Below are 68,874 nucleotides of genomic sequence, written 5' to 3'. Positions count from 1 at the left end.
AGGCCTGATGTCTATCGTTAGCTCAATCGCAGAATTTGCTCGTCTGCTGTTCCTGTCCGTAAATTTTTGCCAGTGCTTCTGTAATAAAAAGGTTTTTATTTCTCCTGTAACTTGCAAGCTGGTGACCTCCTTAGGAGCACCACTGTGTTGTTCACAAAGTTCTTTGCTGTTGCAAAGCTGGGAGAAGTGTGAGGTTCAGCTGATGAAGTTTCTCTCTTTAGGGGTGTCTGCTCAGCCGTCCTCTTCCTGGATCTCGGAGCTTTGTCTCTCCCTGTTTGCGGTGCCCCGACAAGGACTTGTGCCGACACATCCTCGGGAAGCTGAAACCACCAAAGGGTTTAATGGGTGAGAGCAAAGCTCAGCTGTGTGCTGAAGCTGCAAACCTTGCCCAGAAGGCTGTCCCCGGCTCGGGGTGATAAAAAGAACAGGAGCGTAGCCGCTCGGCTGTCTTTCCTTCTGTGATGCCACAGCGGGGTGGGCGAGGATACAGCAGAGGAGCAGTGAGGGAGGGGTGAGGGCAGCCTCCCACAAAGGCTGCTTGCAGACCTGAAATGCCAAATGTTTGAAATGCCAGGACGTTCTTGGAGGGGAGGGAAAGCCCCGGGCAAGTGTAAGAGTGAGTGTGAGGTGTTCCAGCAGAGGAACAGCGGTGCTGCTTATTGAGAGATTGCAGAAGGGCAGTGATTTGTGTGCAGAAAGGCCTTGACGTGACCCCCCTCTGTTCTGTAGAAAGGCTTCTAGAGGAGAAAAGCACATCCTGAGCAGAGCCACGGGGGGGTGTGGGGTGTGGTTTGAAGCAGAAATAGCAACTGTCTCTCAATTAAAACAGTGGATTGTCTTTCGTGTGTGTGTGTGGTGTGCTGTTTTTTCATTGACTGGAAAAAGCTCTGCAGGGAGACCAGCTGATCTGCTCCCGAGGCACAGCAGCACCGGACCTGCTGAGCGCTGGGGGCCTGTTAAGGAGGGTCTGCTGTCATCTGAAGTGGGCTTGGGGGTATGAAAGGGGAATTTGGGGGCATGTGAAGGGTTCTGGGAGCATCTAGAGGTGTCTGGGGACCTCTGGAGGGGCTCCTGGGTCATGTCTGGAGGGTCAGGGAGGAGTGGGGGGGTCTGTGCCTCAGTGTGGTTTCGGGGTCTCTGTGTCAGGTCCCCACAGCGTGTGGGTTGCTGTGTGGCACTGCTGGAGTCTCGGTGTCCCTAGCGCCCCTGGCTCTTCTGCTCACTGCTCCCACCTTGTGGGCACGGCCAGGTACTGCTTGCTGTCGCCTGCTGCCAAGGGTGTGAGTGGCCTCTGCAGGGAGGCGCAGAGAGGTATTCTGGGGCGTCTAGAGGGGCTTTGTGGGCATCGAGAGGTGTCTGGCGGCCTCTGGAGGGTCTCCGGGGGGGTCTCTGGAGGGTCCTGAAGCAGCTGAGGGGGCGGGGAGTGGTGGTGTTGTGTTAGAGGTCTCGGGGGGGTTCCAGGGTTTGGGGTCCCGCAGGATTGGGGTGGTCTCACCCCGGTATTGGGTGTCCTGCAGTCCCAGGGTCCCCCAGCCACATCTCCCCCGGCATCTCAAGGCGAGCTGCGAGCACCTCAAGGGCCTTAGAGGGTGAGAAAGGAGGGCTGGGGGCATGTAGACGGAAGTGAGGGCACCAAGACGGCACCGTCCTCCCCGTGACAGCGCCTGCCCTTCCCAAGATGGCGTCGATCTCCCCGTGACAGCGCCTGCCCTTTCCAAGATGGCGTCGCCCTCCCCGTGACAGCGCCTGCCCTTCCCAAGATGGCGCCGCCCTCGCCCCGTCGGCTCCGACCTAGCCAGCGTAATCCTCGTCCCCTCTGCTTTCTCCGCTCCGCATCAGCTCGGTGTGGACTCTGCTGCTCTCTGGAGTTGCTCTGTGCCTGCTGCAGGACTCTGCTATGGGTTTGAGGGTGGGCGGCAGCGAGGGGGGGGGCCGAGAAACACCAGCGGCGGGGGGGGGGGGGGGGTGGGTGTCGATTTGCCGCGGTCGGGAGCAGTCTACTCCCAGTTCACGAGCTGTTCTCCTGTCTCTCCCAGCTCTTGCAGGCTGACCCCAATGCCCTCAGACTCGCCCAGCGATCCCAGGGTGAACCCGGCAGCACCCAGACTCGCCCAGCGATCCCAGGGCGAACCCAGCAGCACCCAGACTCGCCCAGCGATCGTCACGTGATTAGGGGCCGCGCAAAGGAGGGGCGGGGAGCAGAGAAAGCGGCGGCGGCGCCCAGCCTCCAGCCACGCCCGCTGGAACATGCTTTCCAATTAGTACGCTACCTCTTAGGTTTCCAACCTGGGTATTCAAAGAACGCCGAGGAAAGTGGGGGCAGGTGCTTTTGCCAGGCAGCCTCCAATGAGCAGGCCCGGGGCAACGAGGAGGTGGCAGCAGCCAGCACATGCAGGCATTTCCTGGGGCTCAGTGAATGTTTAGAGCTCAGGGGCTCAGCCTGTGCTTCCGCTTCCTTTTCTTCAGCACAGGAGTTCGGTTTGGCTGTCCAGAGCCTTGCTCTGCACCCGAATGCCGTACCGAGCGTGAGGGAAAGATGAAGCAACACCCACGTAGGCACCCAGGGAAAAAGCGGAGGTTGTCTTAGGAGCCGGTTTGAGACAAAATTCACCCAACTCCTTCTGCGGTGGTGTACGGGAAAGAGTCGGTAGGGGAAGCCGCAGGACAGCCTGCAGCAAAGCTCAGGACTTGTTCCCTCGCCTCTGCCTTCTGCACGTCTCCTCGTCGGCCGCCTGTGAGCGAGACGCTTCACCAGCTGGCTTGTTTGAAATCAGCAAAGTTATGGCATGGAAGTTATCTGGTAGGAGTCGTTGCTAAACAGATGCAGTTGAAGCTTTGTATCTTCCGTTCTCTCTACTAGTTATTCTAATCTTGCCCTGTTGGTTTAGCCCATCAGTTTTCATGTTCTCTTCATCTATGAATAGCAGAAGAAAGGGCCCCTTGATTCCAGTATTTCTTGCTGTAGTTCAGAGGTAGAGTTGGCTTTCCCTCTGACCTTTTATACTTTTACTTTGTGTTAAGTGGAACCCAAAACTGAATAGGATACTTTGTGTAAAGCTTGAGCAGCCCTTAACTTTCGAATTATTATACCGCATGCACTACTGCTTTGCAACATTCACAGGACTGTGGTGGTGTCAGATAGTTCACTTGCATTTAGTTCCTCAGGGCCCAGGCCTTCCTTTGGGCTGATGGTCTTGGCCAAAGCTGCAATGTTCAGTCCTTGCTGTGAAAGGCAGGAGGTGCTGGCTGGGCAGTTTGCTTTATTTTGTGCCTTTTTGGGGGCGACTCAAAGGGAGTGGGGGGATTGTGGGTGGGCTGGTTCTGCCACGTGGGGCAGGGGGCTGCTGCAGCAGAGGAGCAGGTGAGCGAGGGCTGGGGGCCCCCCCCTAAAGTGCTGAAAATTCTCCGAGGGGACCACACTATCTTTAAAAGTGTAAGTACTGGGGTGAGGCGAGGCGGAGGCAAACCTCTGGTTTGCAGCTGGAGAGGGAGGGCTTGGAGTGACTGGTGCGTAAGAAAGCTTTGGAAACGACCCCTGTCTGCCCTCTCTGCTTCTAAAAGGCTTTTAGCATTGGAAAATAAAAGCCAGGTGGGGGCCCGGCTGCTGCCCACGCCCAGGGAGGTGCTCAGTGCTGCCACCCGGTGTGTAACGGCCGGCAGTGCAGCCGTGCCGCGGCGTGTGCCGCCCCGTGGGAGCTCAATGCTGCCACCCTGTGTGTAACGGCCGGCAGTGCAGCCGTGCCGCGGCGTGTGCCGCCCCGGGGGAGCTCAATGTTGCCATCCGGTGTGTAACGGCCGGCAGTGCTGGCGGAACGAACGTTTTTCTGACAGCTCTTGGAGGAACGTTTCTGTACAGGTGTTCCCCAGGGCTCCTCAGCTGCTCAGAACTCAACGTGTTGTCTTGGAGGGGAATAAAACCCATGGAACGCTGAGCGTGAGGTCACAACGCAGGCACCGCCCCCCCCCGCGTGGCACCGCCCCCCCCGCGTGGCACCGCCCCCCCCCCGCGTGGCACCGCCCCCCCCCCGCGTGGCACCGCCCCCCCCCGCGTGGCACCGCCCCCCCCCCGCGTGGCACCGCCCCCCCCCGCGTGGCACCGCCCCCCCCCCGCGTGGCACCGCCCCCCCCCGCGTGGCACCGCCCCCCCCCGCGTGGCACCGCCCCCCCCCGCGTGGCACCGCCCCCCCCCGCGTGGCACCGCCCCCCCCCGCGTGGCACCGCCCCCCCCCGCGTGGCACCGCCCCCCCCAGCGTGGCACCGCCCCCCCCAGCGTGGCACCGCCCCCCCCAGCGTGGCACCGCCCCCCCCAGCGTGGCACCGCCCCCCCCCAGCGTGGCACCGCCCCCCCCAGCGTGGCACCGCCCCCCCCAGCGTGGCACCGCCCCCCCAGCGTGGCACCGCCCCCCCCAGCGTGGCACCGCCCCCCCCAGCGTGGCACCGCCCCCCCAGCGTGGCACCGCCCCCCCCAGCGTGGCACCGCCCCCCCCCAGCGTGGCACCGCCCCCCCCGCGTGGCACCGCCCCCCCCCCGCGTGGCACCGCCCCCCCCCCCCCGCGTGGCACCGCCCCCCCCCCAGCGTGGCACCGCCCTCAACAACATGGCGCCAGATGCTTAAAGTGGCTCAGTGCAGGGTTGTGGCTGGTAGAGGTTGGAGCTCTTCTGCTGTGTCCCAGGTCAGTGCCAGTCTCTGCTGCTTTGGGGGGTTTCTCTATAGCAGCCGCTGGAGCTGCGCGGGGCTTGGGGGGGTGGCCAGCGGCGGGGCAGCGCGGGGCTTTGGGGGGGGGGGGAGGGGGGCGGGGGGCGTGTCCGGGCTTGGCTGGCGGGGCTCTGCGGGGGTGGCGGCTGCTGCCTCAACCGTACCCAGAGGCCCCGTGGGAGCTCAATGCTGCCACCCTGTGTGTAATGGCCGGCAGTGCAGCCGTGCCGCGGCGTGTGCCGCCCCGGGGGAGCTCAATGCTGCCACCCGGTGTGTAATGGCCGGCAGTGCAGCCATGCCGCGGCGTATACCGCCCCGGGGGAGCTCAGTGCTCAACCCTGTGTGTAATGGCCGGCAGTGCAGCCGTGCCGCGGCGTATACCGCCCCGTGGGAGGTCAGTGCTCAACCCGGTGTGTAATGGCCGGCAGTGCAGCCGTGCCGCGGCGTGTGCCGCCCTGGGTGAGCTAATTTCTGCAGCCTAACTGCGCTGAATGCTCGAAAATTCTTAGGGGAAGAGCGGAGGGCGGAGAGCTTGACTCGAGCGTCGCTATGGATCCGGCGCCTGCGCCCTAGCCCGGCTCTGCTCGCGCCAGGGGGGCAGCGTCCCGGTGGTCGCTATGGATACGGCGCCTGCGCCGCAGCGGGTCCGGTCCCGGTGTCGCTGCCGGCCCGGGACTCCCAGGTGTGTTCCTTCCGGCGTCTGAAGGTGGTCTGGGGCCATCGGCAGGGCTTTTGGGGGTGACGGAGGAGGTCTTGGGGACACCTAAAAGGGTCTGGGGATACGTAAAGTTCTCGTGGGGCCATCGGAAAGGGTCAAGGGTCGTGGGGAGGCAGCTGGGCACCTCCGACGGACCCTTTGGGAGGTCTCTGCAGGCTCCCGTGGGAGCTGGGGGTGTCTCGGGGTGGGTTTGGGTTTGGGTTTGTGCTGCAAACAGCGTTGATAATGACTTAGAGAAAGACACACAAGAGACTCAGTAAGTCTCTTGTATCGTGCTTCTATTCTGGCGCCTGACACAGGTAGGATCATTTCAAAAGAGCTGTGTGTCTTCAGAGAGGTTTGGGCAAACTTTTATACAAAAAGTTATCTGTCTATAATGACAGAGGTCCAGATGCTGCCTATCTATACAAAGCTTATCTCTCTAAAAGAGCAGAAGTGCACATATCATGCAGGTGTCCTTTGTCTTATCCAAAAGAGCATCTTGTCCAAGACTAACAGAAGTGAATCACTGACAAATCCTGTTATTCCTTCTCTATCCAAAGGCTGTCTGCCAACCCCTCTCCCCCTCCCTGCGTCCCAGCATTTCAGCTAACAAGCGGAAAATTCTTATCAACTCTGTGGTTCTGTTAATGAGACTTTTCTGTTCATCAGTTCCCCCCTTTCTCACAGCCAACAGTATATTCCTATACTATATTTTCTTAAGGCAAACTTTGGACCCAGGCTTTCTGAGCTATCTTTCCCATGCTGACACTTGTGGAAGTTACTCTCAGATGTAGTCACCCAGTCTGATGCCCCCCAAGTCCAATTCATTGAGGCTTCCCCAAATAAAGGGGTCCTCATTTGGCCTCGCGGAAGTTCAGTGCATATCCAACAGTTAGAGAGATTAGTTTGCAAAGCCAATTCTTGCCTAACGTGTAAGTACATATTGCCTTCCCATCCCTCAATTTCCTTGCTGTGCTGCAAAGATTTTGATAGGAATTTCTAGGTATTAACTACAGCCAGGGCAATCCTTCAAGTGCCCTAGGAATGCAGTGAAAACCTTTTGGGAATTGTTCCTGCTCTGGTACTCCTCAAGCTATGAGGAGCTCTTCAGGGCAGCTCCAAGGTTAGGTTTGGATTCTCCTGGAGTCTCACACAGAACGAGTCTCACGATTCCAGTGGTCTAATTTCATAGCTGCATTTTCTTCTCTCTGCCTAGGTGACAGGACGACCTCACTAATGAAGAGAGATAGCCTGAGCTCTGCAGGAACCTTGAACCCAAGCAGCCAGTGCCTTCTGTGAGTACTAGCTGTCCTTGCTCAACGTGGAACTAGTTGAGAGCTGAAGCCAGACCACGCCATAATTCCCTCAGCTTCCTCTTCTGCAGATTAAACAGTCCCAGTTCCTTCAGCCGCTCCTCCTAAGGATTGTTATCCAGACCCCTCACCAGCTTTGTGGCCCTTCTCTGGACTCACTCTCTCACAAGGGGTGTCCTGGGGAACACCACTTGTGCCCGGCCGGCCACCGGCTGGGTTTAACTCTGTTCCCCACCGCTCTTGGGGCCCAGCCATCCATCCTGTTCTGCTGTCCAGCAGTCCCTTTGAAAAACAATCCATCTGAAAAAAGAAGTAGCAGAGAAGGAAAGTTGAAGCTGCAAGGATTGCAGTCCCCTCAGTTCTGGTTGTAGCCAGGTGGGGGTTGGTCTCTTCTCCCAGGCAAGCAGCACCAGAACAAGAGGACACAGTCTCAAGCTGTGCCAGGGGAGGTTTAGGCTGAATGTTAGGAAGAGGTTTACAGCTTGGCCGAAGACTCTTCTGATCCCTGTCTTCTGGTCGTGACCAGCAGCGTGCACGGGTGGCCAAGAAGGCCACTGGCAACCTGGCCAATATCAGGAACAGTGTGGCCAGCAGGAGCAGGGAGGTCATTCTGCCCCTGCACTTGGCACTGGTTAGGGCACACCTTGAGTCCCGTGTCCAGTTCTGGGCCCCTCCGTTTAAGCAAGACGTTGAGTTGCTGGAAGGAGTCCGGAGAAGGGCAACAAAGCTGGGGAGGGGTTTGGAGCACAGGCCTGTGAGGAGAGGCTGAGGGAGCTGGGGTTGCTTAGCCTGGAGAAGAGGAGGCTCAGGGGAGACCTTCTTGCTCTCTGCAACTCCCTGAAGGGAGGTTGTAGCCAGGTGGGGGTTGGTCTCTTCTTCCAGGCAAGCAGCACCAGAACAAGAGGACACAGTCTCAAGCTGTGGCAGGGGAGGTTTAGGCTAGAGGTTAGGAAGAGGTTCTGCACAGAGAGAGTGATTGCCCATTGGAATGGGCTGCCCAGGGAGGTGGTGGAGTCACCATCTTTGGAGGTGTTCATGAGGAGACTGGATAGGGTGCTTGGTTGCATGGTTTAGTTGATTAGGTGGTGTTGGATGATAGGTTGGACACGATGATCTTGAAGGTCTCTTCCAACCTGGTCCGGTCCATTCCATTCCAACACCATCTAATCAACTAAACCACGGCACTGAGTGCCTCATCCAGTCTCTTTCTAAACACTTCCAGTGATGGTGACTCCACCACCTCCCTGGGCAGCACATTCCAAAGGCCAATCTCTCTTTCAACCTGCTCTATTCTATTCTATGAAGACCTTCTTCCTAACATCCAGGTTTAATTGGTGAGAGCAACAGACTTGGTTGCTGCCACCCGCTGCTAAGGGGTCTGAGTGGCCCCCAAATGGGGTTTGGAGGCAGGTAAAGGTTTCTTTTGGCATGTGAAGGGGTTTTGTGGGCATCTAGAAGGGGTGTGGAGCCCCCTGAAAGGGTCTGGGATAGTGTCAGGGGGTTCTGGGCTGGTCTACCAGCGGGTCTGGGGACATTAGAAGCGTCTGGGGGTACCTAAAACGGAGCTGGGCGTATCAGATGGGGGGTTTGGGTGCATCCAAAGGGGTTTTGTGGGCATCTAAGTTGGGGAGTCTGGGGGGGTCCTGAAGGAGTTGGGGGGTTCTCCTCAAGCTATGAGCAGACACACAGACAGTTGTTAACGGACTTTCTTTGATCATTCCAGGACTGGTGTGCTGGGACTGGCAGGATCTTCCTGAGCTGTCCACGTACAGTTTCTGTCGACACTCTTCAGCTCGTACATCCGGTTTGCTGACAGAGGGTGTGGGGTTTGTGGGGCCCGGCAGCGAGACTTTTCCAAAGAGGAGCTCTTCAGGGCAGCTCCAAGGTTAGGTTTGGATTCTCCTGGAGTCGCACACAGAACGAGTCTCACGATTCCAGTGGTCTCATTTCATAGCTGCATTTTCTTCTCTCTGCCTAGGTGACAGGACGACCTCACTAATGAAGAGAGATAGCCTGAGCTCTGCAGGAACCTTGAACCCAAGCAGCCAGTGCCTTCTGTGAGTACAAGCTGTCCTTGCTCAACGTGGAACTAGTTGAGAGCTGAAGCCAGACCACGCCATAATTCCCTCAGCTTCCTCTTCTGCAGATTAAACAGTCCCAGTTCCTTCAGCCACTCCTCGTAAGGCTTGTTATCCAGACCCCTCACCAGCTTTGTGGCCCTTCTCTGGACTCACTCTCTCACAAGGGGTGTCCTGGGGAACACCACTCGTGCCCGGCCGGCCACCGGCTGGGTTTAACTCTGTTCCCCACCGCTCTTGGGGCCCAGCCATCCATCCTGTTCTGCTGTCCAGCAGTCCCTTTGAAAAACAATCCATCTGAAAAAAGAAGTAGCAGAGAAGGAAAGTTGAAGCTGCAAGGATTGCAGTCCCCTCAGTTCTGGTTGTAGCCAGGTGGGGGTTGGTCTCTTCTCCCAGGCAAGCAGCACCAGAACAAGAGGACACAGTCTCAAGCTGTGCCAGGGGAGGTTTAGGCTGAATGTTAGGAAGTGGTTTACAGCTTGGCCGAAGACTCTTCTGATCCCTGTCTTCTGGTCGTGACCAGCAGCGTGCACGGGTGGCCAAGAAGGCCACTGGCAACCTGGCCAATATCAGGAACAGTGTGGCCAGCAGGAGCAGGGAGGTCATTCTGCCCCTGCACTTGGCACTGGTTAGGGCACACCTTGAGTCCCGTGTCCAGTTCTGGGCCCCTCCGTTTAAGCAAGACGTTGAGTTGCTGGAAGGAGTCCGGAGAAGGGCAACAAAGCTGGGGAGGGGTTTGGAGCACAGGCCTGTGAGGAGAGGCTGAGGGAGCTGGGGTTGCTTAGCCTGGAGAAGAGGAGGCTCAGGGGAGACCTTCTTGCTCTCTGCAACTCCCTGAAGGGAGGTTGTAGCCAGGTGGGGGTTGGTCTCTTCTTCCAGGCAAGCAGCACCAGAACAAGAGGACACAGTCTCAAGCTGTGGCAGGGGAGGTTTAGGCTAGAGGTTAGGAAGAGGTTCTGCACAGAGAGAGTGATTGCCCATTGGAATGGGCTGCCCAGGGAGGTGGTGGAGTCACCATCTTTGGAGGTGTTCATGAGGAGACTGGATAGGGTGCTTGGTTGCATGGTTTAGTTGATTAGGTGGTGTTGGATGATAGGTTGGACACGATGATCTTGAAGGTCTCTTCCAACCTGGTCCGGTCCATTCCATTCCAACACCATCTAATCAACTAAACCATGGCACTGAGTGCCTCATCCAGTCTCTTTCTAAACACTTCCAGTGATGGTGACTCCACCACCTCCCTGGGCAGCACATTCCAAAGGCCAATCTCTCTTTCAACCTGCTCTATTCTATTCTATGAAGACCTTCTTCCTAACATCCAGGTTTAATTGGTGAGAGCAACAGACTTGGTTGCTGCCACCTGCTGCTAAGGGGTCTGAGTGGCCCCCAAATGGGGTTTGGAGGCAGGTAAAGGTTTCTTTTGGCATGTGAAGGGGTTTTGTGGGCATCTAGAAGGGGTGTGGAGCCCCCTGAAAGGGTCTGGGATAGTGTCAGGGGGTTCTGGGCTGGTCTACCAGCGGGTCTGGGGACATTAGAAGCGTCTGGGGGTACCTAAAACGGAGCTGGGCGTATCAGATGGGGGGTTTGGGTGCATCCAAAGGGGTTTTGTGGGCATCTAAGTTGGGGAGTCTGGGGGGGTCCTGAAGGAGTTGGGGGGTTCTCCTCAAGCTATGAGCAGACACACAGACAGTTGTTAACGGACTTTCTTTGATCATTCCAGGACTGGTGTGCTGGGACTGGCAGGATCTTCCTGAGCTGTCCACGTACAGTTTCTGTCGACACTCTTCAGCTCGTACATCCGGTTTGCTGACAGAGGGTGTGGGGTTTGTGGGGCCCGGCAGCGAGACTTTTCCAAAGAGGAGCTCTTCAGGGCAGCTCCAAGGTTAGGTTTGGATTCTCCTGGAGTCGCACACAGAACGAGTCTCACGATTCCAGTGGTCTAATTTCATAGCTGCATTTTCTTCTCTCTGCCTAGGTGACAGGACGACCTCACTAATCAAGAGAGATAGCCTGAGCTCTGCAGGAACCTTGAACCCAAGCAGCCAGTGCCTTCTGTGAGTACAAGCTGTCCTTGCTCAACGTGGAAGTAGTTGAGAGCTGAAGCCAGACCATACCTTAATTCCCTCAGCTTCCTCTTCTGCAGATTAAACAGTCCCAGTTCCTTCAGCCACTCCTCCTAAGGCTTGTTATCCAGACCCCTCACCAGCTTTGTGGCCCTTCTCTGGACTCACTCTCTCACAAGGGGTGTCCTGGGGAACACCACTTGTGCCCGGCCGGCCGCCGGCTGGGTTTAACTCTGTTCCCCACCGCTCTTGGGGCCCAGCCATCCATCCTGTTCTGCTGTCCAGCAGTCCCTTTGAAAAACAATCCATCTGAAAAAAGAAGTAGCAGAGAAGGAAAGCTGAAGCTGCAAGGATTGCAGTCCCCTCAGTTCTGGTTGTAGCCAGGTGGGGGTTGGTCTCTTCTCCCAGGCAAGCAGCACCAGAACAAGAGGACACAGTCTCAAGCTGTGCCAGGGGAGGTTTAGGCTGGATGTTAGGAAGAAGGTCTTCATAGAATAGAATAGAGCAGGTTGAAAGAGAGATTGGCCTTTGGAATGTGCTGCTCAGGGAGGTGGTGCCCAGGGAGTCACCATCACTGGAAGTGTTTAGAAAGAGACTGGATGAGGCACTCAGTGCCGTGGTTTAGTTGATTAGATGGTGTTGGAATGGAATGGAACGGAATAGAATAGAATAGACCAGACCGAGTTGGAAGAGACCTTCAAGATCATCGTGTCCAACCTATCATCCAACACCACCTAATCAACTAAACCAAGCAACCAGGCACCCTATCCAGTCTCCTCCTGAACACCTCCAAAGATGGTGACTCCACCACCACCCTGGGCAGCCCATTCCAATGGGCCATCACTCTCTCCGTGCAGAACCTCTTCCTAACCTCTAGCCTAAACCTCCCCTGGTGCAGCCTGAGACTGTGTCCTCTTGCTGGGCCTGGTGATGATCAAAGTTCTTTTCCAAGCTGCTTACTCCTGTTTGGTTTTATTCTCCTGCATGAATTGTCAGTTCAAAGCACTCGAGAGAAATGGTGTGATGGCTGTGCTGCCAAGCATCAGACTGGGGACCGAAAGACAACCTCCTGTGGATCGATGTACCGGGATATTCCAGGAACCTCTGTGCTGCCACAGACCTGGACTTAAACTCGTTCCAGATGCCGCGGTGTGTTCCGCATGACAATCGCACTCGGCACGTGAAGAGTGGCCAAGAGACTTCCCTTGTTTCCTTTGTGGAAGGCTTTTGTGTGTCCCCCGGCCCCGGGGGCCGTGTTCCTCTCGGGCAGGCTGCGGACGAGGCTGCCCTCGGCAGCAGGCGTGCCGCAAGCGGAGCGGCGAAGCTGTGTTCCTGGCAGTTCTCTCTCCGCCTGGATCAGGACGAAGGTGCCGGCCGACAAGGACTTGCACTGACACAGGGTCAGAGAGCTGAGAGCACCAAAGGGTTTAATTGGTGAGAGCAACAGACTTGGTTGCTGCCACCCGCTGCTAAGTGGCCCCCACGTGGGGTTTGGAGGCAGGTAAAGGTTTCTTTTGGCGTGTGAAGGGGTTTTGTGGGCATCTAGAAGGGGTGTGGAGCCCCCTGAAAGGGTCTGGGATAGTGTCAGGGGGTTCTGGGCTGGTCCACCAGCGGGTGTGGGGACATTGGAAGCATCTGGGGGTACCTAAAGTGGAGCTGGGTGTTTCAGATGGGGGGTTTGGGTGCAACCAAAGGGGTTTTGTGGGCATCTAAGTTGGAGAATCTGTGGGGGTCCTGAAGGAGTTGGGGGGTTCTCAGTGAGGTTTTGGAGTCTCTATGGAGTCCCTGTTGTATCTTGGGTCTGCTGTGGGATTGGTAGTGACTGGGTGCTCCGGTTTTGGTGGCTCCAGGGCAGCAGGTACCCACAGGGCTGTGCCTTGCTTTATGTTCCCCAGCTGTGGGCCAAGCAGGAGCCCCAGGGGAAGGGAATTTCAGCATGTGGCGGGTGATAGTGGAGGCGACTTCCTGACAAAATGGCTTTGGGGGTTTGGTTAGGTCTTGTTTTTATGGTTGACTCACTCTTGCTTTCTTTCCTTTTTTTTCAGGGAGCTTAACTGCTTTGCCTGAGGACCAGTTGCAGATTTGTATTCGGCCTCAGCCACAAGCCCTGACACGGAGCGGGGTGCTTTGGTGTCAGAATGTGGAGCTGTTGGAAACCCAATTGCTCACTGAAAAAAAGAAAAGGAATAATTTGTCATAAAAAAATCCCCACAGTTCCTGTAAGCTTTCGAGTTCCTACTTAATAATATAAAGCAGTTTGTGGTTTGGTTGGTTTGGTTTTTTTCTTGTTGTGCTGCAAAGATTTTGATAGGAATTTCTAGGTATTAACTACAGCCAGAGCAAGCCTCTACTTGCCCTGGGAACGCAGTGAAAACCTTTTGGGAATTGGTTCTGCTCTGTTACTCCTCAAGCTATGAGCAGACACACAGGCAGTTGTTAACAGAGTTTCTTTGTGCATTCCAGGTCTGGTGTGTTCAGACCGGCAGGATCTTCCTGGGCCATCCGATTACGGTTTCCGTTGACACTTTTCAGCCCTTACATCCGGTTTGCCGACAGAGGACGTTGGTTTGTGGGCCCTGGCAGCGACAGTTTTCCAAAGAGGAGCTCTAAGGCCAGCTGCAAGGTTAGGTTTGGATTCTCCTGGGGTGCCTGTGCTTGAAAGCCCCCCAGAGGCCGTGCAGAGTGGTGCTCGCAGTAGCTCTGTGCAAGTCTGCCGTGGGCTCAGGAGGCCAGTATCTAGAGAGAGGGAAGGACAGAGACACTTCTAAGACAGTTTTAAAGAAATAATTATGAGAAGAGGCAAATTAATTCTGGGGACTCATGTGATATATCTGTTCAAGAGAAAAAAAAATGAAGGAGGTTTCTGACCATAACCAGGCTGACAAAGCACAGTAATGTGGTTTCCTATGGGATTCAACTCCTCCTGCATTGCACAGGACACTTCAACAGCTGTCCTGACAAGCTCTAAGTAATGAACTTAATCCACCCTGTGCGAGCAATGGGGCAAAAGATTACAAAATCCATGTATGCAGTTGAGATGTGTTACGTTGGGACGCCCAGGATACAGCTCATCAAGCTCTCCTAGTGTTTAGACGCAAGATGGAAGAAGGAAGGGGGAAGACAGAGCAGAAGGTCTATTTAAATATGAAACTCCTAGGCTGAAAGAAAAGAAAAACATTTTAAAGAGCACTCAGTGAGACTCTGTCACCAGCATAGCTAATCACAGAATCACTGAGTGTTAGGGGTTGGAAGGGACCCCAAAATAGCATCCGGTCCAACCCCTGTGCCAGTGCAGGATCACCTGGGGCGGGTTTTGAATGTCTCCAGAGACTCCACTAACTCTCTGGGCAGCCTGCTCCAGGGCTCTGGCACACACAGTGAAAAGGTTTTCCCTTCTGTTCCTGTGGAACTTCCTCCTTTTATTCGTCGGACGCAGCGAAGCCGCTGGGTCGTGTTGCTGCGGCAAGGTGACCCACCCTGTAGTTCAGGGCCTGGGTCTGTGCCTTCATGGCAGCCTGTTCCCTTGGCACCCTGTCAGCTTAACAGCCCTGTGCTCGGGGTCTGTGTGACGAGTTGTGGAGCCCTCCATCCCCCTTCTGTCCCCAGCAGCAGCCCAAGGTCCCTGTAAGCAGGGCTGGGGAGGCTGCTTTAGGCAGCTAACAGGAACCAACCTTGCCTGGCCCTTAGGGGGCTGAGGTCAGTCCCTGGGCTCCTGAAGAGGTGGTGTTGCGCTGCTGCCAGGAGGGCCGGCCCGTAGGTGGGGCACGGGCCAGAGCCTGTGGCTCTCTGTGGGGCTTTTTGGGAGTGCTGCTGAGGCCTCACTCTGTCCTGTTGGCATCCTTTGTCAGGGTAGCCAGATCCTAGGCCTGATGTCTATCGTTAGCTCAATCGCAGAATTTGCTCGTCTGCTGTTCCTGTCCGTAAATTTTTGCCAGTGCTTCTGTAATAAAAAGGTTTTTATTTCTCCTGTAACTTGCAAGCTGGTGACCTCCTTAGGAGCACCACTGTGTTGTTCACAAAGTTCTTTGCTGTTGCAAAGCTGGGAGAAGTGTGAGGTTCAGCTGATGAAGTTTCTCTCTTTAGGGGTGTCTGCTCAGCCGTCCTCTTCCTGGATCTCGGAGCTTTGTCTCTCCCTGTTTGCGGTGCCCCGACAAGGACTTGTGCCGACACATCCTCGGGAAGCTGAAACCACCAAAGGGTTTAATGGGTGAGAGCAAAGCTCAGCTGTGTGCTGAAGCTGCAAACCTTGCCCAGAAGGCTGTCCCCGGCTCGGGGTGATAAAAAGAACAGGAGCGTAGCCGCTCGGCTGTCTTTCCTTCTGTGATGCCACAGCGGGGTGGGCGAGGATACAGCAGAGGAGCAGTGAGGGAGGGGTGAGGGCAGCCTCCCACAAAGGCTGCTTGCAGACCTGAAATGCCAAATGTTTGAAATGCCAGGACGTTCTTGGAGGGGAGGGAAAGCCCCGGGCAAGTGTAAGAGTGAGTGTGAGGTGTTCCAGCAGAGGAACAGCGGTGCTGCTTATTGAGAGATTGCAGAAGGGCAGTGATTTGTGTGCAGAAAGGCCTTGACGTGACCCCCCTCTGTTCTGTAGAAAGGCTTCTAGAGGAGAAAAGCACATCCTGAGCAGAGCCACGGGGGGGTGTGGGGTGTGGTTTGAAGCAGAAATAGCAACTGTCTCTCAATTAAAACAGTGGATTGTCTTTCGTGTGTGTGTGTGGTGTGCTGTTTTTTCATTGACTGGAAAAAGCTCTGCAGGGAGACCAGCTGATCTGCTCCCGAGGCACAGCAGCACCGGACCTGCTGAGCGCTGGGGGCCTGTTAAGGAGGGTCTGCTGTCATCTGAAGTGGGCTTGGGGGTATGAAAGGGGAATTTGGGGGCATGTGAAGGGTTCTGGGAGCATCTAGAGGTGTCTGGGGACCTCTGGAGGGGCTCCTGGGTCATGTCTGGAGGGTCAGGGAGGAGTGGGGGGGTCTGTGCCTCAGTGTGGTTTCGGGGTCTCTGTGTCAGGTCCCCACAGCGTGTGGGTTGCTGTGTGGCACTGCTGGAGTCTCGGTGTCCCTAGCGCCCCTGGCTCTTCTGCTCACTGCTCCCACCTTGTGGGCACGGCCAGGTACTGCTTGCTGTCGCCTGCTGCCAAGGGTGTGAGTGGCCTCTGCAGGGAGGCGCAGAGAGGTATTCTGGGGCGTCTAGAGGGGCTTTGTGGGCATCGAGAGGTGTCTGGCGGCCTCTGGAGGGTCTCCGGGGGGGTCTCTGGAGGGTCCTGAAGCAGCTGAGGGGGCGGGGAGTGGTGGTGTTGTGTTAGAGGTCTCGGGGGGGTTCCAGGGTTTGGGGTCCCGCAGGATTGGGGTGGTCTCACCCCGGTATTGGGTGTCCTGCAGTCCCAGGGTCCCCCAGCCACATCTCCCCCGGCATCTCAAGGCGAGCTGCGAGCACCTCAAGGGCCTTAGAGGGTGAGAAAGGAGGGCTGGGGGCATGTAGACGGAAGTGAGGGCACCAAGACGGCACCGTCCTCCCCGTGACAGCGCCTGCCCTTTCCAAGATGGCGTCGCCCTCCCCGTGACAGCGCCTGCCCTTCCCAAGATGGCGCCGCCCTCGCCCCGTCGGCTCCGACCTAGCCAGCGTAATCCTCGTCCCCTCTGCTTTCTCCGCTCCGCATCAGCTCGGTGTGGACTCTGCTGCTCTCTGGAGTTGCTCTGTGCCTGCTGCAGGACTCTGCTATGGGTTTGAGGGTGGGCGGCAGCGAGGGGGGGGCCGAGAAACACCAGCGGCGGGGGGGGGGGGGGGGTGGGTGTCGATTTGCCGCGGTCGGGAGCAGTCTACTCCCAGTTCACGAGCTGTTCTCCTGTCTCTCCCAGCTCTTGCAGGCTGACCCCAATGCCCTCAGACTCGCCCAGCGATCCCAGGGTGAACCCGGCAGCACCCAGACTCGCCCAGCGATCCCAGGGCGAACCCAGCAGCACCCAGACTCGCCCAGCGATCGTCACGTGATTAGGGGCCGCGCAAAGGAGGGGCGGGGAGCAGAGAAAGCGGCGGCGGCGCCCAGCCTCCAGCCACGCCCGCTGGAACATGCTTTCCAATTAGTACGCTACCTCTTAGGTTTCCAACCTGGGTATTCAAAGAACGCCGAGGAAAGTGGGGGCAGGTGCTTTTGCCAGGCAGCCTCCAATGAGCAGGCCCGGGGCAACGAGGAGGTGGCAGCAGCCAGCACATGCAGGCATTTCCTGGGGCTCAGTGAATGTTTAGAGCTCAGGGGCTCAGCCTGTGCTTCCGCTTCCTTTTCTTCAGCACAGGAGTTCGGTTTGGCTGTCCAGAGCCTTGCTCTGCACCCGAATGCCGTACCGAGCGTGAGGGAAAGATGAAGCAACACCCACGTAGGCACCCAGGGAAAAAGCGGAGGTTGTCTTAGGAGCCGGTTTGAGACAAAATTCACCCAACTCCTTCTGCGGTGGTGTACGGGAAAGAGTCGGTAGGGGAAGCCGCAGGACAGCCTGCAGCAAAGCTCAGGACTTGTTCCCTCGCCTCTGCCTTCTGCACGTCTCCTCGTCGGCCGCCTGTGAGCGAGACGCTTCACCAGCTGGCTTGTTTGAAATCAGCAAAGTTATGGCATGGAAGTTATCTGGTAGGAGTCGTTGCTAAACAGATGCAGTTGAAGCTTTGTATCTTCCGTTCTCTCTACTAGTTATTCTAATCTTGCCCTGTTGGTTTAGCCCATCAGTTTTCATGTTCTCTTCATCTATGAATAGCAGAAGAAAGGGCCCCTTGATTCCAGTATTTCTTGCTGTAGTTCAGAGGTAGAGTTGGCTTTCCCTCTGACCTTTTATACTTTTACTTTGTGTTAAGTGGAACCCAAAACTGAATAGGATACTTTGTGTAAAGCTTGAGCAGCCCTTAACTTTCGAATTATTATACCGCATGCACTACTGCTTTGCAACATTCACAGGACTGTGGTGGTGTCAGATAGTTCACTTGCATTTAGTTCCTCAGGGCCCAGGCCTTCCTTTGGGCTGATGGTCTTGGCCAAAGCTGCAATGTTCAGTCCTTGCTGTGAAAGGCAGGAGGTGCTGGCTGGGCAGTTTGCTTTATTTTGTGCCTTTTTGGGGGCGACTCAAAGGGAGTGGGGGGATTGTGGGTGGGCTGGTTCTGCCACGTGGGGCAGGGGGCTGCTGCAGCAGAGGAGCAGGTGAGCGAGGGCTGGGGGCCCCCCCCTAAAGTGCTGAAAATTCTCCGAGGGGACCACACTATCTTTAAAAGTGTAAGTACTGGGGTGAGGCGAGGCGGAGGCAAACCTCTGGTTTGCAGCTGGAGAGGGAGGGCTTGGAGTGACTGGTGCGTAAGAAAGCTTTGGAAACGACCCCTGTCTGCCCTCTCTGCTTCTAAAAGGCTTTTAGCATTGGAAAATAAAAGCCAGGTGGGGGCCCGGCTGCTGCCCACGCCCAGGGAGGTGCTCAGTGCTGCCACCCGGTGTGTAACGGCCGGCAGTGCAGCCGTGCCGCGGCGTGTGCCGCCCCGTGGGAGCTCAATGCTGCCACCCTGTGTGTAACGGCCGGCAGTGCAGCCGTGCCGCGGCGTGTGCCGCCCCGGGGGAGCTCAATGTTGCCATCCGGTGTGTAACGGCCGGCAGTGCTGGCGGAACGAACGTTTTTCTGACAGCTCTTGGAGGAACGTTTCTGTACAGGTGTTCCCCAGGGCTCCTCAGCTGCTCAGAACTCAACGTGTTGTCTTGGAGGGGAATAAAACCCATGGAACGCTGAGCGTGAGGTCACAACGCAGGCACCGCCCCCCCCCGCGTGGCACCGCCCCCCCCCGCGTGGCACCGCCCCCCCCCCGCGTGGCACCGCCCCCCCCCGCGTGGCACCGCCCCCCCCCGCGTGGCACCGCCCCCCCCCCGCGTGGCACCGCCCCCCCCCGCGTGGCACCGCCCCCCCCCCGCGTGGCACCGCCCCCCCCCGCGTGGCACCGCCCCCCCCCGCGTGGCACCGCCCCCCCCCGCGTGGCACCGCCCCCCCCCCGCGTGGCACCGCCCCCCCCCGCGTGGCACCGCCCCCCCCCGCGTGGCACCGCCCCCCCCAGCGTGGCACCGCCCCCCCCCAGCGTGGCACCGCCCCCCCCAGCGTGGCACCGCCCCCCCCAGCGTGGCACCGCCCCCCCCAGCGTGGCACCGCCCCCCCCCAGCGTGGCACCGCCCCCCCCAGCGTGGCACCGCCCCCCCCCAGCGTGGCACCGCCCCCCCAGCGTGGCACCGCCCCCCCCAGCGTGGCACCGCCCCCCCCAGCGTGGCACCGCCCCCCCCAGCGTGGCACCGCCCCCCCCAGCGTGGCACCGCCCCCCCCCCCCCCCCGCGTGGCACCGCCCCCCCCCCCCCCGCGTGGCACCGCCCCCCCCCCAGCGTGGCACCGCCCTCAACAACATGGCGCCAGATGCTTAAAGTGGCTCAGTGCAGGGTTGTGGCTGGTAGAGGTTGGAGCTCTTCTGCTGTGTCCCAGGTCAGTGCCAGTCTCTGCTGCTTTGGGGGGTTTCTCTATAGCAGCCGCTGGAGCTGCGCGGGGCTTGGGGGGGTGGCCAGCGGCGGGGCAGCGCGGGGCTTTGGGGGGGGGGGGAGGGGGGCGGGGGGCGTGTCCGGGCTTGGCTGGCGGGGCTCTGCGGGGGTGGCGGCTGCTGCCTCAACCGTACCCAGAGGCCCCGTGGGAGCTCAATGCTGCCACCCTGTGTGTAATGGCCGGCAGTGCAGCCGTGCCGCGGCGTGTGCCGCCCCGGGGGAGCTCAATGCTGCCACCCGGTGTGTAATGGCCGGCAGTGCAGCCATGCCGCGGCGTATACCGCCCCGGGGGAGCTCAGTGCTCAACCCTGTGTGTAATGGCCGGCAGTGCAGCCGTGCCGCGGCGTATACCGCCCCGTGGGAGGTCAGTGCTCAACCCGGTGTGTAATGGCCGGCAGTGCAGCCGTGCCGCGGCGTGTGCCGCCCTGGGTGAGCTAATTTCTGCAGCCTAACTGCGCTGAATGCTCGAAAATTCTTAGGGGAAGAGCGGAGGGCGGAGAGCTTGACTCGAGCGTCGCTATGGATCCGGCGCCTGCGCCCTAGCCCGGCTCTGCTCGCGCCAGGGGGGCAGCGTCCCGGTGGTCGCTATGGATACGGCGCCTGCGCCGCAGCGGGTCCGGTCCCGGTGTCGCTGCCGGCCCGGGACTCCCAGGTGTGTTCCTTCCGGCGTCTGAAGGTGGTCTGGGGCCATCGGCAGGGCTTTTGGGGGTGACGGAGGAGGTCTTGGGGACACCTAAAAGGGTCTGGGGATACGTAAAGTTCTCGTGGGGCCATCGGAAAGGGTCAAGGGTCGTGGGGAGGCAGCTGGGCACCTCCGACGGACCCTTTGGGAGGTCTCTGCAGGCTCCCGTGGGAGCTGGGGGTGTCTCGGGGTGGGTTTGGGTTTGGGTTTGTGCTGCAAACAGCGTTGATAATGACTTAGAGAAAGACACACAAGAGACTCAGTAAGTCTCTTGTATCGTGCTTCTATTCTGGCGCCTGACACAGGTAGGATCATTTCAAAAGAGCTGTGTGTCTTCAGAGAGGTTTGGGCAAACTTTTATACAAAAAGTTATCTGTCTATAATGACAGAGGTCCAGATGCTGCCTATCTATACAAAGCTTATCTCTCTAAAAGAGCAGAAGTACACATATCATGCAGGTGTCCTTTGTCTTATCCAAAAGAGCATCTTGTCCAAGACTAACAGAAGTGAATCACTGACAAATCCTGTTATTCCTTCTCTATCCAAAGGCTGTCTGCCAACCCCTCTCCCCCTCCCTGCGTCCCAGCATTTCAGCTAACAAGCGGAAAATTCTTATCAACTCTGTGGTTCTGTTAATGAGACTTTTCTGTTCATCAGTTCCCCCCTTTCTCACAGCCAACAGTATATTCCTATACTATATTTTCTTAAGGCAAACTTTGGACCCAGGCTTTCTGAGCTATCTTTCCCATGCTGACACTTGTGGAAGGTACTTTCAGATGTAGTCACCCAGTCTGATGCCCCCCAAGTCCAATTCATTGAGGCTTCCCCAAATAAAGGGGTCCTCATTTGGCCTCGCGGAAGTTCAGTGCATATCCAACAGTTAGAGAGATTAGTTTGCAAAGCCAATTCTTGCCTAACGTGTAAGTACATATTGCCTTCCCATCCCTCAATTTCCTTGCTGTGCTGCAAAGATTTTGATAGGAATTTCTAGGTATTAACTACAGCCAGGGCAATCCTTCAAGTGCCCTAGGAATGCAGTGAAAACCTTTTGGGAATTGTTCCTGCTCTGGTACTCCTCAAGCTATGAGGAGCTCTTCAGGGCAGCTCCAAGGTTAGGTTTGGATTCTCCTGGAGTCTCACACAGAACGAGTCTCACGATTCCAGTGGTCTAATTTCATAGCTGCATTTTCTTCTCTCTGCCTAGGTGACAGGACGACCTCACTAATGAAGAGAGATAGCCTGAGCTCTGCAGGAACCTTGAACCCAAGCAGCCAGTGCCTTCTGTGAGTACAAGCTGTCCTTGCTCAACGTGGAACTAGTTGAGAGCTGAAGCCAGACCACGCCATAATTCCCTCAGCTTCCTCTTCTGCAGATTAAACAGTCCCAGTTCCTTCAGCCGCTCCTCGTAAGGCTTGTTATCCAGACCCCTCACCAGCTTTGTGGCCCTTCTCTGGACTCACTCTCTCACAAGGGGTGTGCTGGGGAACACCACTTGTGCCCGGCCGGCCACCGGCTGGGTTTAACTCTGTTCCCCACCGCTCTTGGGGCCCAGCCATCCATCCTGTTCTGCTGTCCAGCAGTCCCTTTGAAAAACAATCCATCTGAAAAAAGAAGTAGCAGAGAAGGAAAGTTGAAGCTGCAAGGATTGCAGTCCCCTCAGTTCTGGTTGTAGCCAGGTGGGGGTTGGTCTCTTCTCCCAGGCAAGCAGCACCAGAACAAGAGGACACAGTCTCAAGCTGTGCCAGGGGAGGTTTAGGCTGAATGTTAGGAAGAGGTTTACAGCTTGGCCGAAGACTCTTCTGATCCCTGTCTTCTGGTCGTGACCAGCAGCGTGCACGGGTGGCCAAGAAGGCCACTGGCAACCTGGCCAATATCAGGAACAGTGTGGCCAGCAGGAGCAGGGAGGTCATTCTGCCCCTGCACTTGGCACTGGTTAGGGCACACCTTGAGTCCCGTGTCCAGTTCTGGGCCCCTCCGTTTAAGCAAGACGTTGAGTTGCTGGAAGGAGTCCGGAGAAGGGCAACAAAGCTGGGGAGGGGTTTGGAGCACAGGCCTGTGAGGAGAGGCTGAGGGAGCTGGGGTTGCTTAGCCTGGAGAAGAGGAGGCTCAGGGGAGACCTTCTTGCTCTCTGCAACTCCCTGAAGGGAGGTTGTAGCCAGGTGGGGGTTGGTCTCTTCTTCCAGGCAAGCAGCACCAGAACAAGAGGACACAGTCTCAAGCTGTGGCAGGGGAGGTTTAGGCTAGAGGTTAGGAAGAGGTTCTGCACAGAGAGAGTGATTGCCCATTGGAATGGGCTGCCCAGGGAGGTGGTGGAGTCACCATCTTTGGAGGTGTTCATGAGGAGACTGGATAGGGTGCTTGGTTGCATGGTTTAGTTGATTAGGTGGTGTTGGATGATAGGTTGGACACGATGATCTTGAAGGTCTCTTCCAACCTGGTCCGGTCCATTCCATTCCATCACCATCTAATCAACTAAACCACGGCACTGAGTGCCTCATCCAGTCTCTTTCTAAACACTTCCAGTGATGGTGACTCCACCACCTCCCTGGGCAGCACATTCCAAAGGCCAATCTCTCTTTCAACCTGCTCTATTCTATTCTATGAAGACCTTCTTCCTAACATCCAGGTTTAATTGGTGAGAGCAACAGACTTGGTTGCTGCCACCCGCTGCTAAGGGGTCTGAGTGGCCCCCTAATGGGGTTTGGAGGCAGGTAAAGGTTTCTTTTGGCATGTGAAGGGGTTTTGTGGGCATCTAGAAGGGGTGTGGAGCCCCCTGAAAGGGTCTGGGATAGTGTCAGGGGGTTCTGGGCTGGTCTACCAGCGGGTCTGGGGACATTAGAAGCGTCTGGGGGTACCTAAAACAGATCTGGGCGTATCAGATGGGGGGTTTGGGTGCATCCAAAGGGGTTTTGTGGGCATCTAAGTTGGGGAGTCTGGGGGGGTCCTGAAGGAGTTGGGGGGCTCTCCTCAAGCTATGAGCAGACACACAGACAGTTGTTAACGGACTTTCTTTGATCATTCCAGGACTGGTGTGCTGGGACTGGCAGGATCTTCCTGAGCTGTCCACGTACAGTTTCTGTCGACACTCTTCAGCTCGTACATCCGGTTTGCTGACAGAGGGTGTGGGGTTTGTGGGGCCCGGCAGCGAGACTTTTCCAAAGAGGAGCTCTTCAGGGCAGCTCCAAGGTTAGGTTTGGATTCTCCTGGAGTCGCACACAGAACGAGTCTCACGATTCCAGTGGTCTCATTTCATAGCTGCATTTTCTTCTCTCTGCCTAGGTGACAGGACGACCTCACTAATCAAGAGAGAGAGCCTGAGCTCTGCAGGAACCTTGAACCCAAGCAGCCAGTGCCTTCTGTGAGTACAAGCTGTCCTTGCTCAACGTGGAAGTAGTTGAGAGCTGAAGCCAGACCATACCTTAATTCCCTCAGCTTCCTCTTCTGCAGATTAAACAGTCCCAGTTCCTTCAGCCACTCCTCGTAAGGCTTGTTATCCAGACCCCTCACCAGCTTTGTGGCCCTTCTCTGGACTCACTCTCTCACAAGGGGTGTCCTGGGGAACACCACTTGTGCCCGGCCGGCCACCGGCTGGGTTTAACTCTGTTCCCCACCGCTCTTGGGGCCCAGCCATCCATCCTGTTCTGCTGTCCAGCAGTCCCTTTGAAAAACAATCCATCTGAAAAAAGAAGTAGCAGAGAAGGAAAGCTGAAGCTGCAAGGATTGCAGTCCCCTCAGTTCTGGTTGTAGCCAGGTGGGGGTTGGTCTCTTCTCCCAGGCAAGCAGCACCAGAACAAGAGGACACAGTCTCAAGCTGTGCCAGGGGAGGTTTAGGCTGGATGTTAGGAAGAAGGTCTTCATAGAATAGAATAGAGCAGGTTGAAAGAGAGATTGGCCTTTGGAATGTGCTGCTCAGGGAGGTGGTGCCCAGGGAGTCACCATCACTGGAAGTGTTTAGAAAGAGACTGGATGAGGCACTCAGTGCCGTGGTTTAGTTGATTAGATGGTGTTGGAATGGAATGGAACGGAATAGAATAGAATAGACCAGACCGAGTTGGAAGAGACCTTCAAGATCATCGTGTCCAACCTATCATCCAACACCACCTAATCAACTAAACCAAGCAACCAGGCACCCTATCCAGTCTCCTCCTGAACACCTCCAAAGATGGTGACTCCACCACCACCCTGGGCAGCCCATTCCAATGGGCCATCACTCTCTCCGTGCAGAACCTCTTCCTAACCTCTAGCCTAAACCTCCCCTGGTGCAGCCTGAGACTGTGTCCTCTTGCTGGGCCTGGTGATGATCAAAGTTCTTTTCCAAGCTGCTTACTCCTGTTTGGTTTTATTCTCCTGCATGAATTGTCAGTTCAAAGCACTCGAGAGAAATGGTGTGATGGCTGTGCTGCCAAGCATCAGACTGGGGACCGAAAGACAACCTCCTGTGGATCGATGTACCGGGATATTCCAGGAACCTCTGTGCTGCCACAGACCTGGACTTAAACTCGTTCCAGATGCCGCGGTGTGTTCCGCATGACAATCGCACTCGGCACGTGAAGAGTGGCCAAGAGACTTCCCTTGTTTCCTTTGTGGAAGGCTTTTGTGTGTCCCCCGGCCCCGGGGGCCGTGTTCCTCTCGGGCAGGCTGCGGACGAGGCTGCCCTCGGCAGCAGGCGTGCCGCAAGCGGAGCGGCGAAGCTGTGTTCCTGGCAGTTCTCTCTCCGCCTGGATCAGGACGAAGGTGCCGGCCGACAAGGACTTGCACTGACACAGGGTCAGAGAGCTGAGAGCACCAAAGGGTTTAATTGGTGAGAGCAACAGACTTGGTTGCTGCCACCCGCTGCTAAGTGGCCCCCACGTGGGGTTTGGAGGCAGGTAAAGGTTTCTTTTGGCGTGTGAAGGGGTTTTGTGGGCATCTAGAAGGGGTGTGGAGCCCCCTGAAAGGGTCTGGGATAGTGTCAGGGGGTTCTGGGCTGGTCCACCAGCGGGTGTGGGGACATTGGAAGCATCTGGGGGTACCTAAAGTGGAGCTGGGTGTTTCAGATGGGGGGTTTGGGTGCAACCAAAGGGGTTTTGTGGGCATCTAAGTTGGAGAATCTGTGGGGGTCCTGAAGGAGTTGGGGGGTTCTCAGTGAGGTTTTGGAGTCTCTATGGAGTCCCTGTTGTATCTTGGGTCTGCTGTGGGATTGGTAGTGACTGGGTGCTCCGGTTTTGGTGGCTCCAGGGCAGCAGGTACCCACAGGGCTGTGCCTTGCTTTATGTTCCCCAGCTGTGGGCCAAGCAGGAGCCCCAGGGGAAGGGAATTTCAGCATGTGGCGGGTGATAGTGGAGGCGACTTCCTGACAAAATGGCTTTGGGGGTTTGGTTAGGTCTTGTTTTTATGGTTGACTCACTCTTGCTTTCTTTCCTTTTTTTTCAGGGAGCTTAACTGCTTTGCCTGAGGACCAGTTGCAGATTTGTATTCGGCCTCAGCCACAAGCCCTGACACGGAGCGGGGTGCTTTGGTGTCAGAATGTGGAGCTGTTGGAAACCCAATTGCTCACTGAAAAAAAGAAAAGGAATAATTTGTCATAAAAAAATCCCCACAGTTCCTGTAAGCTTTCGAGTTCCTACTTAATAATATAAAGCAGTTTGTGGTTTGGTTGGTTTGGTTTTTTTCTTGTTGTGCTGCAAAGATTTTGATAGGAATTTCTAGGTATTAACTACAGCCAGAGCAAGCCTCTACTTGCCCTGGGAACGCAGTGAAAACCTTTTGGGAATTGGTTCTGCTCTGTTACTCCTCAAGCTATGAGCAGACACACAGGCAGTTGTTAACAGAGTTTCTTTGTGCATTCCAGGTCTGGTGTGTTCAGACCGGCAGGATCTTCCTGGGCCATCCGATTACGGTTTCCGTTGACACTTTTCAGCCCTTACATCCGGTTTGCCGACAGAGGACGTTGGTTTGTGGGCCCTGGCAGCGACACTTTTCCAAAGAGGAGCTCTAAGGCCAGCTGCAAGGTTAGGTTTGGATTCTCCTGGGGTGCCTGTGCTTGAAAGCCCCCCAGAGGCCGTGCAGAGTGGTGCTCGCAGTAGCTCTGTGCAAGTCTGCCGTGGGCTCAGGAGGCCAGTATCTAGAGAGAGGGAAGGACAGAGACACTTCTAAGACAGTTTTAAAGAAATAATTATGAGAAGAGGCAAATTAATTCTGGGGACTCATGTGATATATCTGTTCAAGAGAAAAAAAAATGAAGGAGGTTTCTGACCATAACCAGGCTGACAAAGCACAGTAATGTGGTTTCCTATGGGATTCAACTCCTCCTGCATTGCACAGGACACTTCAACAGCTGTCCTGACAAGCTCTAAGTAATGAACTTAATCCACCCTGTGCGAGCAATGGGGCAAAAGATTACAAAATCCATGTATGCAGTTGAGATGTGTTACGTTGGGACGCCCAGGATACAGCTCATCAAGCTCTCCTAGTGTTTAGACGCAAGATGGAAGAAGGAAGGGGGAAGACAGAGCAGAAGGTCTATTTAAATATGAAACTCCTAGGCTGAAAGAAAAGAAAAACATTTTAAAGAGCACTCAGTGAGACTCTGTCACCAGCATAGCTAATCACAGAATCACTGAGTGTTAGGGGTTGGAAGGGACCCCAAAATAGCATCCGGTCCAACCCCTGTGCCAGTGCAGGATCACCTGGGGCGGGTTTTGAATGTCTCCAGAGACTCCACTAACTCTCTGGGCAGCCTGCTCCAGGGCTCTGGCACACACAGTGAAAAGGTTTTCCCTTCTGTTCCTGTGGAACTTCCTCCTTTTATTCGTCGGACGCAGCGAAGCCGCTGGGTCGTGTTGCTGCGGCAAGGTGACCCACCCTGTAGTTCAGGGCCTGGGTCTGTGCCTTCATGGCAGCCTGTTCCCTTGGCACCCTGTCAGCTTAACAGCCCTGTGCTCGGGGTCTGTGTGACGAGTTGTGGAGCCCTCCATCCCCCTTCTGTCCCCAGCAGCAGCCCAAGGTCCCTGTAAGCAGGGCTGGGGAGGCTGCTTTAGGCAGCTAACAGGAACCAACCTTGCCTGGCCCTTAGGGGGCTGAGGTCAGTCCCTGGGCTCCTGAAGAGGTGGTGTTGCGCTGCTGCCAGGAGGGCCGGCCCGTAGGTGGGGCACGGGCCAGAGCCTGTGGCTCTCTGTGGGGCTTTTTGGGAGTGCTGCTGAGGCCTCACTCTGTCCTGTTGGCATCCTTTGTCAGGGTAGCCAGATCCTAGGCCTGATGTCTATCGTTAGCTCAATCGCAGAATTTGCTCGTCTGCTGTTCCTGTCCGTAAATTTTTGCCAGTGCTTCTGTAATAAAAAGGTTTTTATTTCTCCTGTAACTTGCAAGCTGGTGACCTCCTTAGGAGCACCACTGTGTTGTTCACAAAGTTCTTTGCTGTTGCAAAGCTGGGAGAAGTGTGAGGTTCAGCTGATGAAGTTTCTCTCTTTAGGGGTGTCTGCTCAGCCGTCCTCTTCCTGGATCTCGGAGCTTTGTCTCTCCCTGTTTGCGGTGCCCCGACAAGGACTTGTGCCGACACATCCTCGGGAAGCTGAAACCACCAAAGGGTTTAATGGGTGAGAGCAAAGCTCAGCTGTGTGCTGAAGCTGCAAACCTTGCCCAGAAGGCTGTCCCCGGCTCGGGGTGATAAAAAGAACAGGAGCGTAGCCGCTCGGCTGTCTTTCCTTCTGTGATGCCACAGCGGGGTGGGCGAGGATACAGCAGAGGAGCAGTGAGGGAGGGGTGAGGGCAGCCTCCCACAAAGGCTGCTTGCAGACCTGAAATGCCAAATGTTTGAAATGCCAGGACGTTCTTGGAGGGGAGGGAAAGCCCCGGGCAAGTGTAAGAGTGAGTGTGAGGTGTTCCAGCCGAGGAACAGCGGTGCTGCTTATTGAGAGATTGCAGAAGGGCAGTGATTTGTGTGCAGAAAGGCCTTGACGTGACCCCCCTCTGTTCTGTAGAAAGGCTTCTAGAGGAGAAAAGCACATCCTGAGCAGAGCCACGGGGGGGTGTGGGGTGTGGTTTGAAGCAGAAATAGCAACTGTCTCTCAATTAAAACAGTGGATTGTCTTTCGTGTGTGTGTGTGGTGTGCTGTTTTTTCATTGACTGGAAAAAGCTCTGCAGGGAGACCAGCTGCTCTGCTCCCGAGGCACAGCAGCACCGGACCTGCTGAGCGCTGGGGGCCTGTTAAGGAGGGTCTGCTGTCATCTGAAGTGGGCTTGGGGGTATGAAAGGGGAATTTGGGGGCATGTGAAGGGTTCTGGGAGCATCTAGAGGTGTCTGGGGACCTCTGGAGGGGCTCCTGGGTCATGTCTGGAGGGTCAGGGAGGAGTGGGGGGGTCTGTGCCTCAGTGTGGTTTCGGGGTCTCTGTGTCAGGTCCCCACAGCGTGTGGGTTGCTGTGTGGCACTGCTGGAGTCTCGGTGTCCCTAGCGCCCCTGGCTCTTCTGCTCACTGCTCCCACCTTGTGGGCACGGCCAGGTACTGCTTGCTGTCGCCTGCTGCCAAGGGTGTGAGTGGCCTCTGCAGGGAGGCGCAGAGAGGTATTCTGGGGCGTCTAGAGGGGCTTTGTGGGCATCGAGAGGTGTCTGGCGGCCTCTGGAGGGTCTCCGGGGGGGTCTCTGGAGGGTCCTGAAGCAGCTGAGGGGGCGGGGAGTGGTGGTGTTGTGTTAGAGGTCTCGGGGGGGTTCCAGGGTTTGGGGTCCCGCAGGATTGGGGTGGTCTCACCCCGGTATTGGGTGTCCTGCAGTCCCAGGGTCCCCCAGCCACATCTCCCCCGGCATCTCAAGGCGAGCTGCGAGCACCTCAAGGGCCTTAGAGGGTGAGAAAGGAGGGCTGGGGGCATGTAGACGGAAGTGAGGGCACCAAGACGGCACCGTCCTCCCCGTGACAGCGCCTGCCCTTCCCAAGATGGCGTCGCCCTCCCCGTGACAGCGCCTGCCCTTTCCAAGATGGCGTCGCCCTCCCCGTGACAGCGCCTGCCCTTCCCAAGATGGCGCCGCCCTCGCCCCGTCGGCTCCGACCTAGCCAGCGTAATCCTCGTCCCCTCTGCTTTCTCCGCTCCGCATCAGCTCAGTGTGGACTCTGCTGCTCTCTGGAGTTGCTCTGTGCCTGCTGCAGGACTCTGCTATGGGTCTGAGGGTGGGCGGCAGCGAGGGGGGGGGGCGAGAAACACCAGCGGCGAGGGGGGGGGGGTGGGTGTCGATTTGCCGCGGTCGGGAGCAGTCTGCTCCCAGTTCACGAGCTGTTCTCCTGTCTCTCCCAGCTCTTGCAGGCTGACCCCAATGCCCTCAGACTCGCCCAGCGATCCCAGGGTGAACCCAGCAGCACCCAGACTCGCCCAGCGATCGTCACGTGATTAGGGGCCGCGCAAAGGAGGGGCGGGGAGCAGAGAAAGCGGCGGCGGCGCTGTGAGGGGATAGGAAAGGGAAGGGGTGGGAAGGGAGCTAGAGGGGAGGGGGAGCGGGGAAGAGCGCGCAGGTTACGTCACTGGAGGCGGGGCTAGCGGGTGGCAATAGAATGCCTAAGCGAGGGGGCGGGAACGAGAGGGCAGCTGCGTCACAAGGGGGTGGGGTTTGAGTGAAATAGGATGGTTATGGAGGGGGCGCGGAAAGGGCTGAGGGAGGTTGCAGGAGGTGGGACTGGAGGACTGGAGGCGGGGCTGGAGAGCGACAATTGGATGGCTATAGGAGGGGGCGGGGCTGGAGGAGGGCAGCAGGATGGCTATGATGGGGAGGGGAATAGCGCAGGCTATGTCACGGGGGGCGTGGCCTGAGCAGCTGGGGCAGAGAGGCGATGGCTGCTGATTACGTCAGAGCAAGGGGGCGGAGCGCCCAGGCGGGAGTGGGGAGGAGGGCACCAGGGCTGCCCCGCGCGGTGACATCAGAGAGTGGAGTGGGGCCGCGGGGAGCGCGGGAAAGGGAGAATGGGAGGGGAGAGGAGGAGGAGGGGTGGGAGGGACAGGCTGGGGGGGGGTCATTAGTGGCCACCGTAGCTCATTAGTGGCCACCCAAGCTCGATACTGATCCAGACTCGTTCAGACTGGTCCAAACCGGTCCAGACCGGTCCAAACCCGTCCAAGCCGGTCCAGACTGGTCCAGACCGGTCCAAGCCGGTCCAGACCGGTCCAGACTGGTCCAGACTGGTCCAGACCGGTCCAAGCCGGTCCAAACCGGTCCAAACCGGTCCAAACCGGTCCAAGCCGGTCCAGACTGGTCCAGACCAGTCCAAACCGGTCTAAGCCGGTCCAGACCGGTCCAGACCGGTCCAAGCCGGTCCAAACCGGTCCAAACCGGTCCAGACAGGTCCAAACTGGTCCAAACCGGTCCAAGCCGTCCAGACTGGTCCAGACTGGTCCAGACCGGTCCAAACCGGTCCAAGCCGGTCCAGACCGGTCCAGACTGGTCCAGACCGGTCCAGACCGGCCCAAACCGGCCCAAGCCGGTCCAAACTGGTCCAGACCAGTCCAAACTGGTCCAGACCGGTCCGGACCGGTCGAAACCGGTCCAGACCGGTCCAAACCGGTCCAAACCGGTCCAAGCCGGTCCAGACCGGTCCAGACTGGTCCAAACCGGTCCAGACTGGTCCTGACCAGTCCAAACTGGTCCAAGCCGGTCCAGACCGGTCCAGACAGGTCTAAACCGGTCTGGACCGGTCGAAACCGCTTGAAACTGGTCCAGACCAGTCCAAACTGGTCCAAAACACTCCAGACTGGTCCAAACCGGTCCAAACCAGTCTACACTGGTCCAAACTGATCCATACTGTTCCAAACTGGTCCAAAATGGTCCAGACCGGTCCAGACTGGTCCAAACCGGTCCAGACTGGTCCAAACTGGTCCAGACCGGTCCAGACTGGTCTAGCCCTGGCTCCATACTGGTACATACTGGTACATACTGGTCCCCCCTCTCTTCCTCTCTCCTCCCTTCCCCTTCCTTATTCCTTTCCCACCCTCCCCTCCCCTTTTGCCTCCCACCCCTAATCCCTTTCCCGCCTTTGCGCTTTCCCCTCCCTCCTATTGGCCGCACCGCGCCAGAAGCTCCCTCCCCCTTTTAGCTTGGTGGGGGGAGGGGGCATGGCCAGCCACCCGCCTCCGCTTCACTTTCTTCCTCCCTTATTTGGGGGGGTGGCGTGGCCAGCCCCCCACCTTGCTTCTTCACTCCCCCTCCCTTTGTGGGTGTGGCCAGCCGCCCTCGTCCGTTTCACTCTCCCTCCCTTATTTGGGAGGGGGCGTGGCCAGCCAGTCCCATCGCAGTGCACTCCCAGTCCTTCGCATTCTCTCCCAGTTCCCTCCCATTCCCATTCCACTACACCCAGTTCCTCCCTGTCCTTTCCCACTCCCTTTCCAAAACCCTTCCAGTGCCCTCCCAGTCCCTTCACTGTTCCCTACCAATTCCCTCCCAGTTTCCTCCCACTCCCTCCCAGTCCCCTCCAATTTCACTCAGGTCCTCCCAGTTCCCTCCAAGTCCCCTTCCAGTTTGACCCAGGCCCTTCCCAGTTCCTTCCCAGTCCCCTCCCATCCCTCCCATTCCCTACCACTGCCCTCCCTGTCAATCCCAGTCCACCCAAGCCCCTAACAGTCCATCCCAGTCCCTTTCATTCCCTTCCCAGTTCACTCAGTCCCATCCCAATCCCCTCCCTGTCCCTTTCCTGTCCCTTCCCAATCCCCTTACTGTCCCATGCCACTCCATCCCAGTCCCTGCCGGTCCCTCCCAGTCCATTCCCACTATGTCCCCTCCCTGTCCCTCCAAGTCCCCTACCATACTGTCCCACTCCCTTCCCAGTCCCCTCCCAGTCCCTCCCTGTTTATTCCTGTCCCTCCCAGTACCTCCCAATCCCTTCTAGTCCTATCCCAGTATGGGAGGAGACCAGTAGGGACCAGGAGGCACTGGGAGACATGCCTGGACCAGCTGGAGGCATTGCTGGAGCCCTGGGAGACAACTGGAAGCAGCAGGAACTCAACTGGGAGCACTGGGAACAACTGGGAGACAACTGGGAGAGCACTGGGAGCACTGTGAGTATCTCCACATAACCCCCAGTGCCCCCCTCAGCCCCTCCAGACCTCCTCAAAGTCTTTCCAGAGTCTCTGAGTTCTTCCCAGTGCCATTCAGAGCCCTTCCCAGTACCTCCCAGTTGACCCTTAGAATTTTCCCAGTGCCCCCTCACTCTCCCCCAGTAACCCTCCCCGCCCCAGATCCTTCCACAGCCTCCCAGTCCTTCCCAGTACTGTCCTGAGACCCTCCCAGTGCCTCCCAGTCCTTTCCCAGTCTGGGAGGAAGCTGGCAGGGGCTGAGAGGCACTGGGAAGGACTGGGAGCCATACCTGCAGCACCTGGAGTCAGTTCTGGAGCCCTGGGAGACAACTGGAAGCAGCAGGAACTCAACTGGGAGCACTGGGAGGAACTGGGAGAGCACTGGGAGCACTGTGAGTATCTCCTCATGACCCCCAGTGCCCCCCTGAGCCCCTCCAGACCCCCCCAGAGTCATTCCACAGTCTCTGAGTTCTTCCCAGTGCCATTCAGAGCCCTTCCCAGTACCTCCCAGTTAACCCTTATAGTTCTCCAGTGCCCCCTCACTCCCCCCAGTAACCCTCCCCCCCCAGATCTTTTCACAGCCTCCCAGTACCTCCCAGTGCCCCCCCAGAGCCCTTAACAGCCTCCCTGTCCTTTACAGTACTGTCCTGAGCCCTTTCCAATTCCCTCCCTGATCCATCCCACTCCATCCCAGTCCCTTCCAACTCTTTTCCCTTCCCATTCCCTTCTTAGTTCCCTCCCACTCCCCTCCCACTGGCTCCCCACTCCCCTCCCAGTCCCGTCGCAGTGCACTCCCAGTCCTTCCCAGTCTCTCCCAGTTCCCTCCCATTCCAGTACACCCAGTTCCTCCCTGTCCTTTCCCACTCCCATCCCAGTCTCTTCCCAGTGCCCCCCAGTCCATCCCAGCCCCTCCCAGTTCCTCCCATTCCATCCCAGTCCCTTCACAGTCCCCAACCAGTCCCTTCCCCATCCCTTTCCAGTACCCTCCCAGTTCTACCTGCACTACCTGGCAAGAGCCCTGGTGGACAATTGGAAGCAGTAGCATCCCCACTGGGAGACAACTGGGAGCACTGGGAGCATGACCCAGGAATTCCCAGTACCCCCCTCAGTCCCCCATTTCCCTCCCACAGCCCTTTACAGCCTCCCAGTCCATCCCATTTTCTCCTACACCTTTCCCAGTCTGGGAGGAGACTGGTAGGGGCTGGAAGTTTCTGGGAGAGTCTGGGAGCCATACCTGCAGCAGCTGGAGTCAGACCTGGAGCCCTGGGAGACAACTGGAAGCAGCAGGAACCCAACTGGGACAAAACTGGGAGACAGCTGTGAAAGTCCCCTCCCAGTCCCTGCCAGTCCCTCCCAGTCCATTCCCACTATGTCCCCTCCCTGTCCCTCCATGTCCCCTCCCACACTGTCCCACTCCCTTCCCAGTCCCTCCCTGTTTATTCCTGTCCCTCCCAGTACCTCCCAATCCCTTCTAGTCCTATCCCAGTATGGGAGGAGACCAGTAGGGACCAGGAGGCACTGGGAGACATGCCTGGACCAGCTGGAGGCATTGCTGGAGCCCTGGGACACAACTGGAAGCAGCAGGAACCCAACTGGGAGCACTAGGGGTCCCTGGGAGGAACTGGGAGAGCACTGGGAGTATCTCCCCATGACCCCCAGTGCCCCCCTCAGCCCCTCCAGACCGCCCCAAAGTCTTTCCACAGTCTCTGAGTTCTTCCCAGTGCCATGTAGAGCCCTTCCCAGTACCTCCCAGTTAACCCTTAGACTTCCCCAGTGCCCCCTCACTCCCCCCACAGTAACCCTCCCCTCCCAGAGTCCTTTCACAGCCTCCCAGTACTCCCCACTACCTCCCAGTACCTTCCAGTAACCCCCAGTGCCCCCCTGAGCCCTCCCAGTTCCACCGAGGAAGTCCTTCCACAGCCTCCCAGTGACCCTCTGTACCCCACTGAGCATCCCCAATTCCCCCCCAGAGTCCTTCCACAGTTTCCCAGTACCTCCCCACTACTGTCCTGAGCCCCTCCCAGTCCGTTCCCAGTCTGGGAGGAGGCTGGCAGGGGCTGAGAGGCACTGGGAGGGACTGGGAGCCATACCTGCAGCACCTGGAGTCAGTTCTGGAGCCCTGGGATACAACTGGAAGCATCAGGAACTCAACTGGGAGCACTGGGAGGAACTGGGAGACAACTGCGAGAGCACTGGGAGCACTGTGAGTATCTCCCCATAACCCCCAGTGACCCCTTCACCCCCTGCAGACTGCCCCAAAGTCTCTCCACAGTCTCTGAGTTTTTCCCAGTGCCATTCAGAGCCCTTCCCAGTACCTCCCAGTTAACCCTTATAGTTCTCCAGTGCCCCCTCACTCCCCCCCAGTAACTCTCCACCCTCAGAGTCCTTCCACAGCCTCCCAGTACCTTCTAGTACTTCCCAGTAACCCCCAGTTCCTCCTAGTACCTCCCAGTCTCACATAATCAACCAGGTTTGAAGAGACCTCAGATCTCATCAATTCCCTCCTATGTCTGCATCCCTATCCCCTCCTCACAATTAAACCGTGGCTCCAGGTGCCACATCCAGTTCTTTTTTGGAACATCTCCAGGGATGGGGACTCCACCACCTCCCTGGGCAGCACATTCCAATGGCCAGTTCCTCTTTCTGGGATGAACTTTGTCCTCACCTCTAGCTTAAACCTTCCCTGGCACAGCCTGAGACTGTGTCCTCTTGTTCTGGTACTGGGTGCCTGGGTGAACAGACCAAACCCCACCTGGCTACAATCTGCCCTCAGGTAGTTGTAGAGAGCAAGAAGGTCTCCCCTGAGCCTCCTCTTCTCCAGGCTAAGCAACCCCAGCTCCCTCAGCCTTGCCTCACAGGGCTGTGCTCCAGACCCCTCCCCAGCTTTGTTGCCCTTCTCTGGACACCTTCCAGCATCTCAACATCTTTCCTAAACTGAGGGGCCCAGGAACTGGACCCAGAACTCAAGGTGTGGCCTGACCAGTGCTGAGCACAGGGCAGAATGACCTCCCTGCTCCTGCTGGCCACACTGTTCCTGATGCAGGCCAGGATGTATTTGGCATTCTTGGCCACCTGGGCACACTGCTGGCTCATGTTCAGCTGGTGTCAACCAGCACCCTCAGGTCCCTTTCTGCCTGGTTCCTCTCCAGCTAGTCTGACCCCAGCCTGTAGCAATGCCTGGGGTTGTTGTGGTAATGTGTAGAACCTGGCACTTGGATGTGTTCAATATCATGCCCTTGGACTCTGCCTGGAGGAAAGCAGAAAGTATCTATGGAAGGTTTCAGGACAGGAAAGAACAACAGGCTGCTGACAACGGAAGAACGGTCTGATGATAAAGAAGAGCTGACTGCAGTAAACAGCCTGAAGCGCGAGACAGAAGGACGCTCGCCTCCGTGCCGGAGAAGCTCAACCTGCTATGGGATGAAGATAATAATGGAGAGCTGCATATCAAAGGAGAAAACTCAATTAGCAGCAGTGGTGCAAGAATGCCAGGGAATTGCTTAGCCTGCTTGATTTTTCCTACATACACTGCTTGTTCTGTACCACTAAACAATTGCTGCTTCACCAACCAGGGAGTCCATGCATGCTTTCCAAACTCTGCCCATCTGTCCAGCCTGTCAGGGTCCCTCTGCTGAGCTCTCCTACCTTCCAGCAGATCAACTCCTGCCCCCAGCTTGGTGTCATCTGCAAAGTTATTGATGATGGACTCGATCCCCTCATCCAGATCATCAATAAAGATATTGAACAGGATGGGACCCAGCACTGATCCCTGGGGGACACCACTAGTGCCCGGCTGCCAGCTGCATGTGGCACCATTCACCACCACTCTCTGGGCCCAGGGCTCCAGCCAGTTCCTAACCCAGCACAGAGTGCTCCTGTCCAGGATGTGGGCTGTCAGCTCGGCCAGGAGTTTGTTGTGGCAGACAGTGTCAAAGGCCTTGCTGAAGTCCAGGCAGACTACATCCACAGCCTTCCCCACACCTACCAGGCAGTCACCTGGGCATAGAAGGAGATCTGGAGAGCTGGACCTACTTCAATGAAGAATTGTTGAAGCCTCAGGGACAGGCTGTGCCAATGTGCCAGAAGATGAGCCGCCGGGGCAGACGGCCAGCCTGGATGGTTCATGAACTTTTAATGGAACTGAGGGAAAAAAAGAGGGTGTATCACCTTTGGAAGCGAGGGGAGGCAACCCACAGAATGTTTAAGGATGTTGCTAGGTCTTGTAGGAAGAGAATTAGGGAGGCAAAAGCACACTTGGAGCTTAAACTGGCCTCTACTGTGAAGGACAACAAAAAGTCCTTCTATAAATACATTAATAGTAAGAGGAAGGGGAAGGAAAACCTCCACTCCTTGGTGGATACGGAGGGGAACATTGTAACCAAGGATAAGGAAAAGGCAGAGATACTTAACACCTTCTTTGCCTCAATTTTTACTAGAAGGGCAGAACGTCTTCCTGACAGCTGGCCTGCAGAGCTAGCAGAAGGAGCCAGGGAGCTGCACAGTTTCCCTATGTTCCATGAGGCGGTGGTTGGAACTCTCCTTAGCAGCTTGGATCCCCACAAGTCCATGGGACCAGATGGGATTCATCCTAGGGTGCTGAGAGAGCTGGCAGATGAGCTGGCCAAGCCACTCTCCAGCATTTTCCAGCAGTCCTGGCTCACTGGCGAGGTCCCAGAGGACTGGAAGCTGGCCAACGTGGTGCCCATCCATAAGAAGGGCCGGTTGGATGAGCCAGGGAATTACAGGCCTGTCAGCCTGACCTCAGTGCCAGGCAAGATCATGGAACAGGTCATCCTGAGTTCAATAACACAACACTTACAGGATGGCCAAGGGCTCAGGCCTAGCCAGCATGGATTTAGGAAGGGCAGGTCCTGCCTGACCAACCTGATCTCCTATGATCAGGTGACCTGCCTGGTGGATGTGGGGAAGCCTGTTGATGTAGTCTACCTGGACCTCAGCAAGGCCTTTGACACCGTCCCCCATAGCAAACTGCTGGCCAAGCTGTCAGCCCACGGCTTGGACGGGAGCACACTGCGATGGGTTAGGAACTGGCTGGAGGGCCGAGCCCAGAGAGTGGTGGTGAATGGTGCCACATCCAGCTGGCAGCCAGTCACTAGTGGTGTGCCCCAAGGATCAGTGCTGGGCCCTGTGCTCTTTAACATCTTTATTGATGATCTGGATGAGGGCATTGAGTCCATCATCAGTAAATTTGCTGACGACACCAAGCTGGGGGCAAGAGTTGATCTGCTGGAGGGTAGAGAGGCTTTGCAGAGAGACCTCGACAGGCTGGACAGATGGGCAGAGTCCAAGAGCATGAGATTGAACACATCCAAATGCCGGGTTCTGCACATTGGCCACAACAACCCCATGCAGTGCTACAGGCTGGGGTCAGAGTGGCTAGAGAGCAGCCAGGCAGAGAGGGACCTGGGGGTGCTGGTTGATGGTAGGCTTAACATGAGCCTGCAGTGTGCCCAGGCAGCCAAGAGGGCCAATGGCATCCTGGCCTGCATCAAGAACAGTGTGGCCAGCAGGAGCAGGGAGGTCATTCTGCCCCTGTACACTGCACTGGTTAGGCCACACCTCGAGTACTGTGTCCAGTTCTGGGCCCCTCAGTTTAGGAAGGAGGTTGACTTGCTGGAACGAGTCCAGAGAAGAGCAACAAAGTTGGTGAGGGGTTTGGAACACAAGCCCTATGAGGAGAGGCTGAGGGAGCTGGGGCTGCTTAGCCTGGAGAAGAGGAGACTCAGGGGTGACCTTATCACTCTCTACAACTACCTGAAGGGAGGTTGTAGACAGGCTGATGATGGTCTCTTCTCCCAGGCACCCAGTACCAGAACAAGAGGACACAGTCTCAGGCTGCGCCAGGGGAGGTTCCGGTTGGATGTTAGGAAGAAGTTCTATACAGAAAGAGTGATTGCGCTATGGAATGGGCTGCCCGGGGAGGTGGTGGAGTCGCCGTCATTGAAGGTGTTCAGAAGGAGACTTGACGGGGTGCTTGGTGCCATGGGTTAGCTGTTTGGGTGGGTTGGATTGGTTGATGGGTTGGACACGATGATCTTGAAGGTCTCTTCCAACCTGGTTTGGTTTATTCTAATAAAGGTTTATTCTAATCAGGTTGGTGAGGCAGGACCTGCCCCTCCCACCAAATCTTTGCTGGCTGGGCCTGAGCCCTTGCCCGTCCTGCAGGTTTGCTGTGATTGCCCCCAGGACGATCTGCTCCATAGTCTTGCCAGGCACTGAGGTCAGGCTTACAGGCCTGGAGTTCCCAGGTTCTTCCCTCCAGCCCTTCTCGTGAATGGCATCACACTGGCAGCTTCCAGCCACCTGGGACCTCTGTGGTCATGCAGGACTGGTGGCAAATGTTGGGCAGTAGCTTGGAGCTCATCTGCCAGAGCTCTCTGCCCTGGGATGGATCCCATCTGGTGCCATAGACTTGTGAGGGTCCCAGTGGTATCCCAGTCCCTCCCAGTTCTTTCCCAGTCCTTCTCAGTCACATTTTTCTGACAGCTCTTGGAAGAACATTTCTGTACAGGTGTTCCCCAGGGCTCCTCAGCTGCTCATAACTCAACAATCTTGGAGGGGAATAAAACCCATGGAAAGCTGAGCGTGAAGTGACAAAGCAGGCACCGCCCCCCCCCCAGGGTTGCACCGCCCCCCCCCCCAGGGTTGCACCGCCCCCCCCAGGGTTGCACCGCCCCCCCCAGGGTTGCACCGCCCCCCCCCAGGGTGGCACCGCCCTTCCCAGCGCGGCACCGCCCTTCCCAGCGCGGCACCGCCCTTCCCAGCGCGGCACCGCCCTTCCCAGCGCGGCACCGCCTCCCCCAGCGCGGCACCGCCTCCCCCAGCGCGGCACCGCCTCCCCCAGCGCGGCACCGCCTCCCCCAGCGCGGCACCGCCTCCCCCAGCGCGGCACCGCCTCCCCCAGCGCGGCACCGCCTCCCCCAGCGCGGCACCGCCTCCCCCAGCGCGGCACCGCCTCCACCCATGTGGCACCGCCCCCCAGCGTGGCACCGCCTCCACCCATGTGGCACCGCCCCCCCCAGCCTGAACCCCACCCCCCAGCGTGGCACCGCCCTCAACAACATGGCGCCAGATGCTTTAAAATGGCTCAGTGCAGTGTCGTGGCTGGTCGAGGTTGGAGCTCTTCTGCTGTGTCCCAGGTCAGTGCTAGTCTCTGCTGCTTTGTGGGGTTTCTCTATAGCAGCCGCTGGAGCTGCGCGTGGCTTGGGGGGGTGGCCGCCGGCGGTGCTGCGCGGGGCTTTGGGGGGGTGGCCGCCGGCGGTGCTGCGCGGGGCTTTGGGGGGGGTGGCCGCCGGCGGTGCTGCGCGGGGCTTTGGGGGGGGTGGCCGCCGGCGGTGCTGCGCGGGGCTTTGGGGGGGTGGCCGCCGGCGGTGCTGCGCGGGGCTTTGGGGGGGTGGCCGCCGGCGGTGCTGCGCGGGGCATGGGGGGGTGGCCCCAGGCGGGGCTGCGCGAGGCTTTGGGGGCTGGCCGCGGCGGCGGCGGCCGGCGGGGCAGCGCGGGGCTTTGGGGGGGTGGCGGCTGCTGCCTCAACTGTACCTAGAGATACCTGTAACTCTGTGCTTCTAGTGCATGCAATAATGACGGAAGTGTGGAGCTGTAAGTGATAACAGAATTGGCCCTTTATCTCTTTTCTTTTCTAGTACACCCAGTGTTTCCCCACTCCTGTTAGGAGTCTTGTCTGCAGGACTCTTGCTGTTCTCCACATGTGGGGTGTGTGTGTATGTCTACATCAGGAGCAGTCTATACGTTGTGCTTTGGAGAACAAGACCACAAGTAAGTCTGCTTTGTGTTGCACTCATGAGGAATGAGCTGCCCTGGGAGGTGATGGAGTCACCATCACTGCAAGTGTTTAAAGTAAGACTGGATGAGGCACTGAGTACCATGGTTTGGTTGACTAGATGGTGGTGGGTGATAGGTTGGACTCAGTGTTCTGGAAGGTCTTTTCCAACCTGGTTAAGTCTGTATTCTATTCTGCTTTCCTGATTGCTCCCAGCATGGCCCCTGTGTTCTCCCTCTTCTTCCCAGTAACTCCAAAATCCTTTTCTAGTGCTCCCAGTGCCTTCCCAAGTCTCCCAGTGGGGCCCCAGATCTTCCCTCAGTGGGGAAGTGTTCTCCCAGCATGCCAAACTCTCTTCTTGGTGCTCCAAGTACCACCAGATGCTGACTGTGTGTTTTGGGACAGCATCAGTTCACAGCTCTGTGAGTTAAATGAACGCTGAAGGGAGAACAAATGATTTTGTGGTATTTTTATTGAATGCATGCTAACCTCCTCAGAGCTTTACAATGTGAGTAACTGAGATCTGTTCTTTGCTTTTTGCTTTATTCTTTACAGATTGACTCTTTGCTTTCCACTTCATTAACCGAGCAAGCAAGACGTGCAGCAGCGACACGGTCGGCACAAGGGCTACGGCTGCTGCGAAGGTACAGCCTCGCCCTGCCAGCCTAGCAGGGGATCTCCTGCTTGGCTTGTGTGGGCTCCAGGTAGGGTTTGATCTGTCAGTCAGGAAGGAAAGGCTGAAAAAGAAACTGCTCAGTCCACGCTTTTACCGAGGAGCTGAAACTTCTTCCAGTGTAGACTCCAACCGAGCAGGTAGGTAAGCAAGCAGAAGTCCTCTGATGGGTATAATGGGAGTGGCAAAGAGACTTCCCTTGTTTCCAGTGTGGACAACCTCTTGTTTGTCCCCTGACCCCAGGAGCTTCTCACAGGGGCTGTGTTCCTCACTAACAGCAAGGCTGCGCTCGGCCCCTGGGGATGCTGCAACCGTAGCAGAGAAGTTGTGCTCCTGGCAGTTCTCTCTCCACCTGGATCAGGATGAAGGTGCAGGCCATTGCTCTGCAGCTAGGCACCGCTGGGAGCTGCAGCTGGTGCCCAGATCAAAGACAGCTTTGTCTCTAAGGCCAGTGCTTCTCTGCAGAGAAACCAAGATTTCTCTGTAGGTGTTGCCCAGGGTTCCTCATCTGCTCAGAATGCCCAGCTCCAGTGCCAGGCTGATGTCCCCTCACAGCCGTCACTCTGTCGGTGCTCGCCTAGAAGTGCCGGAAATCTTCCTGGAACTATTGGAGAAAAGGAAGCTTTGTCTGTCTCTGTTTGCAGTGCCCTGAGAAGGACTTGTACCGACACAGGCTCAGAAAGCTGAAACAAAACAATGAGAGCAACAGATGGAAGAGATGGGTTGATTGCCAGCAAGAAATGCACCAACTGCAAGGCGATTATGGGGTAGTAAATCCCAGAAGGTGTGACACGCTTGGAGATGCAGACCTGCGCAGCAGCTGTCACAGAGGAGGGAAGCGCAGCAAAAACTCAGCTGTGTGCTGAAGGTGCAAATCCTACCCAGAAGGGTGTCCGTGGGTCAGGGTGATAAAAAGCCCCTCAGCTGTCTCTTTCCTTCCATGATACCATATGGGGGTGGGTGCTGATGCAGGAGAGGAGCAGGTGAGTGAGGGGTGGGGGATGCTGCCCAAAAAAGCTGCCTGAATGCTCTCAGAGGGGATGAAAACCCATGAAAAAAATGTTAGTGTGAGGTATTCCAGCAGAGAAAAAGCTGTGCTCTTAATCGAGAGATTGCAGAACAGTAGTAATGTGGATGCAAAAAGGCTTTGAAATGACTCTTATTTGCAAACTAAAAAACCCCACAAGACACACAAAAGAAACATCACTGGTTTTATTTTTAGTTTCTTAATTTGAATGGGAAGTCAAGGGGAATATAGAGGCATGTGGGGACTAATGGAAGGTCTCCTGTGGGTATTTTAGTCGGATGGTTAGGGTTAGTTGTGGTGGTGGGGGGAAAGCTTTGCAGTAGTGGCCTTTGTGGCGGGGGTCCAAATAACCCTAAATATCCAACTAATCCTTTGGGAGACTCTCCAGAGGCCCTCCTCATCCCTCTATGTGCCCCCAAATTCCCCTTTGATACCCCCAGGTGCACCTTAGGTGCCAACCGATCCCCTTAAGAGGGGTGGCAACACTGACCAGTTAGGGGCTTCTCTTGCCCCTGTGTGTGGGGAGCAGCTGAGTGCGGCCCTCTTTGAAGGTTTTTCCATTTGTATTGAAAACTAAGAAACAAAAAGAAAAAAACCCCAAAGGAACAAAGAAGGGCAACCCCCCCCCTCCCATGACAGACAAAAAGGAAGGTCTACTGTTTTTATGTGATACACATGTTATATTTATGCTTTGAAACCCTGTTTTGCTCTCCCTAGAATTTGCTTTTACATTCCAGAAGCTCTCCTGTTTAAGTGGATGTAGAAGAATAGTATGATGTGGGAAGGTGTTTTGGGATAGCTTTGGAAGACTACGGGGAAGATTTGCCTTTGCTCGAGTCAGAGAAAGCTATGTTTTGCCTTTGACTCTGAGAGTAATGTAAACACTTTGGAACCGAAGGAGAGAAACTGGGCAGAGTTTGGTTGGACGTGTTAAAATAGTTTTGTTGTTACGACCTACTGTATGCCTTAATTACACGTATGCCAGTAGAAAATGCCCAACTGAGATGTGCCACGTGTGCCTTCTGATTAGACTATATAACTTTGCTGTATAATGTAATAAATGTCTTCAGCTGCTTACATCTGGCCCAGAAAGCACTGCTCAAAGTAAGTAAAACATCTATACTACAGTGTTAATTTGTAAGAAAGGAGGCTTTGAAATGGGGTACGTGGGGTTCTCAAATATATAAATGTGCAGTGTGTATCTATAATATGCAAAGAGTGGCTTTTTAAAACGTATCGATTTTGTTGTCGATTGTTTTTTATGTGAAAGGAAAACCCTCTGAACGGAGGCTGGCTGAGCCTGATAAGAAAAATTAACCTTTTTGTATAAAATAAGAATTAACATGGGAAAAGATTAGCCTTTTATATGAAATAAGAATGGTAAACTGTGAGCATCGAAGGAGCAAAATAACAGCAAGGGATAGTTAAGTGACTGATTTTAAAAAAAAGATGAAAAACATACGTAGTAACCCACAGAAAACACAAAAAAAGGCAGTAGATTTCTGGCACTGAAACACTACCACTTCCTGTATTATAGAAATAACCTGAGCATGTGAAGTTGTTTGGCACATGGCTTCAGGAGAGATCCCACGTCTGTCCAGCACTGTAATAAAGCATGTAAAACTCCAACTTATTTGAGTTGTGGAGTTTGTCTTTTTCCACAGATCATTTTCTTGCCACCGCAGCGGGACCTGCCGAGGAACGGGATCTCTCCGGGTGCCCCCTCCGAGGCTTCTCGGGCAGAGCTCCTTAAACTCTCTCAGGTCAGCGCAGGAACGGACAAGGGCCACCAGGCAGAAAAACGTATGCTTTGAAGGGAAAGGGGCAATGCATAAGCTGTAACGGGACCCCTTACACGGGAGAGGCAAACTGCTGTCCGAGGTAAAAGAGCTCTTGGGTCAGAACCAGGGAGTTCCAAAAGTAGTATAAGCATTGTTTCTGTTATTCTTTTATTACAGGTACTGCTTAACTTGAAGTATTACAGATGTTAAGTGTATGGGGTCGGCAGATCCTCTAAGAACTTAAAGTATTGTAGACATTGTCCGTGGGGAAGCAGGGATAGTTCCCTAAGGAACTTAATGTTAGAAACCTTGTTTAGAGCGTGTGGCTGAGTGTGCACGATCGAGACACAGAAGGAAAAAAAACCCAAAAAACTATGAAGCGAGAGGGAGTCTCAATCCATCCAACTCCATAGCTCTCCTGTTCAAGTAGATGTAGAAGAATAGTATTGATTTGTATGAAAGGAGGCTTTGAAATGAGCTACATGGGGTTCTGAAATATATAAGTATACAGTGTGCTTCCGTAATACAGAGTGGATTTTCTTTTGTGTGTATAATAGGGCTTTTTGCTTATTTTCTATGCTGAAAAGGTGGTACCGTGTTGCATTATACAAAATGGAAGCTGGGGCCAAGCATATGGGAACAGGGGGATCCCCTGAGAACTTAAGGTATCGTAGTGTTATCTGCGTGGAACCAGGGGAAGTTCCTAAAAGACCTTAAAATGTTAGAAACGTAGTTTGTGTGGAGCGTGCAGCTGAGCGTGGGCACGGTTGAGATGTAGGAAAAAATCTCCAAAGCGAGTTGGAGTCCTGACCTGCAGTTCTGTGATAAGCATGGCCAGAGACACACGAAGTGAAAATTTTAAATGTGAGCGTGGCCAGTAATTGTATGTTTAGGACCTTTCAGCAAAGCGAGAGCATTTTCTTTCCCTGAAAGGATGGTGGCTCTGCAAGCCTGGCTACTTCAGACTGAGCCCAGTGGGACTCAGCTCCCCTCGGTGGTGCCCGGCTCTGCTGAGGATGGCTCTTTGCTCAGCTTTTTTCTGGCTTCCTTGGGCTCTCCTCCAGGTAAGTGTCAACCTCCTCTGCTCTCTGGGGCTCTTCTGTATCAGCCTGGAACATTTGAAATGCCTGCATGTTCTTGGAGGGGATTAAAACCCCTAAGCGGCCAGCTAACCCTGACCCTCCTCCAACTCCATAGCTGTCCTGTTTAACGAGGTGTAGAAATACAGAATTAGTCTCAAAAGAGGCTTTGAAATGAGCTACATGGGGTTCTGTGTTACGTAAACTTGCAGTGTATATCTATAATACACAAAGAATGGATTTTCCTTTGTGTGTGTTCTAGGATTTTTAAATATTCATTGGCTTGGTTGTTTGTGGGTTTTTTTTGTTTGTGTGTTTTTTTTTTTTTTTTTTTTTAATTTGAATGAAAAACCTTCTGAACAGAGGCCGGCTGAGGCGCTTCCCATGCACAGCAGCATGAGATAGCCCCCTAACTGGTCAGTGTTGCCACCTCTCCTAAGGGGGTCTGTGTGCATCTGTGGTGGGTGTGGGGCTACCCAAAGGGAATTTAGGGGCGTGTGGATGCCAATGGAGGGTCTCCAGTGGGTATTCTAGTGGGATGGTTAGGGCTAGTTGTGGTTGGCTGGCGGCAAGCGCCGTAGTAGTCGTCGTTGTTCTGGTATTTGTCGTGGTTGTGGTTGGCTGGTGGCAGGCGCCGTAGTAGTTGCTGTTTTTCTGGTGGTTGCTGTGGTTGGCTGGCGGCAGGCGCCGTAGCAGTTGCTGTTTTTCTGGCGGTTGTCGTGGTTGTGGTTGGCTGGCAGCAGGCACCGTTGCGGTGGTTGTGGTTGGCTGGCGGCAGGTGCCATAGTATTTGTTGTGGTGGTGGTGGTTGTCGTGATTGTGGTTGTCTGGTGGCAGGCACCGTAGTAGTAGTAGCTGTTCTGGTTGTTGTGGTTGGCTGTCGGCAAGTAACCCTAAAGGTCCGACTAAAAGATTCTCTTGGAGCCTTCTGGAGGCTCCCCACATCCCTCCATATGGCCCCAAATTCTCCAGTGATACCCTCAGACCCACCTCAGTTGCCATCAGAACCCCTTAAAAGGCGTGTTAACAGCCCACTTAGGGGCCTCTGTTGCCCTTGTGTATGGGGGAAGGAGTTTTGCTAAGCTCTGTTCAGAGGGCTTTCCATTCAAATTAAAAACAAAGAACAAATAATTCCACAACAAATAAAACAAGAAATAATAAAGACAGATATCCCTTGATACACACAAAGGAAGGTCCCCTGTTTTTAATTGATACACCTTTTGTAGGTATGTTCTCAACATTTGTTTTGCTCTACTTTAGAATTTGCTTCTGCATTCCAGAAGCATTTGCATCTAATAGAGGAGGTCCAGTGGGGATGACTTCAAAACCTTTTCAAATTGCAATTAATACCATTATTGTCTATCAATATAAAGGGGAGAGATTTTCAGTTCGATTTTTAGTCTTGGGGTGAGTTGCCTCAGCGCTCTGAGAGACGCGAGAGGCGGCTCGGCTCCCCTCGGCAGAAAAGAGGAATAAGGGTAAAGCGTGTGGGATCGGGGGATCCCGTAACAACGTAATGTATTGTAGGATTGTCTGTGGGGAAGCAGAGGAAGTTGCTAAAAGAACCTAAAAGTGAAACTTGTGAATGGGAGCGTGGCCACTATTTGTGTGTTTAGGACCGGTCATTGTTGTTTTATTTGGTTTTGGTGTGCGTTTGGAGGGGAAAAGGGTTTCTATTTAAAAACTAAGAAACAGACGACATGCGGCAGCTCAGGTGTGGGACGTCACGAGATGAAACGATGACCTGAAATGAAAGGGTGTGGGGCTCTCTGAACTGAAAAGAGGTGAAATGCTGCAATGGTGACCTGAAATGAAATGGCGTGGGGCTCTCTGAAATGATGAAGTGCTGCAATGCTGATGTGAAATGAAATGGTGTGGGGCTCTGTGAAATGAAATGATGAAACGATGTCCTGAAATGAAACGGTGGGCTTTCCGAAATGAAATGGTGCAATGCTGACGTGAAATGAAATGGTGTGGGGCTCTGTGAAATGAAATGCTGCAATGCTGAAGTGAAATGAAATGGTGTGGGGCTCTGTGAAATGAAATGCTGAAATACTGCAATGCTGACCTGAAATGAAAGGGTGTGGGGCCCTGTGAAATGAAATGATGAAACGATGACCTGAAATGAAACGGTGGGCTCTCTGAAATGAAATGGTGCAATGCTGACCTGAAAGGAAACGGTGTGGGGCTCTCTGAAATGAAAAGAGGTGAAATGCTGCAATGGTGACGTGAAATGAAATGGTGTGGGGCTCTCTGAAATGATGAAGCGCTGCAGTGCTGATGTGAAATGAAATGATGTGGGGCTCTGTGAAATGAAATGATGAAACGATGTCCTGAAATGAAACGGTGGGCTCTCTGAAATGAAATGGTGCAATGCTGACGTGAAATGAAATGGTGTGGGGCTCTGTGAAATGAAATGCTGCAATGCTGTCCTGAAATGAAATGGTGTGGGGCTCTCTGAACTGAAAAGAGGTGAAATGCTGCAATGGTGACCTGAAGTGAAATGGTGTGGGGCCCTGTGAAATGAAATGATGAAACGATGACCTGAAATGAAACGGTGGGCTCTCTGAAATGAAATGGTGCAATGCTGAAGTGAAATGAAATGGTGTGGGGCTCTCTGCAATGATGAAGCGCTGCAATGCTGATGTGAAATGAAATGGTGTGGGGCTCTGTGAAATGAAATGATGAAACGATGTCCTGAAATGAAACGGTGGGCTCTCTGAAATGAAATGCTGCAATGCTGACGTGAAATGAAATGGTGTGGGGCTCTGTGAAATGAAATGCTGCAATGCTGTCCTGAAATGAAATGGTGTGGGGCTCTGTGAAATGAAATGCTGAAATACTGCAATGCTGACCTGAAATGAAAGGGTGTGGGGCTCTCTGCAATGATGAAGCACTGCAATGCTGATGTGAAATGAAATGGTGTGGGGCTCTGTGAAATGAAATGATGTAACGATGTCCTGAAATGAAACGGTGGGCTCTCTGAAATGAAATGCTGCAATGCTGACGTGAAATGAAATGGTGTGGGGCTCTGTGAAATGAAATGCTGCAATGCTGAAGTGAAATGAAATGGTGTGGGGCTCTGTGAAATGAAATGCTGAAATACTGCAATGCTGACCTGAAATGAAAGGGTGTGGGGCCCTGTGAAATGAAATGATGAAACAATGACCTGAAATGGAACGGTGGGCTCTCTGAAATGAAATGGTGCAATGCTGAAGTGAAATGAAATGGTGTGGGGCTCTCTGCAATGATGAAGCGCTGCAATGCTGATGTGAAGTGAAATGGTGCGGGGCCCTCTGAAGTGAAATGGTGCGGGGCTCGGCTCCTCGGCTCGGCTCGGCTCCTCGGCTCGGCTGCTCGGTTCGGCTGCTTGGCTCCTCGGCTCGGCTCGGCGGCTCGGCTCCTCGGCGCTATCTCAGATGCCATCAGAACCCCTTGAAAGGTATTGTGGCAGCCCAGTTAGGGGCTTCTCCTGCCTTCGTGCATGGGGAAGCAGCTTTGCTGGGCTCTGTTCAGAGGGCTTTGCGTTCAAAGTAAAAACAAAAGAGCAAGTAAGTCCACGACAAATTAAAAAAAAAAATGACAAATGCCTTCCTGATTACACACAAGGGAAGGTCCCTGGTTTTTAATTCATACACCTTTTATAGGTATGTCTGCAATATCCGTTTTGTTCTACTTAGAATGTGCTTCTACAACTCTAGAAGTTTTTGCATCTAATGGAAGAGATCCAGTGGGGGTGATTTCAAAGCCTTTTGTCATAGCAATTAATACCATTCTTGGCTATCTATAAAGAGAGGGCTTTTTTTTTTCACTTTGATTTTTTGTCTTAGAGGGCAGCGTGTCTCGGTTCCCTGTGGCGGCTCATACGGTGCGCTCTGTGAAACAACGGTGCGCTCTGTGAAACAACGGTGCGCTCTGTGAAACAACGGTGCGCTCTGTGAAACAACGGTGCGCTCTGTGAAACAACGGTGCGCTCTGTGAAACAACGGTGCGCTCTGTGAAACAACGGTGCGCTCTGTGAAACAACGGTGCGCTCTGTGAAACAACGGTGCGCTCTGTGAAACAACGGTGCGCTCTGTGAAACAACGGTGCGCTCTGTGAAACAACGGTGCGCTCTGTGAAACAACGGTGCGCTCTGTGAAACAACGGTGCGCTCTGTGAAACAACGGTGCGCTCTGTGAAACAACGGTGCGCTCTGTGAAACAACGGTGCGCTCTGTGAAACAACGGTGCGCTCTGTGAAACGGATCCCTTGAGATCTTAATGAATTGTAGGATGGTTTGTGTGGAATCAGGGGAAGTTCCTCAGAGTACTTTAAATGTTTGACACTGATGTTATGAGCGTGCGGGGAGCGTGTGCAAGACCGAGACGTAGAAAATAGCTACGAAGCGAGCAGGAGTACCTATCTGCGGTTCCACGTCTTCGTGAGGAGCGTGGCCAGAGACGGACGAAGCGAAAGTTGTCAACGGGTGTGTGGCTAATAATTGTATGTGTAGGACCGGTCAGTAAAGAGAGACATTTTTCTTTCCCTAGAAGGATGGTGGCTCCATCAAGCCTGGCTGCTTTAGACCGGGCTTGGTGGGGCTCAGCTCCTCTTGGTGGTGCCAGGCTCTGCCAAGGTTGGCTCTTTGCTCAGCTTTTTTGATGTCCTTGGGTTCCCCTCCAGGTAAGTCCAAGCCTCTGCTGCTCTCTGGGGTTCTTCTGTATCAACCTGGAATGTTTGAAATGCCTGCATGGTCTTGGAGGGGATTAAGACCCCTAGGAGGCCAGCTCACCCTGACCCCTCTCCTCCAACTCCCTAGCTCTCTTGTTTAACGAGGTGTAGAAGTGTGGTATTCATGTGTCTGAAAAGAGGCTTTGAAATGAGCTACACGGGGTTCTGGAATACGTAAGCTTACAGCGTGTCCGTGTCATACACAAGGAGTGCTTTTTCCTTTGCGTGTGTTGTAGGGTTATTAAATATTTACTGATTTGGGCGTGTCTGTTTTTCTTTCTTTTATTAGACTGGAAAGCCTTCCGAACAGAAGCTGTCTGAGCTCCTTCCCATGCACAGCGGTAACAAACTGTGCTGCTGCCGAACGCTGTAAACTCACTGTGCTGCTGCCGAACGCTGTAAACTCACTGTGCTGCTGCCGAACTCTGTAAACAAACAAACTGTGCGGCTGCCGAACTCTGTAAACTATCAAACTGTGCGGCTGCCAAACTCTGTAAACTATCAAACTGTGCGGCTGCCGAACTCTGTAAACTAACAAACTGTGTGGCTGCTGAACTCTGTAAACTAACTGTGCGGCTGCTGAACTCTGTAAGCTATCAAACTGTGCGGCTGCTGAACTCTGTAAGCTATCAAGCTGTGCGGCTGCTGAACTCTGTGTCCCTTAAGGACGTAATGAATTGTAGGATGGCTTGTGTGGAGGCAGGGGAGGTTCCTCCTATGTTTGACACCCTGTTGATGTTTGAGCGTGTGGGTGAGAGCGGGCACGGCAGAGACGTAGGAAGTACCTACGAAGCGAGTGGGAGTCCCGATATGCGGTTCCACGTCTTCGTGAGGAGCGTGGCCAGAGACGGACGAAGTGAAAGTTGTGAATGGGAGCGTGTGCAAGACTGAGACGTAGGAAATACCTACGAAGCGAGCGGGAGTCCCGATCTGCGGTTCCACGTCTTTGCGAGGAGCGTGGCCAGAGACGGACGACGAAAGTTGTCAACGGGCGTGTGGCTAGTAATTGCATGTGTAGGACCGGTCAGTAAAGAGAGAGCATTTTCTTTCCCTAGAAGGATGTCGGCTCCGTCAAGCCCGGCTACTTTAGACTGGGCTCGGCCGGGCTCAGTTCCCCTCGGCGGCTCCGTTGAGGTCGGCTCTCTGCTCGGCTTTTTGGATGTCCTTGGGTTCCCCTCCAGGTAAGTCCAAGCCTCTTCTGCTCTCTGGGGTTCTTCTGTATCAACCTAGAAGGTTTGAAATGCCTGTATGTTCTTGGAGGGGATTATGACCCCTAGTAGGCCAGCTAACCCTGACCCCTCTCCTCCAACTCCACGGCCCTCTTGTTTAAGAGGTGTGGAAGTGTGGTATTCATCTGCCCGAAAAGGGGCTTTGAAACGAGCTCCACGGGGTTGCGGAATACGTAAGCTTGCAGCGTGTCTGTCTAATATGCAAGGAACGCTTTTTCCTTTGCGTGCGTTGTAGGGTTTTTAAGTATTCACTGACTTGGGCGTGTCTGGTTTTCTGTCTTTTATTAGAATGGAAAGCCATCTGAACAGAAGCTGGCTAAGCTCCTTCCCACGCTCAGCGGTAACAAACCGTGTTGCCGCCGAACTCTGTAAACTGAAAGCGTTGCCGCTGAACTCTGTAAGCGGACTGTGCTGCCGCCGAACTCTGTAAGTCTACTGTGTTGCCGCTGAACTCTGTAAGCTGAAAGTGTTGCTGTTGAACTCTGTAAGCGGACTGTGTTGCCGCCAAACTCTGTAAGTGGACTGTGTGGCAGTTGAACTCTGTAAACTGACAGTGTCGCCGCTGAACTCTGTAAACGGTCTGTGTTGCTGCTGAAACCTGTAAACTCATGGTGTTGCTGTTGAACCCTGTGATCTGACAGTGTTGCTGCTGAACCTTGTAAACTGACAGTGCTGGTCCTAAACCCTGTGTCCCTTAGGGACGTAATGAATTGTAGGATGGCTTGTGTGGAGGCAGGGGAGGTTCCTCCTATGTTAGACACCCTGTTGATGTTTGAGCGTGTGGGTGAGAGCAGGCACGGCAGAGACGTAGAAAGTAGCTACGAAGCGAGCGGGAGTCCCGATCTGCAGTTCCACGTCTTCGCGAGGAGCGTGGCCAGAGACGGACGAAGCGAAAGTTGTGAATGGGTGTGTGGCTAGTAATTGTATGCGTAGGACTGGTCAGTAAAGAGAGAGCATTTTCTTTCCCTAGACAGATGTCGGCTCCGTCAAGCCCGGCTACTTTAGACTGGGCTCGGCCGGGCTCAGTTCCCCTCGGCGGCTCCGTTGAGGTCGGCTCTCTGCTCGGCTTTTTGGATGTCCTTGGGTTCCCCTCCAGGTAAGTCCAAGCCTCTTCTGCTCTCTGGGGTTCTTCTGTATCAACCTAGAAGGTTTGAAATGCCTGTATGTTCTTGGAGGGGATTATGACCCCTAGTAGGCCAGCTAACCCTGACCCCTCTCCTCCAGCTCCACGGCCCTCTTGTTTAAGAGGTGTGGAAGTGTGGTATTCATCTGCCCGAAAAGGGGCTTTGAAACGAGCTCCACGGGGTTGCGGAATACGTAAGCTTGCAGCGTGTCTGTCTAATATGCAAGGAACGCTTTTTCCTTTGCGTGCGTTGTAGGGTTTTTAAGTATTCACTGACTTGGGCGTGTCTGGTTTTCTGTCTTTTATTAGAATGGAAAGCCTTCTGAACAGAAGCTGGCTAAGCTCCTTCCCACGCTCAGCGGTAACAAACCGTGTTGCCGCCGAACTCTGTAAACTGAAAGCGTTGCCGCTGAACTCTGTAAGCGGACTGTGCTGCCGCCGAACTCTGTAAGCTGAAAGTGTTGCTGCCGAACTCTGTAAGCTGAAAGTGTTGCTGCCGAACTCTGTAAGCGGACAGCGTTGCTGTTGAACTCTGTAAGCGGACTGTGTTGCCGCCAAACTCTGTAAACAGACTGTGTCGCCGCTGAACTCTGTAAACAGACTGTGTCGCCGCTGAACTCTGTAAACAGACTGTGTCGCCGCTGAACTCTGTAAACAGACTGTGTCGCCGCTGAACTGTGTAAACAGACTGTGTTGCCGTTGTACTCTGTAAAGTGAAAGTGTTGCCGTTGTACTCTGTAAAGTGAAAGTGTTGCCGCTGAACTCTGTAAAGTGAAAGTGTTGCCGCTGAACTCTGTAAACGGTCTGTGTTGCTGCTGAAACCTGTAAACTCATGGTGTTGCTGTTGAACCCTGTGAACTGACAGTGTTGCCGCTGAACCTTGTAAACTGACAGTGCTGGTCCTAAACCCTGTGTCCCTTAGGGACGTAATGAATTGTAGGATGGCTTGTGTGGAGGCAGGGGCGGTTCCTGCTATGGTTGACACCGTGTTGATGCTTTGAGCGTGCGAGTGAGAGCGGGCACGACTGAGAAGTAGAAAATAGCTACGAAGCGAGCGGGAGTCCCGATCTGTGGTTCCACGTCTTCGCGAGGAGCGTGGCCAGAGATGGACAAAGCGAAAGTTGTCAACGGGCGTGTGGCTAGTAATTGTATGTGTAGGACCGGTCAGTAAAGAGAGACAATTTTCTTTCCCTAGAAGGATGGTGGCTCCGTCAAGCCTGGCTACTTTAGACCGGGCTCGGTGGGGCTTGGTGGTGCCAAGCTCTGCCAAGGTTGGCTCTTTGCTCAGCTTTTTTGATGTCCTTGGGTTCCCCTCCAGGTAAGTCCATGCCTCTGCTGCTCTCTGGGGTTCTTCTGTATCAACCTGGAATGTTTGAAATGCCTGCATGGTCTTGGAGGGGATTAAGACCCCTAGGAGGCCAGCTCACCCTGACCCCTCTCCTCCAACTCCCTAGCTCTCTTGTTTAACGAGGTGTAGAAGTGTGGTATTCATGTGTCTGAAAAGAGGCTTTGAAATGAGCTACATGGGGTTCTGGAATACGTAAGCTTACAGCGCGTCCGTGTCATACACAAGGAGTGCTTTTTCCTTTGCGTGTGTTGTAGGGTTATTAAATATTTACTGATTTGGGCGTGTCTGTTTTTCTTTCTTTTATTAGACTGGAAAGCCTTCTGAACAGAAGCTGTCTGAGCTCCTTCCCATGCACAGCGGTAACAAACTGTGTTGCTGCCGAACGCTGTAAACTCACTGTGGGGCTGCCGAACGCTGTAAGCTAACAAACTGTGGGGCTGCCGAACTCTGTGTCCCTTAGGGATGTAATGAATTGTAGGATGGCTTGTGTGGAGGCAGGGGAGGTTCCTCCTATGTTAGACACCCTGTTGATGTTTGAGCGTGTGGGTGAGAGCAGGCACGGCAGGGACGTAGAAAGTAGCTACGAAGCGAGCGGGAGTCCCGATCTGCAGTTCCACGTCTTCGCGAGGAGCGTGGCCAGAGACGGACGAAGCGAAAGTTGTGAATGGGTGTGTGGCTAGTAATTGTATGTGTAGGACTGGTCAGTAAAGAGAGAGCATTTTCTTTCCCTAGACAGATGTCGGCTCCGTCAAGCCCAGCTACTTTAGACTGGGCTCGGCCGGGCTCAGTTCCCCTCGGCGGCTCCGTTGAGGTTGGCTCTCTGCTCGGCTTTTTGGATGTCCTTGGGTTCCCCTCCAGGTAAGTCCAAGCCTCTTCTGCTCTCTGGGGTTCTTCTGTATCAACCTAGAAGGTTTGAAATGCCTGTATGTTCTTGGAGGGGATTATGACCCCTAGTAGGCCAGCTAACCCTGACCCCTCTCCTCCAGCTCCACGGCCCTCTTGTTTAAGAGGTGTGGAAGTGTGGTATTCATCTGCCCGAAAAGGGGCTTTGAAACGAGCTCCACGGGGTTGCGGAATACGTAAGCTTGCAGCGTGTCTGTCTAATATGCAAGGAACGCTTTTTCCTTTGCGTGCGTTGTAGGGGTTTTAAGTATTCTCTGACTTGGGCGTGTCTGGTTTTCTGTCTTTTATTAGAATGGAAAGCCTTCTGAACAGAAGCTGGCTAAGCTCCTTCCCACGCTCAGCGGTAACAAACCGTGTTGCCGCCGAACTCTGTAAACTGAAAGCGTTGCCGCTGAACTCTGTAAGCGGACTGTGCTGCCGCCGAACTCTGTAAGCTGAAAGTGTTGCTGCCGAACTCTGTAAGCTGAAAGTGTTGCTGCCGAACTCTGTAAGCGGACAGCGTTGCTGTTGAACTCTGTAAGCGGACTGTGTTGCCGCCAAACTCTGTAAGTGGACTGTGTGGCAGTTGAACTCTGTAAACAGACTGTGTCGCCGCTGAACTCTGTAAACAGACTGTGTCGCCGCTGAACTGTGTAAACAGACTGTGTTGCCGTTGTACTCTGTAAAGTGAAAGTGTTGCCGTTGTACTCTGTAAAGTGAAAGTGTTGCCGCTGAACTCTGTAAAGTGAAAGTGTTGCCGCTGAACTCTGTAAACGGTCTGTGTTGCTGCTGAAACCTGTAAACTCATGGTGTTGCTGTTGAACCCTGTGAACTGACAGTGTTGCCGCTGAACCTTGTAAACTGACAGTGTTGGTCCTAAACCCTGTGTCCCTTAGGGACGTAATGAATTGTAGGATGGCTTGTGTGGAGGCAGGGGCGGTTCCTGCTATGGTTGACACCGTGTTGATGCTTTGAGCGTGCGAGTGAGAGCGGGCACGACTGAGACGTAGAAAATAGCTACGAAGCGAGCGGGAGTCCCGATCTGTGGTTCCACGTCTTCGCGAGGAGCGTGGCCAGAGATGGACGAAGCGAAAGTTGTCAACGGGCGTGTGGCTAGTAATTGTATGTGTAGGACCGGTCAGTAAAGAGAGACAATTTTCTTTCCCTAGAAGGATGGTGGCTCCGTCAAGCCTGGCTACTTTAGACCGGGCTCGGTGGGGCTTGGTGGTGCCAAGCTCTGCCAAGGTTGGCTCTTTGCTCAGCTTTTTTGATGTCCTTGGGTTCCCCTCCAGGTAAGTCCATGCCTCTGCTGCTCTCTGGGGTTCTTCTGTATCAACCTGGAATGTTTGAAATGCCTGCATGGTCTTGGAGGGGATTAAGACCCCTAGGAGGCCAGGTCACCCTGACCCCTCTCCTCCAACTCTCTAGCTCTCTTGTTTAACGAGGTGTAGAAGTGTGGTATTCATGTGTCTGAAAAGAGGCTTTGAAATGAGCTACACGGGGTTCTGGAATACGTAAGCTTACAGCGTGTCCGTGTCATACACAAGGAGTGCTTTTTCCTTTGCGTGTGTTGTAGGGTTATTAAATATTTACTGATTTGGGCGTGTCTGTTTTTCTTTCTTTTATTAGACTGGAAAGCCTTCCGAACAGAAGCTGTCTGAGCTCCTTCCCATGCACAGCGGTAACAAACTGTGTTGCTGCCGAACGCTGTAAACTCACTGTGGGGCTGCCAAACGCTGTAAGCTAACAAACTGTGGGGCTGCCGAACTCTGTGTCCCTTAGGGATGTAATGAATTGTAGGATGGCTTGTGTGGAGGCAGGGGAGGTTCCTCCTATGTTAGACACCCTGTTGATGTTTGAGCGTGTGGGTGAGAGCAGGCACGGCAGAGACGTAGAAAGTAGCTACGAAGCGAGCGGGAGTCCCGATCTGCGGTTCCACGTCTTTGCGAGGAGCGTGGCCAGAGACGGACGAAGCGAAAGTTGTGAATGGGTGTGTGGCTAGTAATTGTATGCGTAGGACTGGTCAGTAAAGAGAGAGCATTTTCTTTCCCTAGACAGATGTCGGCTCCGTCAAGCCCGGCTACTTTAGACTGGGCTCGGCCGGGCTCAGTTCCCCTCGGCGGCTCCGTTGAGGTCGGCTCTCTGCTCGGCTTTTTGGATGTCCTTGGGTTCCCCTCCAGGTAAGTCCAAGCCTCTTCTGCTCTCTGGGGTTCTTCTGTATCAACCTAGAAGGTTTGAAATGCCTGTATGTTCTTGGAGGGGATTATGACCTCTAGTAGGCCAGCTAACCCTGACCCCTCTCCTCCAACTCCAAGGCCCTCTTGTTTAAGAGGTGTGGAAGTGTGGTATTCATCTGCCCGAAAAGGGGCTTTGAAACGAGCTCCACGGGGTTGCGGAATACGTAAGCTTGCAGCATGTCTGTCTAATATGCAAGGAACGCTTTTTCCTTTGCATGCGTTGTAGGGTTTTTAAGTATTCACTGACTTGGGCGTGTCTGGTTTTCTGTCTTTTATTAGAATGGAAAGCCATCTGAACAAAAGCTGGCTAAGCTCCTTCCCACGCTCAGCGGTAACAAACCGTGTTGCCGCCGAACTCTGTAAACTGAAAGCGTTGCCGCCGAACTCTGTAAGTCTACTGTGTTGCCGCCGAACTCTGTAAACTGAAAGCGTTGCCGCTGAACTCTGTAAGCGGACTGTGCTTCCGCCGAACTCTGTAAGTCTACTGTGTTGCCGCTGAACTCTGTAAGCTGAAAGTGTTGCTGCCGAACTCTGTGAGCGGACAGTGTTGCTGTTGAACTCTGTAAGTGGACTGTGTGGCGGTTGAACTCTGTAAACTGACAGTGTCGCCGCTGAACTCTGTAAACTGACAGTGTCGCCGCTGAACTCTGTAAACTGACAGTGGCGCCGCTGAACTCTGTAAACTGACAGTGTCGCCGCTGAACTCTGTAAACTGACAGTGTCGCCGCTGAACTCTGTAAACTGACAGTGTCGCCGCTGAACTCTGTAAACTGACAGTGTCGCCGCTGAACTCTGTAAACTGACAGTGTCGCCGCTGAACTCTGTAAACAGACTGTGTTGCCGTTGTACTCTGTAAAGTGAAAGTGTTGCCGCTGAACTCTGTAAACGGTCTGTGTTGCTGCTGAAACCTGTAAACTCATGGTGTTGCTGTTGAACCCTGTGAACTGACAATGTTGCCACTGAACCTTGTAAACTGACTGTGTTGGTCCTAAAGCCTGTGTCCCTTAGGGACGTAATGAATTGTAGGAAGGCTTGTGTGGAGGCAGGGGAGGTTCCTCCTATGTTTGACACCGTGTTGATGCTTTGAGCGTGCGAGTGAGAGCGGGCACGACTGAGACGTAGAAAATAGCTGCGAAGCGACCGGGAGTCCCGATCTGCGGTTCCACGTCTTCGCAAGGAGCGTGGCCAGAGACGGACGAAGCGAAAGGTGTCAATGGGAGCACGGCCAGTCACGGAATCTGCAGCATTAGTCGTTGTTGCACTTCATTGTGGTTTGGTGTAGGATGCGTATATGGTTTCTAGTACTAATAAACTAAGAAACAAAAGCAGGGCAAGGAAGTAGCAACATCCTTCTGAAAACAAATGAAGGAAGGTCCCCTGCCTAAGGGAAGAACATGGCATATTTCTAAACTGTGTGTTGTAGTATGTGCAATTTGTTTTTACATGCTAGAAGCCTTTGCAGGTAAGTGAGGAGAAGGACAGGGGTGCTAGCTAAAGCTTTCTAAATGCCCAGTAATAGCATTTGTGAGTATGGAGGTAGGGAGGAGAGATTATTCAGGCGGAGATTAGGGGAAGGGGCGGATGGGCAAAGGGGCGGATGGGCAACTTAGGGTCCGGGTGAGGATTGCGTTTGGGGTCGGGGTTAACGATAGTGTGGTGGTCAGGGGGTTTAGGGTTTGCGTCGTGGACAGCACCAGGGTGAGGGTGCAGGGGCCGGCAGACGTAGGGTTAGGGGGTTGGGGTTAGGGGGTTAGGGTTAGGGGTGGTGGCAAAGGGGGTGGCAAAGAGACTTCCCTTGTTTCCAGTGTGGAAAACCCCTTGTTTGTCCCCTGACCCCAGAAGCTTCTCACAGGGGCTGTGTTCCTCACTAACAGCAAGGCTGCGCTCGGCCCCTGGGGATGCTGCAACCGTAGCAGAGAAGCTGTGTTCCTGGCAGTTCTCTCTCCACCTGGATCAGGATGAAGGTGCAGGCCATTGCTCTGCAGCTAGGCACTGCTGAGAGCTGCAGCTGGTACCCAGATCAAAGACAGCTTTGTCTCTAAGGCCAGTGCTGCCGTGCCGCGGCGTGTGCCGCCCCGGGGGAGCTAATTTCTGCAGCCTAACTGCGCTGAATGCTCGAAAATTCTTAGGGGAAGAGCGGAGAGCGGAGAGCTTGACTCGAGCGTCGCTATGGATCCAGCGCCTACGCCCTAGCCCGGCTCTGCTCGCGCCAGGGGGGCAGCGTCCCGGTGGTCGCTATGGATACGGCGCCTGCGCCCTAGCCCGGCTCTGCTCGCGCCAGAGGTGCAGCGTCCCGGTCGTCGCTATGGATACGGCGCCTGCGCCGCAGCGGGTCCGGTCCCGTGCACGCGCCCTCCTCGCGGGCTGCGCCCCGCTTTTCTGGCCGGGGGGGCGAGCGCCGTGCAGAGCAGCTTTGGAGCCGGACCGGTCGCGGAGAGCCCTGATTCGGCGCATGATGCCGTTCTGTGCCCCAGGGTGCCTGCGAACCGCCGTCCTTTGGCGGGGCAAGGGGTCCTGGCGCATTCAGGGAGCTTGCAGTGCGGTTTCCGGTGTCGCTGCCGGCCCGGGACTCCCAGGTGTGTTCCTTCCGGCGTCTGAAGGTGGTCTGGGGCCATCGGCAGGGCTTTTGGGGGTGACGGAGGAGGTCTGGGGGCACCTAAAAGGGTCTGGGGATATGTAAAGTTCTGGTGGGGCCATCTGAAAGGATCAAGGGTCGTGGAGAGGCAGCTGGGCACCTCCGACGGACCCTTTGGGAGGTCTCTGCAGGCTCCCGTGGGAGCTGGGGGTGTCTCGGGGTGGGTTTGGGTTTGGGTTTGTGCTGCAAACAGCGTTGATAATGCAGGGACGTTTTAATTCCCACTGAGCGCATTGCATATTCAGCAAGGATTTTCTAATTTAGCAAGGCTATGTCACATGCTCAGCCAGAAGACTGGAGGGCAGGTTGGCCGGTGGACTACTCTCCAGGACTGGATTGACCTCACTCAGCTGATGGTGAGCAATAGCCTTAATTTCCATTCCTTATTCTCCTTAGGACTTCTGCTATTGTTATTATTGCTCTTATTATTGGTATTACTATTATTCCTACCCCTGAGTTTTCTCACTTTCCCCCTTCCAGTTGTCTTCCCCCCACATCCTGCTGTGTGATGCTTGTTTGCTAGCTGGCGAGTGCCCTCAGGGCTGTGCCGGCCACAGAGCCTGCTTGTGTCATCTGCCTTAGGCACACTCATGTGAATCCAGCATTCAGAGAGGCGCTGCCTGTTGGAAAGATAAAGGTGAGCCAATTCAGTCCTAGCAATGTGATGTCTGCAGGTAGCCAGCAGCTTGGCATGTTCTCCTGAGCTCAGAGCCAGACAGCAGGATGTCTCATCTAGGCTCAGAAACTCAGGTGCTAAGAGTGACCTGTGGTAAAAGCTGTGAACAATTGAATTGACATGTCAGTAGGGTTTGGACACAGGGTCGTGGAAGTCTCAGTGGGACAGACGCTCCAGTTTCGGAAGCCTGTATTTCATGTTGCAAGGAGGTTGTTCTACAGCTGAACACAGCTGTGTGTGTACAGCCGTGAAGTGCAAACCAAATGATTTCCCGAGCTCATCTGAATCCCAGAGCTCATGAAATTCAGGCCTGCCTTCCTGTAGTGTTGGATCTCTCAAGGGGAAAAGTGAAGAGGAGGAGAACTCTTTAGCTTTCTCTCTCTTTTCTTTCCCTCGATACACTTTGTCTTGCTTGGCTTTGAATCACAACTGTGACGTTCGGTTAGGTGGTGAATGTGTACTAGGTGGTACGACACCAAAAGAAGGAAAAAAGAACAGGAATAATTTGCGTTATAGATGACTCCAGGTAAAAGTTTTTGGTAACAGTTTTATTGGCACTAAAAGATCATAAAAAGGGAATAAAGTGCAATAAAAGGCAAGCAAAGCAGCGCGCTGGGCTTGAGAGGGGACAAAACTCCACCTCCACAGCAGCCTTACAATAGTTTTCTTCATCTTCTATAGTTACATCATCTACATAAGCAAACTTATGCTAAACAGAAGGCAGGCATGTGATAATGAGTCTTAGAGTAGGCGGTCAAATCCCTTCTCCCCACATTCGGGTGGTAAGGGTCAATGTATCCATTTTCTCACGTGCACAATTTTGCAGGCTTCTTATCTGAAGAAAACAAATTCCTAGGTCTGAATGTTTATCTTTAAGATAAGCTCCGCCTCAGCCGTGATGTGTCCAACTAACCAGACAGTATCCTTGCAAGTCTGCAAGATATGTTTCTTTCCCTTTGCTCTCAAAACAGGCCTCACAAGATCCTGACCCTTAATCCCAGGGCACTCTAAGTCTTATAATTTTAAACATAGATCACCAGTATATTCATCACAATTTGTCATAAAAACCCCACAATTCCAGTAGGATTTCAAGTTCCTGCTTGATAATATAAAGTAGTCTGTGCTTTGTTGGTTGTTTTAGTTTCCTTGCTGTGCTGCAAAGATTTTGATAGGAATTTCTAGGTATTAACTACAGCCAGGGCAATCCTTCAAGTGCCCTAGGAATGCAGTGAAAACCTTTTGAGAATTGTTCCTGCTCTGTTACTCCTCAAGCTATGAGCAGACACACAGACAGTTGTTAACAGACTTTCTTTGATCATTCCAGGTCTGGTGTGCTGGGACTGGCAGGATTTTCCTGAGCTGTCCACGTACGGTTTCTGTTGACACTCTTCAGCTCGTACATCCGGTTTGCTGACAGAGGGTGTGGGGTTTGTGGGGCCCGGCAGCGAGAGTTTTCCAAAGAGGAGCTCTTAAGGGCAGCTCCAAGGTTAGGTTTGGATTCTCCTGGAGTCGCACACAGAACGAGTCTCACGATTCCAGTGGTCTAATTTTATAGCTGCATTTTCTTCTCTCTGCCTAGGTGAGAGAATGACCTCACTAAAGAAGAGAGATAGCCTGAGCTCTACAGGAACCTTGAACCCAAGCAGCCAGTGCCTTCTGTGAGTACAAGCTGTTCTTGTTCAACGTGGAACTAGTTGAGAGCTGAAGCCAGACCACACCTTAATTCCCGCAGCTTCCTCTTCTGCAGATTAAACAGTCCCAGTTCCTTCAGCCACTCCTCATAAGACTTGTTATCCAGACCCTTCACCAGCTTTGTGGCCCTTCTCTGGGGACACTCTCTCACCTCTGTGTGCTGGGGAACACCACTTCTGCCGGGCCAGCCACCAGCTGGGTTTAACTCTGTTCCCCACCGCTCTTGGGGCCCAGCCATCCATCCTGTTCTGCTGTCCAGCAGTCCCTTTGAAAAAAAATCCATCTGAAAAAAGAAGTAGCAGAGAAGGAAAGTTGAAGCTGCAAAGATTGCAGTCCCCTCAGTTGTTGAGGATTGTTTTGAGCAAGAGGGGCCTTGGGTCCCAGGAACGCCTGTGCAATTCAGGCCTTGAAGAATTCTCTGTGATAATATAGTGGCGGAGTAAGAGATGTGAGAAAGTGCTGATTGCTTGGTATGCTGAAGTCCAGCTGCCTCTGAGATGGGAGGCAAGCAAGATAAGGAGGAGGCGAGATCTGGGGAAGAGAGCAATTAGACCTGATAGAAGAATTCCACCGAGTTGTGAAAACAATGATGTAACCTTTTAGAGAGCAACCAATAGTATGTTGCCAAGTGGGCATAATTATAGCAGACTGTATATAAGATGTGTCTGATGCTCAATAAAGTTGGATTCCGCTGATCAAATTGGTCGAATAAGCGGCCCCTTCTTGCGGCACTCAGTTCTTGTGGTACTCTCTGTGAGATCCTAAGCCACCTGAACTGAGCCGGTCAGGCAGCCAAGCTAGTGCAGCAGTGTCTTCTGGAGAGTTGATAGGAGCCAGTTCTGTGGGGTTTGTTGAAGTGAGTGGCCAGTCGTTCTACATGAACAGTTGTCTTAGTGCTAGCAAGTAGGAGGCTCTGAAGTGTGGTACTTTGAGAGCTCCATTCATACTTGCCCTTCAGGAGGAGCCAGCTCTTTCATTGAAGCCAGTGCTTTCACGCCAAAAGAAGGGAACTCTTCTTAGTCCACAGAGCACATGGGCAGGGGAAAATGTCTGTAGCTGGTGAGATGGCCTGTGCTACAGTCCATCTTCTTCATCTCCTCCTTACTCCTTCAAGTCTCATTCCCCATTTTCTTTTCAGAGAAACTTGCTAGGGAAAGCGTTCAAGTCCTGCCTTACAGCGACCAGCAGGAAATCTTTTCCACCCCATGATGGGATTGGGATGAAGGTCCCCTGGTCACAGAGGGACATTAGGTTAGTGATGCAACACCTGCTTTTCACACATCTTTTCTGTTAGGCACGAGCACCTGAATGTCCTCTGCGGTCCGTGCGGTGGCCTTCAAGGTGATCTACTCTTATACCCTTCTGTGGCACTCGGGTCAGAAGAGCAGGCTGGCTGTTGCCAAGAGCCTCCTGTCCCCGAGACTGCTTTTTGCTGTCTGAGCAGGTGACTCCATCTATTGGGGAAATGGCATTTCTCCCCATTCTGGTGTCACTGGTGGCTGTTGAGGATTAGATCAAAGGCCCGAGCCTTTAGGGCAGGACTGGTGGCAAATGTTGGACAGTGGCTAGGTGCTCATCTGCCAGAGCTCTCTGCCCTGGGATGGATCCCATCTGGTGCCATAGACTTCTGAGGGTCCCAGTGGTATCTCAGTCCCTCCCAGTTCTTTCCCAGTCCTTCTCAGTCACCCCTAGTCCTTCCAATTTCCATCCCAGTTCCTCCCGTTTCCTTCCCATTCCCTCCCATTCCCTTTGGAATTCCTCACAGTCCCTCCCGGTCCTTCCCAATCTCCTTCCAGTCCCTTCCAAGTCTCTCCCAGTCCCTTCTCAGTCCTGTCCCCATCCCCATTCCCATTCCTCCCAATCCTCTCCCAGTCTCCTCCCAGTCCCATCCCCGTCACTCACAGTCCCCTCCCAGTCTCTCCTAGTCCTTTCCCAGTTCCTCTCAATCCCTCCCAGTCTCCTTCTCATCTTGCAGCGTGGCAGATTTCCCGGAGTGGGAAAGCAGAGCCGCGCTCCCTTTGGTCGGTACAGTTTAGGTGGGAAGTGCTTCCACTGGCTCCATTGGTCCAGATCGCCCCAGTTTGGGCTCTGTTTACTTTGGGGCCATTTGGGCCCATTTAGGATCCTCTTTGGGACTTTTTCCCCAGTTGTTCCCAGTCCCTTCCAGTTCCCTCGGAGCTCTCTCACAGTTCTCCCCAGTGCCTCCCACTTGAGCCTCCACTACCTCTCAGTCTCTACCAGTTTCCTCCCAGTTTTCTTTCAGTCTCTGACAGTTTCCTCCTCCTTCCCTCCCAGATTCCACCTCGTGCCCTCCCAGTCCCTCCCAGTTTCTTCCCAGTCGCTTCCAGTTCTCTCCCAGTCCTTTGGTGGGAGGAAACTGTTGGGACCGGGAGGGCACCGGGAGGAGGCCATTACTGTGTAGTTTGGTAATACTGACGGCTGCAGCTGGTGCTGAGCTAAACAGAATGATCACAGAAGGCTTTTTCTCTGAAGCCAGAGCTGCCTGCTGGGGGAACGAACGTTTTTCTGACAGCTCTTGGAGGAACATTTCTGTAGAGGTGTTCCCCAGGGCTCCTCAGGTGCTCAGAACTCAACATGTTGCCTTGGCGGGGAATAAAACCCATGGAAAGCTGAGCGTGAGGTGACAACGCAGGCACCGCCCCCCCCAGCGTGGCAGCGCCGCCCTCAACAACATGGCGCCGGATGCTTTAAAACGGCTCAGTGCAGGGTTGTGGCTGGTAGAGGTCGGAGCTCCTCCTCTGTGTCCCAGGTCAGTGCTAGTCTCTGCTGCTTTGTGGGGTTTCTCTATAGCAGCCGCTGGAGCTGCGCGGGGCTTTGGGGGTGGCTGCCAGCGGGGCAGCGCGGGGCTTTGGGGAGGTGGCGGCCGGCGGGGGGTGTCCGGGTTCGGCTGGCGGGGCTCTGTGGGGGTGGCGGCTGCTGCCTCAACTGTACCCAGAGATACCTGGAACTCTGGGCTGCAGCTGGTGCCCAGATCAAAGACAGCTTTGTCTCTAAGGCCAGTGCTTCTCTGCAGAGGAACCAAGATTTCTCTGCAGGTGTTGCCCAGGGTTCCTCATCTGCTCAGAATGCCCAGCTCCAGTGCCAGGCTGATGTCACCTCATAGCCGTCACTCTGTCGGTGTTTGCCTAGGAGTGCCAGAAATCTTCCTGGAACTATTGGAGAAAAGGAAGCTTTGTCTGTCTCTGTTTGTGGTTGTGGTGGGTTAACACCTTTTTCTGAAAACAAAAGAAGAAAGCAGGGTGGAGGGCTTGCGGGTACTTTACACTCCCTGAAGGGCGTCTCCCCCCTAGGAAAGCTGAGTCTGTTCCACTTCCCCCTCCCTGCCCAGCAAGGGTATAAAAAAGCAGGACCTCATAGCTGTTGGATCTCCTTTTTGGCTCCTGCCTCTGCTGGATGAGAGCTACTGCAGCTGCTCTCCTGATCCTCAGCCACGTGGCCGGACCTGATCCTTCTCCCTGCTGCCTCTGCGCCTCCTCAGAGACAGACTGGTTTTGTATTATTCTTTTTCTATCCCCCTCCCATCCATTTTTGTTCCTTGCCCTTGTGAACCCTTTTTTCCCTGTTATTGCTATATATATATATATAAGGAAAAAAAAATTACTTGCCTCTCTACTTCCAAGCTGACTCCAGATTGTTGCTTAGTGGGTTTGCTCCTTACCTTTTTTTTTTCCCTCCTCTCCCTGTTTGGAGGGAGGAGGTGGGGGGGAAGTGGGGAAGAGATTCTCAGCCTTTTCCCCTTTTGAGCTTTTAACTCTCAGTTAAGGCTCAAACCACTACAATTTTTGGCGCCTCCAACGTGGGGCTTGGAAATTGATCTTGTATTGGGAAAGCAATACTTTTTTTCTGAAAAAGGAGCTTGAAGTAGAAATGGCAATTTTAAAGAACCTGATGGTCCAAGCCTTTTCATGGGCTTTTGGCTGGATCTTTTGGACCCACATCTACAAATTAATAACTTACCACGTGGTGTGGTTAATGATAGAGATGCTGATCAAGTGGATAAAAACTTTACCAATTAAGTTAGGCATGTATCTCTTGAATCCATTGAATTTCACTGTCAGTGGTAACTTTTCTAACATAGGAAACTTTCCTGAAGCAAGTTGTGAAACCAATGGTGTAGATAAAAGTGCCTGTGATGGAAAATTGCTCTACGTTGCAATATGCTCCATATGCCTAAATGTAATCCTTATAGTGGCATTTGCTGGGACCGTGTTGGGTGGAGGACTAGCTAACCCATTAAGAGCTGTTTGGAGGGTGATAACACACTCCTTTGTGCTCTTTAATGACTGGGGGCGTGTCTGCTGTGGGCATTGTAAGCACTCTGTAGACACAAAGAGGGAGGGGTCGGGTTGTAATGACTGTGCCAGCTCTCAGCCTGAGCCCCAGGCACAAGGGTTTGCCCCACCACCAGCAGTCCCACAGTTGACCCCTGATGCTCCTGCCAATGCAGTCTCTCTAGCACCGGTCACCACACACAGGAAAAGAAATCAAAAATCATCGCCAAGCACGGATGGTGAGGAAGGAATCTCAGCAGGCCCCAGCACCTCACAGAATCCAGCGGTGGATGAAGATGATTCAGACCAGGAAATAACTGTTACATCGCTGCCCAGAAAGGAACTAAGGCAAACTCGTCTGGACTACGCCAGGAAAGAGGGTGAGCCAATACTAAGCTGGGCCCTGAGATGCTGGGACGAGGGGGTGGACACAGTGGACCTGGATAAGAGGGAGACAAAGCTTTTAGGCTCCCTGACTCGTGATGCTGGTCTGGACAAAGAGTTAGCCAAACTTGATGGAATACACACTCTCTGGGCCCGGATTCTGAACGCCATCAAGAGCCGGTACCGCTCAAGAGATGACCTGCCCTGGGCCCCAGTTAGATGGACAACTATGGAACAGGGCATTCGGTATCTGAGGCAGATGGCCGTGATGGAAATAATTTATGGAGATGGCCAGCTCCCTTCGGACCCAGATGAGGTGCCCATGAGACGGCCCTTCGTAAAGAAACTCACCCAGAGTGCTCCTCAGAAATATGCTCACGCATTAGGAGGGATACTCTTGACTGGACAGGATGGAAGTCCTAAAACTGTCTGTGAGTTTGCCAATGATTTAAGGGAACATGAGGACAGCGTAAATCAGAAACTCCTGATCTCAGCCATAGAAACTATGGCTAAAGACATTGTCAAAGAGATCAAGACCTCCATGTCTGAACTGAAAAAGGGGAGCGATGCCTCCTTTTCCCCTTCTCCTTCAGAATGGGTCCAGGTTTCAGCAATCAGGAACAGGCGACCTTCCCCTAGGAGATCACCCCAAGCCAATCGGGGAATGTCAAGGGGGTCTCTGTGGAGGTTCCTCTGTGACCATGGAGAGGACATGGACACCTGGCATGGCCAACCCACCTCTGCCCTCTGGAACAGGGTGCGGGAACTGCAAGGTGGGCACCACGGGGATAACTCATCTAGGAGAAGAGCTGCCCCAGTTTCCTGGAGTGGTCGCTCTCGCTCAAGAGACCCTTCCCCTAGTAACACAGGACCATGTGACAAGTGTGGACATTGCCGCCAGCATTAGAGGTGCCCTACCTCCAGCCAGGTGGAGGCCAGGGATAACAGAGTATACTGGGATGTGTACGTGAAATGGCCTGGCACTTCAGAAGCCCTGAAGTACCGAGCTCTGGTGGACACAGGGGCCCAATGCACCCTGATACCATCGGGGTACAAAGGGGCTGAGTCCATAAGCATTCAAGGAGTCACAGGAGGCTCACAAGACTTGACTGTACTGCAAGCTGAGATAAGCCTGACCGGGAATGAATGGGGAAAGCACGACATAGTGACTGGTCCAGATGCACCTTGCATTCTTGGCATTGACTTTCTGCGGGAGGGATGCTTCAAGGACCCTAGGGGGCACAAGTGGGCGTTTGGGGTGGCAGCTGTGGAGACTGCAGACAAAGAACAGCTGTCCACCATGCCCGAGCTTTCAGATGACCCCTCCATAGTGGGCAGCCATAAGGTGCAGGATTTGAAGTTACCTATTGCCTCTCGCATAGTACATCGCAGGCAATACAGGACCAACAGACACTCTCTGCACCCCATACACCAACTGATTCGACGACTGGAGAGCCATAGCGTGATCAGCAAGGCTCACTCCCCCTTCAACAGCCCAATAGGGCCAGTGCGGAAGGCAAATGGGGAATGGAGACTGACTGTGGACTACCGTGGCCTGAATGAAGTGACTCCTCCGATCAGCGCTGCCGTGCCGGACATGCTGGAGCTCCAGTACGAGCTGGAATCGAAGGCGGCCAAGTGGTATGCCACAATTGACATTGCTAATGCCTTTTTCTCCATTCCCATTGCAGAAGAATGCCGGCCACAGTTTGCTTTCACCTGGAGGGGAGCACAGTATCAATGGAATCGGTTACCTCAGGGCTGGGTCCATAGCTCAACCATCTGCCATGAGGTGATCCAGACTGCCTTGGAGAAAGGTGGAGCTCCTGAGCATCTGCAGTTCATTGATGACATCATTGTATGGGGTGAGACAGCAGAGGAAGTTTACCAGAAGGGTAAGAGGATAATTGACATCCTGCTGGAGGCTGGCTTTGCCATCAAGAGAAGCAAGGTGAAAGGGCCTGCCAGGGAGATCCAGTTCCTGGGTGTTCAATGGCAGGATGGCCGTCGCCACATCCCTCAGGAGGTGGTGAAGAGGGTAGCCACTATGGTGCAGCCCACGAACAAGAAAGAGACACAGTCATTTTTGGGGCTTGTGGGCTTCTGGAAAATGCACATTCCCGGGTACAGTCAAATTGTGAAGCCTCTCTTCCATGTAACAAGGAAGAAAAATGATTTTGTGTGGGGACCTGAGCAGCAGGTGGCGTTTGACCAGATCAAACGAGAGGTGGTCCATGCTATGGCTCTGGGACCTGTTCGAACTGGGCCAGATATCAAGAATGTGCTGTACACTGCGGCTGGTGAGAATGGTCCTACATGGAGCTTGTGGCAGAAGGCTCCTGGTGAAACCAGGGGCAGGCCCCTAGGTTTCTGGAGTAAGGGGTACAAAGGCTCTGAGGCCAACTACACCGCGACAGAGAAGGAAATCCTAGCTGCCTATGAGGGCGTCCGGGCTGCCTCTGAGGTAATTGGGACTGAGTCACCTCTATTTCTAGCTCCGAGACTTCCAGTCCTGACCTGGATGTTCAAAGGGAGAGGCTCAAGCCCACATCATGCCACAGATGCTACCTGGAGTAAGTGGATGGCCCTGATAACTCAGCGAGCTCGGATGGGGAACTTCGAACACCCTGGCATAGTGGAAGTGATCACCAACTGGCCAGAGGGTGCTGACTTTGGAATGCCACCAGAGCAGACAGTGACCCGTGCTGAGGAGGCTCCCCCATATAACGATCTCCCTGACAACGAGAAGGGCTATGCTCTATTTACAGATGGGTCCTGCCGGCTTGTAGGAAGCAAGCGGAGATGGAAGGCAGCTGTCTGGAGCCCAACAAGGCAAGTGGCAGAAGCAAGGGATGGAGAAGGTGAATCCAGTCAGTATGCAGAGGTAAAAGCTGTCCAGCTGGCCCTGGATATAGCAGAACGAGAGAACTGGCCAGTGCTGTACCTCTACACTGACTCCTGGATGGTAGCCAACGCTTTGTGGGGGTGGCTGAAGGAATGGAGGAGGAACGGGTGGCAGAGAAAAGGGAAGCCTGTTTGGGCCGCTGACCTGTGGCAAGACATCGCCGCCCGCCTGGACAGGCTGCCAACCACGGTACGGCACATCGATGCACACATCCCCAAGAGCAGAGCCACAGAGGAGCACAAGCACAACCACCAAGCAGACCTGGCTGCTAAGATCTCCCAAATAGACTTGGACTGGGAACACAAG

At 54.4% G+C, this 68,874-nt stretch overlaps 3 long non-coding RNA genes across 5 annotated transcripts; all 3 read left to right on the top strand.

Moving 5' to 3' along the window:
• The first annotated feature begins 29,397 nt into the window (after positions 1–29,397).
• On the top strand, positions 29,398–38,181 carry LOC137459274 (uncharacterized). Of its 3 annotated transcripts, XR_010992210.1 has the most exons (5): positions 29,398–29,476; positions 31,102–32,076; positions 32,391–32,486; positions 33,225–34,297; positions 34,682–35,340. It is a non-coding gene; the product is annotated as an uncharacterized lncRNA (long non-coding RNA). The 3 variants fall into 3 exon arrangements; XR_010992209.1 differs by lacking the exons at positions 29,398–29,476; positions 34,682–35,340 and adding an exon at positions 37,915–38,181 and having other exon boundaries at positions 30,698–32,076; XR_010992208.1 differs by lacking the exon at positions 29,398–29,476 and having other exon boundaries at positions 30,698–32,076.
• A 992-nt stretch (positions 38,182–39,173) lies between these two features.
• LOC137459276 (uncharacterized) lies at positions 39,174–41,808 on the top strand. The gene is made up of 5 exons (XR_010992212.1): positions 39,174–39,254; positions 39,756–39,888; positions 40,448–40,536; positions 40,620–40,705; positions 41,210–41,808. It is a non-coding gene; the product is annotated as an uncharacterized lncRNA (long non-coding RNA).
• Positions 41,809–58,796: 16,988 nt separating this feature from the next.
• LOC137459272 (uncharacterized) lies at positions 58,797–61,845 on the top strand. Its single transcript, XR_010992203.1, has 4 exons — positions 58,797–58,975; positions 59,100–59,256; positions 60,620–60,781; positions 60,875–61,845. It is a non-coding gene; the product is annotated as an uncharacterized lncRNA (long non-coding RNA).
• The last annotated feature ends 7,029 nt before the right edge of the window (positions 61,846–68,874 follow it).

The sequence above is a fragment of the Melanerpes formicivorus genome, unplaced genomic scaffold, assembly GCF_026170545.1.
Source record: "Melanerpes formicivorus ecotype bairdi unplaced genomic scaffold, bMelFor1.0.p_v2 SCAF_339, whole genome shotgun sequence".
In the NCBI taxonomy this organism is placed as follows: domain Eukaryota; kingdom Metazoa; phylum Chordata; class Aves; order Piciformes; family Picidae; genus Melanerpes; species Melanerpes formicivorus.
Note: the sequence above shows the minus strand (reverse complement) of the source record. Positions and strands in the feature narration are given on the sequence as shown.